Source organism: Saccostrea echinata, unplaced genomic scaffold (genome assembly GCF_033153115.1).
Source record: "Saccostrea echinata isolate AGI-Se365-2 ecotype Australia unplaced genomic scaffold, CSIRO_AGI_Sech_v1 ptg000018l, whole genome shotgun sequence".
Taxonomy (NCBI): domain Eukaryota; kingdom Metazoa; phylum Mollusca; class Bivalvia; order Ostreida; family Ostreidae; genus Saccostrea; species Saccostrea echinata.
In genome coordinates this window covers 2,028,549-2,100,637 of record NW_026889767.1, presented here as the reverse complement: position 1 = coordinate 2,100,637, position 72,089 = coordinate 2,028,549, and the positions used below count along the sequence as shown (strand labels likewise).

The window sequence follows — 72,089 nt, the reverse complement described above, 5'->3', positions numbered from 1 at the left end:
GGGAAAGTTCGGCATTAAGAATAAAAAAAATATATATATTTCAAAAAATATTTTCTCGTGTACTTTCTGGCCCAATTTTCCCCCATGAGTCGGGAGGGGGGAATAAACATCATCTTAAACTTGGCCTCAGTCATTATAATTTTACATTAATATTTCAATATATACCTAGCGTTATCGTGCATGATCACCCTGTATAAGATGAGAACCTTATGTAAAGCTGTGATACTTCATTTACAAGGGCTTTTACTTATATATATACACTTTCATTTGATTTCTTTTTTTAATTCTAAATTTTTATTTAAAAAAAAAAAGAATTAAAAGAACTTTTTAAAAGAATTGGAGCAATGATATTAGTATATGACAAAACACCAGTGATACGGGTATTGATATGACATCTGCTTTCATGTTTATATTTATTGTCGACTTAGGAAACCCCATTGGTGCCTATCAATGAGACAAGAATCCCCCTCCAATTCGAATGCAGTTTTTGAAGGATCCCAAGAGATGGACTCAGGACCCCTGATTTCGTTTGGGTGAGAACCTGAATGAATGGCAAACTTATTGGTGGAAACAAACACGCCTTTTTTTATTCTTCAACCTAAAGTTATTTTTTTTTCCTGAAAAATTTAGTTTGAAAAAGAAATACAATGTATATTTTTTGTCTACGATCTTGTACCAGAATTAAAGTAAAAAAAGTTTGTCTTACCATAAAATTGAATTTCACATATTTCAAGCACAGCACCCGTGATTCCATATTTATTATCTTCAGGAGCATCATAAGTTGTTATAATTCGTATGTATCTGGTTGCTTTTTCACATGAGATATTCTGCATACTTGAAGGTGTGATACCATCCGTTGTGTTATCTTTGTAACATAGGGTCCACTGTTTTGCATGAGAGGTATTGGATACCTCTATGCCATATTGCCTAAATCGGTACGGTTTCCAGGCTGTTTGAAGGTTTCCTAAAGGTATGGCAATATTCCCAAACATGTGTTATTTTTTTCCTTCACTTCATAAATTTTACTTATAAAGGGTGTCAATGCATGTATTATATTACGAGGGTTGTCCAAAAAGTACGTTTACATATGCTTAATTTTCTTAATAAAGTCCAATACGATAATATCTTAATATAGACCATGATTAATGAACATTTAGGTGAATACTTTGTATACTTTTGCAAGCCACACGGCTCAATCTGACGTAACGCTAATTTCATGATAATGTCAAAAATATAGATTTTGAATTTTTACCGCTTGTTCATGGACACACGCTAATTGTCTTTATTATGCCACACTGCCAAATGTGTGCAAAAATATTTATGCATAGACCATAATTAATCTAATTTTTGAAATTCAAAACAATGCACGATAATTTAATATCAATATAAACATTTCGTATACACAGGTTGCACAACCCAGTCCAGCAGCGCTAGATTTATTACAACATCATGAATAGGAATATCATATTTTCATAAAATGACAGTGGTTTTCTACTTCTGCTAGTGTCTCCGAAACTTTACACACCGCTGAAAAATCGTATACACCTATAACAAATCAATGAACTAAATATATTCTAATAATTGCAAGTTGTTTGAAAGAATATTTTGTGTCTGACGTCGTTTCAACCATCTTAAATCATGATTATAGGATTGAATGCTGTTTCGTTCGAATGGCCTACGTCGCGTTTTCTGTCAACTTTTGTAACATACTTCTTGCGGTTTTTGCTCAGTATTCCCTCTGTCTATTAAGTAAGCGATGCTAAAGATATTAGAAAATGGCGATAGCCGCTTTATTTGCAACACGTTGAATTTTCATTCAGCTTTGACTTGTTTTATATTAAAATAAAATCATTCTAAGCAGAACACTTTATGGCATTTAAACCTTGGGCCCTGCGCACTATCGGCGACCTTTAATGACCTTAATTTTTTTTCAAAAATATTGAGTTCAAACTATAAAAATCAAACTATTCTGACTTGGATTTTCATAACTAACATTTTGATTTACAATACATATATCTTGAACCATTCATTTTGACAAAAACGTCATCGCCCAGGAATTTTTTGGACAACCCTCGTATTTTCCCTTCACTTTTGTCAATTTTTCCATGAAAGAAAAATTCTGATCTATAATATTGAAAATATCTAAACTGTTAAGATATTGCAAAAATTTATAGCAAAGATTAACAAGAGGTCAGTAAATGTTGCTTGCCATAATAATCAATCTCTATTAATTAGGAAAATTGAATATAAGGTGCAGGTAATATATGCAATTTTGTCATTTTATTCTGGCAATCAATGCTTTATAAGATGATTAACAAATGGGAGCTAAAGTCATACAAAAAATACATGTAAAAATTTGTAGAGTATGAATGTTAAAGAATAATTCAATTTTTTAGATTCACTGTTTTCCCCAAGGTAATTAATACCAGTAAGTATGAAATACATAGTACGTATCTCCTTCTTTCATTTTTGTTCTTAAAGAAAATACTTTTTGCATGTTTTATGTAAAATGATGTTTGAAATTGATTTATTAATACCAGGGTTACAATTCTCACCAGTCGCCCGTGTGGCACAGTTGTTAGAGCGTCTGCTCTAGAATCGCGAAGTAAACAGCTTATTCTTACGTCGCGGGTTCGAATCCACTGCAGAACGTGTAGACCGGTCCTTCGGATGAGACCGTATAAACCGAGGTCCTCTGTCCAGTAGGTGTTGGCACGAAAAAGATCCCTCACTGCTCAATGACCCTGAATGCCGAGTATAGGTATAAATTTTTAGCCCTCCACCGGCTAGTGGTAGCGTCTCCATATAAGTAAAAAATAAGTAAAAAAAAAATGGGATGTTAATCAATTAACAAACATACAAAAACAATGCTCACCGAATTGACCATAGAACGATAGGTTGCATAGCCATATCAATTTTACCAAAAGAAGCATGTAACTCTCTGCGTCATGGACTGGGTAAATTAAATTTGAATAAAGCAAAACTCTCTTTTAAATCACGTTACATTTTGTAATGATACAAATGCCATCTCGTACATTTCTATGTGCTTTAAAGTCATTGAAACCATTTCAAGATTTTCAAGGAAAGGATTCATTCGTCAGTTGAAAGAACTTGTGTCTATGTTTGAACTTTAATATTTGATGATAATTCATCTTTTCTTGCTCATTCATTCTTTTTTTTTTTTTTTTACATAAGCTCCCTTTATTTGCTTTTCCTTTATTATTTCTACTTTTAAGAGGGCATGGTCCTTCCTTTTTCCAATTTTGATTTTTTTTTTCGCCTAAAAAATGCATTGTGTCAAGTTTGGTTAAATCCGTCAAGTACCTCTGTAAAAGAGGATTTAAAAACAGACAAAGGGACAGACGGACAGAAGATAAAATGTTATCAGAAAAGATCACTTGAACTTTTATTCTTTTTTCTGGTCAAAACACAATTTTGTACCATTGAGGGGGGGGGGGGGGTCACAGTGGAAAAATAATCCCCGGATCAAGAATCAAACGCACACCTCACAGTCAGAAGCGACGTCTAGTCAGTACCGCAACCGGCTTTTTGAAATTAAATTGAGATGTTCATTTTGAACAAGGTATTTTAGCAAAATCCTATTTTTTATAAGATTTTAGTAATAATATTGTTCGAAATTACATTTTGACCTTTACAGTTGTTGACTGGTGCGAATATGGCTTACACCCCTATGAACCTATTAAAGATACAAGAATTCGTTTACTAAGTTAAAACATTTAAAAAAATAAGTCGTGTCAACTTTCTTTACGGTTTTGAGAAAAGCGTTTATCAACTTTATATCTACTGTCACAATAAGCTATCTCCTTATAAGTATTTGAAGAAACTTGTTATAAAGAAACTAGCATTTCCGAAATATGAAGTATAACTTATATATACGAAGGCTGTTCGGAAATTATTTAGACTGTGTTTTTCTTCTTTTGAATGAACCCCTCTTGGTGATAGTTGGCACATAAGTTTGACAAAAACTATGAATAAATAAAACGAAATATTTTACAAATGTTTTATTTCTTTTTTTTTCAATGGTATATTAATGTGTCAATGGTAGGGGTTCCCGGCGCAGTCACGAAATCAGATATTGAAAATATTTAACACCAATGTTCAAACTCCCGGTGGAACAATAGTTTGAGCGAAAATACCGTATAAGTGGAAATTTTAGCGAGACATAAATTGACCGATTGATCCACAAAATTTGGTATATACACTTAGGGAGAAATAGTTTAAGCGATCTTATAAAGTCAGGAGAAAAAGCAATAACAACAAATATGGAATAAAATGTTAGCGAAACTAAATTTTAGCGATCTTAGAATCTTAGCTAATTTGTCAAAAATTGGATCCTCGCTAAAAATTCTCCCTATACGGTAATTCAAATTATACATATAATTTTTTAATTTCATTTTGACTTGATTTTTTGCAAGTTTGATGGATTCAGAAGAAAAGGAATCTATAGAAATCAGATTACGAACACAAAATAGATTTTGACATCAAGGCGGTGCACCGAGCATACCTATAATCTTGTGTAGTTAGCAAGTGGTAGACAAGGAAATGTTATGTTACGTTTTAGTTTTCACCACTGTGCACTGTCAGTTGAATGGTTTTTAAATCCTCTTTTTAGAATTCTTTCTAATATCTTCAGTAAGTACCTTGTATTTCTTAATTCTTTTTTATTTTTTAAGTTATTCATTAAAATTCCTATTTGGACAGTCATGCTCGCATGGAAAACTATATTTTCTGGCGTCAGGCTGAATTAACATGTGTGCTAAATGGAGCACCAATTAACGTGGGATAGACCGACAAATCAGATAAATACCCCTTCACAATTCATTGCAGAAACTCTTCGTACATGTACTACACATCCACATATAATGCAATGCAAATCATAAAGTTTTAAGCATGTTGTCTCTTCTTACTAGAATTATACTTACCTTCATCTCTGTAATATATAATAACGTTATTCAGTTGATATTCTTTTCCTAAGTCAACCATAACCCATGCTGGTTCTGTTTTATTTACAGCAGTATGTGAACATTTATTTTCATTTTGTTCAATATTTCCGTCGATCACTTTTTCTGCTGATAAGCCATTTCTTATAGAACTTTGCATGGCCTCACATGTAGTTGTTTCACATATGTTAACTGTATATTAATGGAATTACATTACATCTATTTCATCTCTAATAGCAAATAGATAAAGTAATTTATATAATTTCCTTAAACAATTTAATACTTTTATTCTAATACATTTATCCACATTCTTGCAAAAACAGTTTTTGAATAATTATCATCTAATACCCCATTCATACGACACGATTTGCATACTTCAGTATATTTTACACATATGTAAATTTACTTACATGTGCAATTTTTGTCGTATGAACTGATTTGCTCATATGCAAATTCTGCACAGTTGTGTAAATTTGCACCTGGTCAGGACAAGGTGCAAATTAACTTTTGCATACACTTTGTCGCAAATTGCTTGCTCCAGTGTGTAAATTTTGTCGTATGAACATGCAGCAAATTTACTTATGTAAGTTTTTCGTCTTGTGTATTGCATCAATTTCCATTTTAAGCATTGTTACTGTTGTGTATGCATTGGCGTGTAAAATATCAGTCGGTAAGATGGTGGCTAGAAAGCAAAGCTCTAAAAATGCGGATTTTCAATGGCCATTCTCGCTCTACTGAAACTATAGTTCAGAGTGAATTTAATTTGTTTAAGGGTATATCTGTTGGTGTATGGCTTCAAAAGCCAAGTCTTCAAAGGCTACGCTGGGTCGCCGAGAAGTACTACTTTCTAGCATTGTACTTTCTCCAAATTGCTTTCTCCACTGGAAACAAGGAGCCATTATCTACTCTGAAATAAATTTTTGAATTTGCAAAAAAGCGGTTATCATGAACCTTTCCTGCCAAACCGATTTTTATGTCTCTAAAGGTATAGCTGTGGTCGCAAACATCCTGCAAATTCAATAAGTAGAACCCCGAACCCCATCCTGTTCAAGTAGTCTCCATGTGAAAACTTAGGAGTAATTATAGGAATATGTGTGCATCAATCGCCTCACCACAGTTTAGCCCTTGATGACTTTCTTCATCCTTTTTCAGTTTTTAAACCGAGGCAGGCTACTGACAGATAAGTTGATGTTACGGGGATGTCAACAACCTTGTTTAAAGTCAGCATTTCGTAAATAGATAGTTTTCGTATGAAGTATTTTCCATTCGAAATATTTCACTTGGCCACCATCTTGGGGGTCAAACTAGTAAATTTTCCTCTTTGACCAACCAATTTTAAACTTGTTTGGCAGAAATATAAGGGCAAAAATCTTTAAATGACTAAACTCATGAATTAAAGGAACCTTTTGTTAACATATATTCGTAAGAAAAACTGTTTTCTTAAATTGCATCATTGTCCAGTATGACAAATTTAAATTGGTTGAATAATGAAGGAATCTGGGCTTGTTGATGTCCAATATGGAGACTGACGGAAAATAACTCTATGGGGGCTATAATGACTATAATGATATTGTTAGCAAATATAACCAATCTCAGGGTCGTGTTTTGGCTGACTTGTTTCATACCAATTGTTAGGACTTTATTTTTCACTAATTTGACTATGGAATATTCCGTCTACCTGATCATTACATTGGTCTCACGGCGGGTGTGACCAGTCGACAGGGGATGCTTACTCCTCCCAGGCACCTGATCCCACCTCTGGAATTACCAGGGGGTCTGTGTGTATTCCCTCTTTACATATTTGTATTGTTTAAAGATTTTAAGATCGATCACAGTTTGTTATCTTCACCATTTTCATTCTCCTACTGGAAAATACACATTCTTCAAGCAGATGTTCCATTATGGCCTAGCAAACTTGACGTTTGCAATCAAACACGGTAGATTTCCCAACACCAAAAAGATTTCAAATCGTCCTTTATACCGCTGAAGACACTAACAAGTAGAAGGTTACAGCCACCTTTTTCTTCACATCCAAGGGCTCTTCTACAGTCTTTGGGTCGGGATCAAAGCATTTTCCAACTTTTCACAAAGTTTTAAGAAATTTTCCTTCATTTTTTGAACTCATACCAATCTTCATACTTAAAGTTGTAAACGGTTCGGTCTGCCAATCAGTGGATATGATTTTTCTTCTAGTTTCCTTCTGGAACATCCAAAAGTTAGTCCTCTACCCAAATAGTAAGGAAATACCCCTTTTCTGTGAAAATTCACAATTCTAAATCTGTCCATCTCGTTTTTTTTATATGACAATATGAGGGTTTACTTACAGTACATAAAACTCGTCTGAACGCAGAGCAAATTAACTTTTACTTATGTGTGTAAATTAACTCATGTGTAAATTTGCACACATAAGCAAATTTTCGTCGTATGAATGGGGTATAAGATTACTGAAATACTTAAATATCTTTTTTATAATAATAAATTTCATGTTTCTAAATTAAAATATATTTAGATGTGCTCTATTGTAATAAGAATACGAAACTCCAAAGTTAGGGAGAAAAAAAAAACAAAATAACATTTTAGACATTTTATAATCATTATAGTCAGAAATGATTTATTTAACCTTTTATGGAAATTGAATACAAAACATTGGCTAAGTTGATTATTATTATTATTAAATAAATACAATGAAGTTTTCTACAATATACACATGTACCATACATACGCTATCAGAGATTTTGTAAAACTGCAATTACTTTAGGATACAAAAACGTAGCCTCTCGATTAAGACTGATTTACACGAATCACTGTGACTATTGGAGCGACATATTGAACAGATAATTTCAAATGTCAGAAATTTCAAAAAACATTCAGTTACTTACCGTAACAGTGAAATACTCCTGGATAAGAAATAAGCCACATCCACCACAAGGCAGCCATTTCAAAAAGAGGGAAGTAAAAAAAATACTTTATTCGAGTAAAGAAGACTCAATGGCTTTCTAAAATAATGTAACTATCAAGTGTTTTAAATATGAATATACTGATCTTTAAAATGCATGTATTTTCCTTTAAAGTATATATAAAAAAAAATCAGGCGACGGGGCATCCTGGATGAATCTCAATCTCTGGATGATCTTTTTAGATGTACAATACTATATGCTTACATAGTGTCTCAGTTGTTTACCTTTTTTTAAATAGATATTAAATTTGTGTAAAAAGTGGCTTCTCTATAAAAAAAAAACGTTTATTAACTTCACTAAAAATACTATGAATATAGATCTTGTCATTTTTTGTGGTGATTTTAACTGACAACTTGATGTTACAAATAATGACAAAAGTGTTAATATCTTGAAGAAAATTTTGAAAACGCTTTATATTAAAGATTATTGGATATCCTGTGGAAAAACATATAAACAGGGTTTAACTTGGTGTAGTGGGGATACTGCGCCCAAGAGTAGAATAGATTAAGTATTTATATTGAAAACGTATTTTTTTCCAGTAAGCGATATATTTTTTAACAAAAGCACCAAATGTTGATAGTAGCAGATTTTCAGATCATGTGGCTACATTACATGAAATTTCAAAATTTACTTAAAATTTAAAATTTAATGGTTACTGGAAGCTAAATACATTTTGTAAAAAAAAACTTCATACATGAAGAAATTCAACAGCTAGAAATTAAAGATCCAATAAGTAAATGGGAGCATTTAAAAATAAGGATTACCTGTAAACTTCTGAATAAATAGTTCTATTAATTGATTGATTGTATATTATTTTACGTCCCGTTTTCTACTTATGTATAGATGTCACCATATCTCGGTGAAGGGCTTCAATCTAGACCTTTACTCGGAACTCAGGGCAATTGAGCAGTGAGGGTTCTTCATCGTGCCAACGCCTGTCCTGACACGAGGCCTCAGTTTTAAGGTCTCATCAGAAAGACCCGCAACTTTCACTTCAAAGTGCCGAGCACTTGGCAAAGGAACAGTTGCTACCTTTTTTATCGACTTAGGTCAGTCGCGGCCGTGATTCGAAAACATGACATTCAGATCAAGGAGCGAGCGCCCTACCGACTGAGCTACCGTGACGGTATAAATTATCAAAGAAAGTAGCTAAATATAAGAAGAAAAATAAAACAACTAGAATCCAAAAACTTCTCTGAAATACATAGATGCATTATAAACGATTGTTAAAAAGGAGGTCGACGACTATTACGCTGAGAAATGAAGCTGATCTTATATCCGCGCAAGATCAATATGGATAGAAAGGGGAGAAAAAAGCTCATCTTACTTCTTAAATCTTGAAAAAAAAAAAGCAACACTCAAACAATACAATAAATTAGATAGATCTTTAAGCTGAAAATCATGCAGAGCATACAGATAATAAAAGTATAATTGATAGTCTTATTAAGTTCTTTGAAAAATCTTGTGTAAGTAAACATATATCTTATCAAGATATTTAAACCTATCTTGAAAATATTAAGTGCCCAAAATATCTCAGAAAACGAAAAGAGAGCGTGCGATGAATTTATTACACTGCATGAATGTCAAATGGTGGTTATATATATGAAAATTTATAAATCTCCTGGACAAGACGGATTAGCAGCAGAATTGTATAAAGTTTTCTGGAATGATTTAAAAGATTTATATTAGGCTTCTCTTTGTAAAAGTATTAAAAAAAAGGGTGAAAACGACAACTTAAAAAAACAAGTGGAAAAGAATATTTAATGTTTTGGATGGTTGTATATGGAAAAATGTTTATAAAAAGAAAGTAATACATATGTACGAGAAGAGAATATTTGAATTTAATTACAAATTATTATATGGTATTTTGAACAACAATGTCTCTATTAGCAAGTGGATCAAAGGTATTTCTCCTTTGTGTGATAATTGTGAAATTGTAGTTCATACAAACATCTCCTGTTTGATTGTAAAATTATTATTAAACCCATATTGGAAAAAGTTAACTTTTTTCTTCTAAAATTTGATATTTTTTGGATATTAATTGTATTTGGATTTTACGTGTATGATGAAAATAGTGAGAAAACTTCGCCTTTTTATAATTTGTTAGCCTTTTTAGCTTTTCTATGTATAAGATGAAATGTAGATTACAAAATAAGAAATTGTCTGCAAGAAATCTCCTACATAGACTGAAATCTATGCTTTATATTCAAGATGATGTTCTCAAGAAGATTGATCAGATTAGGAGCAATATGTATGTTGATTAAGGTGATTTTCTGTAAATATATTATAATGATATTGATTTCTTTTCTTTTTTTTTTGTTTATTGTTTATTAATACTGATATCTGATATAATGTTAACGTTAATACTATTTGATGTATGTGGCCTATTATGTTTTAATAAAAGAAAAAAAAATCCTCACCTTTGTAGCGAAAGAAATTAACATATAATACATATGCACTGTATGCCGGGTAGACCAGGTTCTTTACCTCTTTTTCTTTTAAATGTAGGTGGTAGTTTTGATATATAGAAGGGGGAGATATGTAAAGGTATGTTTTTGTGCAAGAAGCGATTTTTGTTTGTATTCCAGTAGTTATATCAGTCGATTCTTGTGTGATCCAGATCCCTAGTAAAGGTTTTTTTTTCTATGAGAATTGTCTTTAATGAGAGTAAAAGGAGTAACCGTACCCTTAACCCAGATTGTCTATTATATTCCTGCTAGAAAATAAATGCAAAAAGTGAAGATGGCACTTCAAAACCCTGAAGCTTACTTCTTGTACATATGTCTCTCGTAGTTGGAAAGTTGTGGGGTTGTTGATGGTGGTGTTGGTTTGGTGGATTGCATACATGTATGAACATGTAGCATTCATTAAAAAAAGCACATTTTCTTTCTTGTAAGATTTTAAGTGGGTGAACGATTTCGAATTAAACCTTTACTTGGTCTTAAGGGTCCTTGAGCAATGACGTTCTTTGTCGCGCCAAAGCCTGCAACGGCACTGCACCTCGGTTTTTATAGTCTCGTCGAGACCAATGATTTTAACATGTAGTGTCGGACGCTTGACTAAGGAGTAGCATTTTTTATGTAACTTTTTTTAACAAATTAAGTAATGGTGTACTAAAGTACCAGGAGATGATGTGTTACTTGTATATATGTGAAATTTATCATGGCGTTTTCTAATTATGAATACATTTGAGGATTCTTTCCATTTTGCACCACATCCAAGAAAGGTGTTATACTTATCACCTAAAGCAAGGCTGAGTTTGTTGGTCGTATTATGACTGGCATGTTTCCCACCAATTGCTAAGCCATTGCTTTTACGCAAATTACACTACGGATTACTTCAATTACCTGATTAAAACAGAGCTATGGCTCACTACAGATTTGGTAGAATAACAGGGAATGTTTATCCCCTCCCTTTACCCTTCTGATTCTTTCTCAAGTGTCTCCAGGGATCAGCTACAAAAGTAAATACATGTTAATTTTTAAAGCCGGGTCGGTACGTGATCAAATGCACCTTATTTAATGCTCTCCGGGTACGGGTGATAATGTTTATTCACGGATAACCTTAATTTACGATCAAATTAAATAGTAGGGATAAATACAAGTCAGGATGTCTATTCTTTATTATATTGTCTTTCTTTGTTTTGTTTTTTTTATCTCTAATTCTATGTATATTAAGGCTTACTGACTATCAAATATGGACAATATAAATAAACAAAAATAAAAACATCCAATGTGATAAGGATAATAATCTACTAAAAATTGTGAAATAAAAGCACTTATGGATTTTGTAGATTGTGAAAACATAGTGGCAAACTTAAGCTGCTAAGAACAAAACAAATATTACTTAAAACAATTTGTTTTAAAAATATGTAGAGCATTTTAGTGACTGGAGATGAATAAAATAACACACTTTAAACGATTTCATAAGGATGAAATTCTACATTGGTTTGGACCAGATAGTGTTTCTTTATTTGAAGTACTCTGTTTATTTCCTGGAGCTTGAATATACTTGAATGATGTGTCATGAAAATCCGTCTCTTCTTAAGTCATATCCTTGATTCCTTTAGCTGAAATCCGTTCTCTGATAATAGACTTTGATTGAATATGTACACTAAAGATATTTTTTTAAACTAGAATAACAGGGAAATAAGCATTGCCTACAAGTCTATTAAGCTGGTGGAATGCTAGTATTTACATGCACGGGGTTATTCAAACAATACCTATATTCTTCGAATAACGTACATATCAACATCATGTAATTATTAAATTTAATAGAAAAATCTCAACCACATATCCGACCTTGTTATGTTTTTATGTTACGTTGATAAGTCAGCTACAAGGTAATAAAACAGGTTTATCTTAAAATGATGAAACCTGAGGGTCATATGATCAAATGGAATTAAACTGCACACATTAGCAAAAATGAATGCTTTATACATGATATTCTGTTAATCTTCAATTAATAATAATGTGACAAAGAGCAACATTTTCTATCATTTTTTTTTTTGAAAGACCTTCTTATGTAATATATATGAAGTTAATGCTTAGATATGTACTTGTAATGAGATACTAAGAGAAAAAAAAATCCTAAATAAATAAGTTTATCAAATCATAGCTTCATCCACCGCGTACAGTAAATTAGTGATACAGTTCTGAGTTGATTATTTTTTTTTTCTCTTAATCAGAAAGGATACCAAATTTAATAGAATGTCTTAACTGAACTATTGATGAGACCCATACCTATTTCTCTTATTTATATATCCTAGTTACCGTATGTCATCGTGTTTATGTCCTTTAATGTAAAAAAAGATATTAAAATAGAATAGTGTGCAGCATTACATATATCTGAAAATATTTATTTAAGAAAACCTAGGTCTACTTTTTTCCTTATTGGAGATTTGTTATTTTTTTCCTTATCTCTGTTTGTTTGTTTGATTTGTGATCTTTTATATAAAGGATAAATTATGTTTTTATTTGTAAAAAAAATATTTGAATGAATAAGACTGAGCAACGTTTTTATGCTGATAGAAGAGATTTTTTGCGCTTCTATACGACTCACAAAAAGACCACTACGCCGAAATACTCAATCTTCCACCTTCTTAGTTCCAGTATGTAAATCATTCTGATTCTGTTTTTGATTATTTGCAAAATTAAATAATTCAATTCTCAGTTTAAGGAGAAAAATGTTTCAACGATAATTCTTTTCATTGAAATAGATCAACTGCTGATTATTAAGACTGCTTCTGTGAAAAATCTTAGGATTTCGAAAAATTTATTGTCTTCTTTAGGAATGGTCGTTAAAATGACATTGTCAGCAAATATCTTATCAATGGATTGTATCTTGCCTGACGTGTTTCAGAGAACGAACAGTGATCGATCTCAGAAAACCTTCAAACTATACAAATTTGAGTACATGGTATAAAACGGGACCCCTGGAAATTCCACGGGTGGGAACAGGTGCCTAGGAGGAGTAAGCATCTCCTGACGACCAATCCTGTACGCCTTGAGCCCTATGTATTGATCAGGTAGACGGAATGATCAATAGTCAAATTAAGTAAAATTAACAATCCCCTTACAATTGGTTTGAAATATGATAGTGAAAATACGTCCCAATGATAGGTTGTGTTTGCTAACAAGTTCAATATAACGACCATAAAATTTACAAAATATTCACTGAAAATGAGGTTGTTGAAATCCTTCCAACATCGACATATCCCCAGTAGCCTGCCTCGGAACAAAATCCGAGTCAACATATGCATGAAAGTCATAATTGCTAATTGATAAAACGTCGTCGATATATCTGAATGAGGAGATGAAGGATGCAACAAATATTTTCTTCTGCTCATGCAGAAAGTTTTGAATAAATTCTTCTTCGTAGGAATACAAAAGCTGGTCAGCTAATAAAGGATACAACATTTATAATACGTCTTTGCTAGCATATTCAATTCAAACAAAAATGACGGCTCACAGTTTTACTGTCTTCCCCATACTACAAAAGAATTTCTATCAAATCTAAGGAGAATGACATGCAAACTAATTCTCAGGATATTTTATTTACAATCTAAAATTTGATATTTCAAAGATTATCTTTTTTGTATTTTTACAGCTAAATAATATTACCTATGCATTTAAAAATTTTGTAAACTGACTGAATTGATACTTATTAGAATAATTCTACCTTCATAATACATTGCAAATAAGCTCATGAACCTATAAAACAGATAGAGACATAAAATAATAAAACAAATAAATAAGAATAACAAAGTAAATCATATTGTTTATGAGAAAGAACACAAGAAATGATGTTAAATGAAAATTCAAAGGTCATATAAGATAAAAAGCATATGATTTTTATGCCTCTGAAACAATCTTCTTAATTACAAATTAATTTTCCATTCAATCACCATATAATACGTTGTATGTAATAAGACAACCGCCAGAGACAGTAAAATATAAAAATGTTCTAAAAATTTAAAAGCTTTATATCTTATTGACTAGAGCGTTCACTTTATCAATCAGTTTTGACGTTATGTTGTTTAAGGTATCGGAGTATTTTTTAGCTTGCATTGGTGGACTTACTGAACATAGGATAGCTAAATTCATTTTTTCTTTAGAAAAGTCGAGGGTAAAGAGTCATTTTATTGCGATGAAGTCCAGTAGTTACAACTTTCATATCTATAATTACCCTTAAAATCGATTACCGATACACAGTTTTCAATCATATATTTCATATCATGTTCTTGGGAAAAAAGAACGCCGATAATTTCAAATTAGGCTATAATCATCTTTTTAAAGGCTTTCTTTAAAAACCCCCTCAACAAGAAAGACAGAATTATCACTGGACAAGGGACTATAATAGGCATAGTAGATGTAAATTACAGTCAAGGTCATTAAATTGCAGTCTAAATATGAACCATATTGATTTCATTTGATACTAAAATTTTATACTTGTCATACAAACTTGTTACACAATAAATTTAAAAAAAAAATTGAGAATAGATTTTTAGTTCGATATATTAACAGGTTTTGAAAAAAAATAGCAGCAGGGAATTTAACACTTTTTTGAAGGGAAATATTACTAAAAACTGAAGTGATATTATCAAGGAATTTTTTTCTTCAAATTAATAGGAATGCTCATCCAAATACAGTATAAGCAGGAATTTTAGCGAGAATTCAATTTTGGCATTTTTAGCGTGGATGTTGAGATCGCTAAAACCAAATCTAACTATTAATTTATTCCGCATAAAAGGTTACCGTTATTTTTCTATGCATCACAATATCGCTAAAATTAAATAATGATTTTAAGGACAAATCGCTAAATTTGCGTTTCGCTAAAAATTCCACTTGTATACGGTGTAGCAAAGCTCCTTCTTCTTGACATCCAGCTTCTTAATTTTTTTTCCGTTTTTGTCTCCTTTCCCTTTTTTCTGTGTTCCCCCTGCCCTTTTCTATCAACGAGCACTTTCACTTTTCAGACAATGTCGTGTTGTAAGAGATCGATCATTTTTTTTTCTATCTTTGAAAGTAAGAATGGAGAATGTATTAAAACAGAACGATCTAGACACTACAGGTTAATCCTACATGAAATCAATTTTGATGCGCCAGATGCGCATTTCGATAAATTATGCTTCCAGTAATGCTCATGCCTAAAAGTTGGAAAACAGAAAAATTTCATTAAGAAAAAAACGAAGAGTGAAAAATGGGAGTTTCAAAGACTGGAGCCAAATACGTTGAAGGATCAGACTTATGCATGAGGGAGATAATCCTTAATTTTGAAATAATTTTATAAATTTTACTACAGCAATTAAATATATATCCGTATTTTCAAGCTAGTACCGAATTACTTAGCTACTGGACTGTACAGACCCACGGGGACCAACAGTCCACCAGCAGAGGCCTCGACCCAGGGGCCATAATGTAAATCTTATACACGGTAAGGTACCAACTTTGATGCACCAGATGCGCATTTCGACAAATTATGTCTCTTCAGTGATGCTCATGCTGAAACGTTGGAAATCCGAAGTATTTTAAAATTAAGAAAAAAATGAAGAGCTGAAAAAGGAATCTCAAAGACTAGAGCCAAATACGTTGAAGAATCAGAGCTATGCATGAGTACATATTTCTACTAGCAATAATAGTCAATCGGTAAAAAAAAAAAAACACTCAAGATTATAGTTTTCCCAAACTATTATTATTATTAAAGTAGAATAATTCTGTCAATTTCAATAAATACCACTGGAACAATATTAATAAAATCTAAAAATTATATATTTAACGAAGTTTTTCCATCTGCATATTATTGTCGTCTGTAAATATACTTTAAGGACTAAAATGAGTACTAGTTACGTAAATTAATTATGCCATAAGAACCCTGAATAAATAATGGATATCAATAAATAAAAAAAAGTCACTTCATATTTAATGAAGAAACCGTAGTTTGCATGCATAGGAGGTGATAAAAAAAAAAAAAAACTCTACCCACAGTGTCACCTTTCCAAGAGTTTCTCAACTTTCTGTTCTTGTCAAATACAGAAAGAATACTTTTTAATCTTTATGATTTTATAAAGCTTGTTTAAAGTTGGTCTAAAATCTTTTCGCAAGGGCATACACTAAGAAGATCTTGATCATTTTTTTGGATATACATAACGGAAACATTCCTTAACTTGAAAAGTGCTGCTGCTCTCCAGAAATCGAAAGTATAACTTTATAAATGCATAAAATACTTAGTAAAGGTCACAAATATTTCGACTAGAGCCAGATAACTTTAAATTCAAACTAATAAAATGCGAATTCTGTTTAAAGCAGCAGCACATTCCATAAACTACAAGTTATGTAGAAACAATTTCTTACTTAAATATTAAATTTTAAACAGGGTATGCCCTTGCGATATAGGAATTTGCTTATGACCTTCATACAGTACACTTCACATGCATTTATCACGTGACTTTCAAATAACGTGACCAAACCAAATTCAATACAGAATGGGGTATGCAATGGTATTTCAATTAATATTAACGTGATGTGATAATATAGTAGCTTTACAAAAATACAGTTTAAAAAGGTTTGTTTTCTTGTACGTTTTTTTATATTCAATAGATTTCTACGTAGTACGCCTTAACAGTGCTGCGAATATATGATTATCATTCTAAAGAAAAACCAGAATACAGATCCTTGTGAAAGGATATGAAATCCAGCGGGAAATCGTTTATCTGATATTATAACAAGATTATACAAAGTCTTCCTTTTTTATAGCTTTTTTTATCATTACAGGGATGGCTCTTGTGGTTTAAAAGTAGTAACGTAATCGATAACACGCCATTTGAAGTGATATGAAATTAGTTTTAAGTGTTAGTGGAAGCTGCGGACAGTTATCAGTTCAAAGTGGTAATGTACAGTCATCTGCATGGCTCTTTTTTTAAAAAAAAGTCACTATGTAGAACTATATTAACTTCCTTCTTCCGAATTCTACAATGTAATTCCTAGTCACGTTGCTGAGAAATAATCAACTTTTATTTATTTATCTCAGTGTCTATTAGCCTATTTCGTATTTTTAGATCATATAATTGATGCAAAAAAGAGATATATTTGTATCCTTTCATCACTTAAAGGTAACTGCGAGAAAGAAAATAAACCCACTAAATTTCAACATACTAAACAAGGGCCTTTTAGATCTTGACATTAAAAATGTCAAAAACATTACTAAATTTAAAGCTTTTCAAATTTTAAAAATAATTATTTATCGCATAGTATGAAATATTATTCTAAATTTTATGTTGTTTTACTCTACCTGCAGACTTTAAGTAGTATCAGTTTCTAATGTATAGCATTTTTAAACAATTAATTCTTTGTACGAATTGCCACGAGATGTTCATTTTGTTCAATGTGTGGCATTTTGATAACCAATATACTCTATGTACACTCAATACCAACTCTAGTACACTGTATAAAATGTGTACTGACTGTATGAAAGATAAAAAACAATATCATACAGTGTACTTTAAGTGAATATAGCATCACCAGCAAAACGTTTATTCAATGTTCGGAAGCTAAGAGCAATAACTCTATTAATATTTGCTGTAACACTTGGAATCTGTCCAAGAAAAACTTTCATACTTTTCAATCATAAACTTGGTTTTAAAGCAATAATTTAGAATTTGATAAGTAAACCTTAATGATTTAAATTTAAATGAAGCAAAATAATTTTCTTAATGCAAAGTTATTTTTAAAAAAGAATGAAGACCTTTATAGTGTTTTTTTTTGGGGGGGGGGGGCATGAACAATGAACATTAGGCTTATTCAAGATATGGAAGTGTATATCGTGTAGTGTTGTATGATTACAAATAAAAACATTTTCTGAATTGTCAAATTTCATTTTTTTTAACTAATTATGAAACAGACAATATGAAAATAGTTTCAAAAATCTACACTACCTGAGGATGCTTCACTAATCACTGGCTGACTGCTGTTCTCAGTGGTGGATCCATAAATTTCAGAATTGGGAGGGTCTATTCAGATGATTCTTTTTGACTAGCCAAGTGACTGTTCTTTTTAACAGTACAAAGAGAGGTAAGCATAGTAGAGAACATCAGTCCTACAATAAACCTATTATACAAGATGTCTCCTTTGATTCACTACTACCATATGTAAATAAATAAAAAGTCTCTCAGCACATTTGCACAAAACTTTACTCTGTCCCTTTGAAAGTTTTGAAAAGTCTATTTGTAAAAGTCAAGGAAAGTCCATATTTGGATTCCTCGACACCAGAATGCAGGCCCGGATCTGTGGTTATGATAATAGCAGATTTTATTAGAGAAAATGAAATATGTTTATTGCAAATGCAAAATCAACAAAAATGTACTATGGTGTTGATATGAATAAAGACTCTTACTAATGCAGACTGACAAAAAATATTCTATTTATTTCTAGCGATTTTCATTTTCTTACAGTCTTTGATGGCGTGTTCGATTGAATTACAGAAGTAGCATTGACCTCGGAGTCTCCAACGGTTTCGCCCATTACCCAAGAACCTTTGCTTAAACTGGTAATGGTAAATCCCTGAATTGGCCACCCTGTCATATTCTGAAACATAAAGTCCGGCATTGATGGCAAAGGGTAGACACTTTGAAGAGGCAAAGCAGATTCAGAGGTTTTGGTCGAGGTAGTCGTCGATAGTTTGTCCTCAACGTGTTTTTGTTTCAGGTATTTTGCCATAGATTTTACCTCGATATCGGACGCTTTCCCCCCGAGCACGCTAAGGGTAAGGGTGGGTTGTTTACCTCTCCTTGATGTCTGTTGGCTTGTTTACATAACTCTTTTTAGACGTCGGACTCTGGATCGTTATGTTTTCTAGCTTGATTTGCTAGCTCGTCGAGAGTTAAAAGGAGCATTGCTTCGTTTGGTTTTGATTGGAGGGCCACACCTTCACACCTTTTCTTTAAGGTCCTTTACCATGTCCCTTTTTATTTTCTCTAGCTTTTCGATTCTCTGCTTTAGAGTAGTCTTTTATTTACTCGTTGAAGATCCCTGTTCATCAACATCATCATCCGTGTCCTAATCATAATTAGATATGATTTTTTTTATATGGATTCATATTGTATTTTTGTTGCTTTATTTCAATAATTATACACTTAATAGCTTGTTTGTGTTCACACCAATATCCAATCTCGAAGGTTTAACACGCTAAATCCAATGTGTTACACGTGTGTAGGAATTTTTCCTTCGGTAGCCCTTCCTATTTAAGAGTACAAAAAGTTAAATGAAGTAAATGTTCTCACCTTTTTCTCCGGACGATTGTGGCCTTGCGGCTGGCCAATCTCATTGCCCAAGAGAATTGACACATGTGCCAATCTTCTAAGAGAGTCTTCTGAAACAGGTCCTTCTGCCATCATCCAAGAGCAGATCTGCGTCATCGTCCAAAATGTTTCATAAATGTTTTCTCATCTCAACCACCGTTCACGATAGCTCACTCAGTAGAGCGCTCGCTCCGTGATCGGGAGGTCGTGAGTTCGAATCTCGGCCTCGACTGACCTAAATCGATAAAAAAAAAAATGAGTAGCAACTGTTCCTTCGCCATGCGCTCGGCACTTTGAAGTGATTGTTGCGGGTCCTTCTGATGAGACCTTAAAAACCGAGGTCCCGTGTCACGGTAGGCGTTGGTACGATTAAGATCCCTCACTGCTCAATGCCATGAGTGCCGAGTAGAAGGTCAAACTTTGAAGCCCTTCACCGGTATATGGTGATGTTTCTATAGGAGTGAAAAATTCTTGAATGGCACGTAAAACATAATACAATCAATCAATCAATCTCATCTCATCCCTTGTCATTTTCCTTAATCTCTCATTTGATTTAAATCTTGTCCACTCCATCCCGGGAATTGTTTTCAGATATTTGAGCATTTTTATGAGTTTCAAGGTAGCATTTTTTTTTATAAATCATATTGCCTTTTACGAGTAGTAAATGACATCTACAAAAACACAAGGGAATCTTTTTTTCAACACATTAAGTATAAATGTAGGGTGATAAAGTAAGTTTTAATACTTGGAAACTTATGGTAAAATATATGTGCTACATTTTTTTTCTGATGACTCAATCCGACCGACGATAACACGTGCAGCGAAAATGTAGAGAAATAATAAGGCAATCAGCTTAAATCAAATTACTCTTGGACATCATCAAAGTCTAAATATCGTGACTTGAATCACAAGCTAAAAGTAGGACTAATCAAGTTCTAAGTGTGAACACATCATGTTCTAACACCCAGAATTGAGAAAATATATTTACCTTAAGTGATACGATGCGTCCGTCAGAGTCGGAAGTAATATCGAATGTGAAGCTTGAGGCTTTGCATTATCATATATCACTGAGGATGGTGGCTATCTCACAAAACTCAAATTCCTAAAATTGAAAGGGGGGTTCATACTCTCATTCTCTTTTCTGTAGAAAATATTCTGTACAACAACAATACGGTTCAAGCGGTTCAACACTACCACAAAAAAGTGGTGAAAAGAGGGGGTGGTGGACTTTGTCTTAGTATGAATAGTATAATACATACATATGTATCTGCAAAAAAAAACGGATGAATCCGAAAGGGGGGTAGAAAAACAATACATGTATTTTTACATGTATAAGTAAATACAGTGTATGCCAATGCTCGTTTGTTAGTTTAGTTGTTTAACGTCCCTTTCAAATAATTTTCACTGATATTGAGATGCTACCACTTGCTGGTGGATTGTATAATGTTAAACCTGTACTCGGCACGTACGGCCTTTGAGCAATGAGGGAACATTTTGGTGCTACATGTAGCACCTACTGCAATACGGAACCTCATCCAAATAACCAGTCTTCAAGTCCCACATTATGGAAATGATTGTAACACGATTTCAGTTAAATTGGAATGTATCTTTAAACAGCAAACAAAGGTTCTTGTGCAATATCTTTTGAATTTTTTTGCTTTTTCATTTGTATATGTATTTTTTTTGTTTGATTTTTTAAAAATCTTTTGGAAGGGGAGGGTATCTGTTCATAATGGAAATTTAATCGTTCACACGCACATTTAAAGGACATATTGGATTTTGTAGGAATTCGTAATTCGTAATTATATGGACTGTCTTTGCATTTCTATGTCATTCAAACCTTGGAGATCTGTGATGAATATTTTTTTTTCATATAGAGACGTCACCAAATACCAGTGAAGGGCTTCAAATTTAGGCCTATCCTCGGCACTCAGGGCCATTGAGCAGTGGGGGTTCTTTATCGTGCCAGCGCCTATCGTGACACGGGACCTCGGTTTTTTTTATGGTCTCACCCAAAAGACAAGTGACTTTAAATTCCAGTGCCGGGCGCTTGACGAAAGAACAGCCACAACCTATCTTTACGTCTTAGATTTAACGCGGCACGGCGAAGGAAAATCGAACCCTGGCCTCCCGATCACGAAGCGAATGCCCCACCTCTAGGCTGCTGTGACCTGTTTGTTTTATTGAAGGAAAGAACACATAATTTTTATTTTGATCATTTATGAAGTTAAAAAATAAGTATTTATTTCAAGTTGTCGGAGTTCTTCTGCCGATTAATAGGTCAGGAAAAAAGCTGATTTTTAATAAGATATAGATGATTTATCATTTCGATTTCGAGAAGAGTTACGAACTCCTTTTTAATTTAAAAACGGCAATTTATAGTATTAGTGTGACATACTGATTATTTAAAAACGGTATCATAGTTATTAACTGTTGGTCACAAAAAGTTCTGCCCAAGGTATATAACTATGACAGAAGGTTAAAGAAAAACGAAAATAAATTGGGCTTGCAGATTTTAATATCATAATTAAAAGAAATTTAGTTTCGAGATAATCCAGGATCTCATGAATATTAATGAGAAGTCAATCACGTGGAAAGAATCTCGTGAATTCACTGGACAACATTTCTCCCTGATATAAAAAAAAGATTCCTCATCAAATTAGATAACATTTATTTCTCTCTTCTTCTTCTTATTCTTCGAGAGAGAGAGAGAGAGAGAGAGAGAGAGAGAGAGAGAGAGAGAGTGTCAGTAAACTGCATACATGGCTGCTAAAATTACGTTTTTTCCATAACCAGACAAATGCTTACAAATAGAAATAATTTTTTATCCAGACTGCAGATAGACTAGTAGATAGAACGAAATTCATTACAACATTCCTCAAATTCTAACAGTAATTATAAGAAAGGACATCACAGTTATCACTTACAGTGGACAGGGAACTCCGCACACGACTATATACACCAATTGGTCAAAAATTCTGATTTAGTTCTCTAGAACAGTCCAATACAATTGAAAATACAATTGAAAAAATAGGCGTAAAAGATACACGTTTACTGTTTTATAACAAATAATACGCACAAACAAAACAGGAAAATAAATGAGTCTATGAGTAACCCAATGATTATTTTTGATCAATTTTACTCTTTAAAAGTACTTGTTGGTAAAACAAGTGCATTTACAGATTTTTACATTTAAAAAAAAATGAATGTAGAAAATCAAAAGCGCGAATACTCTAAAAATGTTAAAATACATATTATATCCATATTTTTCACTCGTATTGAGATGCAGACCTCTTACCCGGGGGGCTGCAAATTTTAGACCTATACTAGGCACTCAGTGCCATTTTGCAATAAAAAATCTTTTTCGTACCAGTACCTAATGCGACACGGGACCTCGGTTTATATGATCTCATCCGAAGGATCTGTCTCCAAGTCCCGCAGTGGGATTCGAACCCGCAACGTAAGGATCAACTCCTTACTCAACGAGTCTAGAGCAAATTCTTTAGCCACTGCGCAACTCGGGCGCCCCCTCCCTCCCCGGAACATGTTATTACTGCTGATAATCAACTAACATGACTTTAATAAGTTTCTCCTGTTTTTGTCCATATTACCTTGTTTCTTGGTTTTGAATATTTTCCACTTATTCTGACTCACTCCTTCAATTTTCTAGAAATATTTATATATGTTAAGCGTAAAATAAATACATGTAAACTAATATTGGAATTTTCTTGAAATGATATGTTCCTTTCTTCTCTCAAAGACTTGATCCCACTCTGTTTTTGTTTTTTTTAATTGTTCACCTTTTTATAATTTCTTCCCAACTGTGTCGCATAATTCTGATCATTAAGACACATAATTCTGATCTTTAGATGGTAAGCCAAAAAATCCTATCAGCAATCTTAACTTTATAATTTTTAAACATTTCTGATCAATTACAGTAATACTAAGGATTGAATGCAGAAATTCTCCGACAAAATATTATTGTATTTGATGTACATGTATTTGATTATTTCGAGGAAAGTCAGAAATGATAAATCATCAATAAATAAATAAATACTAAATAATAATAATAATAATAATAATAATAATAAAGAGCTAGGTTCACTTTATACATAAAATGGCCCTGTAGATCAACCAATTTATCCATTTACACACTGTGTCCCTTTCTTAACATCAATATAAAGAAGAGACTTGATGCTTTCAGTTTGTATATAAAATTTTCTTCTAAAGAGTCCAGGTACTGGAAAACAGGTTGTGTGAAATTGCAATGTTCTTGAATTTTGCAGAAAACAGGTGAATTTGAGAACCTCCAACAAAGAATTAGAATATGAGCACACCCCTCGATCCAAAAATTAAAATATGTTTTATAATCTTAATAAGCAGTTCTTTCATAATATATTTGCACATTTTGGATCGGAGGTTGTGCTGAATATGAAATATTGAAAAATAGCGTCATATTTTGTCCATTTTTGAAGAAATATTCAGGATATGTGAATAATGACGCAATTCATGACGTCATAATGCATTTACTAGCAAGAAAATTACGTCATTTTTAGTAGATATTCAGTCACCAAGTGTTCAAGTGATATTCATTGCCTTGTCAACTAAAACTATGCAGCTTTAATTTTTCAGAAATTTACAAGGCCAAAAAAGGCCCTAAGTGGCCCTAATTTATATCCAAATTAAGGATTATTTCCCTCATGCATACATGTAGCTCTAATCCTTCGACGTATTTGGCTCTAGTCTTTGACACCCCCTTTTTCAGCTCTTCAAAGTTTTTTCTTTATTTAAATATTTCGGATTTTCAACGTTTCGGCATGAGCAACACTGAAAAAACATAATTTGTCGAAATGCGCATTTAAGGCATCAAAATTGGTTCTGTATAAGATTTACATTATAGTTATCATAAGTTAATTTTCAAACAACTACAAGGTAGCAAAATGAATGAATTTATATCATACTTTATTTTATATCTTAGAAAGAAAGCAAAATGACGATTGTTGCTGTCACGGTTCAGTTTTTTTTTTAGTTATTATTTTTTTAAAGCATTTAAAGCATTTAAAAACAAATATAGCATAGTCGTCAATTGAAACACAACAAAATCAGATAAAATTTAAATACTTTAATTAAGACAAAAAAGGCCAGAAGTTTAGAGATTAAGAACCTTTGGAATTTCCGTAAAATAGGTACAATTTATAGAACATGCATAGTACTACAGCATTTATATCCATATATTATATTTCCAAGGATTGCAAAAAAAAAAAAAAAAAAAAAAAAAAAAAAAAAAACTCCTGAATATGGAGCTGTTGAAACAAGTACATATACAGTAGCATTTTTAGTATAAGCTCCGTGATAAACAGTAAAATAATGATTGACATTTTTTTTCAGTCTTACCTCTATGAAACTAACAGAAAGAAAAAAAAATCGGCTATCTAAGAAAAAAGTTTTCATTGATGATCAGAGTTTTCGGAAAATATGTATAAAAATTATAATATAAACATAAAGAAACTGCATTATTTTATTCTTCATTAATATGTATGTCAGCAGACTAAAGGCCAAAAAAAAAAAAAAAAAAAATAGAAAAACATTATTAAAACACTATGTCCTTTTTTGTTTTTTCCGAAGACTCCAAAAGCATTGGATGTCAATGTAGTGAATACATAGAAACCTTAGTGATTATTATGTCTAAAGAATAAAGATGAAACAAAAATGCTTCATTTTTCAAAACAAATATTTTTTTTTTCTTTGATAAACAGTCTTCAAAGAGGTAATGGGAGAAGAATATATTTACAGACAAGAGATAATAAGCAAATTAATAATCGGTATTTTAAAATAAGCTTCAGTCTTTGGCTCAAGAAATGTGATATATCCTTATAAAACAACAAGAGGTCTATATACTACAACGCTCACCTGTGCCCTGCTGTTCTTCATAAGATTTGAAATTTCCTTTTCCTTTTAGTTCACATGAAATATTCTGACCTAATATTCTAGCCCGAGTGATTATGACATAATGGAGCTTGCACTATAATATCATGAAAGTTTTGCAATATCAATACGATTACATGGTTTTTGGTGTTCCTTAATTCTCGATGTCTTTTTTTTTCTTTGTATACAACATGTATTAGGAAAATTTAAATACTCAATTTTAGCCCCATCTAACCCCAGTGTCCATAGTACATAAAACACCTTGAATTCACACAACCTGGGGAATTTTGCATGTAAAAACAATTAGTGTTGCACAAATTGATTCATTTGAATTTTTATATGAATTTTGTTTATATTTCCGCGTAAAATAATGATCCGCCGTTGTGTACACACTATACCCGCCGGTGTAATTAATCGAATGATGCTTGCACCTTGATGGGGCTATTCCTAGTCCTGCTGTTGTTGAGACGATTTTAAAAGAATTTTTTTTTCTATATATTCCCATAATTATACAACTTTGTTCACCCAGAGATGCCTTATCCTACCCCTGGAGGACAAGATTGGAACAAATTTGAGTCAACACGTTTGATGATTACACATAAAAGTATGCCCGCCCCATATTGTGACCCTGGGATCATGGTTTAGGAAAAAAAACTGCACTATCTGAAGTGCTTGGTTGTGCTGTTTTTACTTACTTTGATATCCTTTCACACTGTCAGAGAATATCACTTTCGTATCCTTTCACGCTTTGAGAGAATATCACTTTTATTTGATGAAAAATCATAGCGTTTTACTGTTGAAAATGTAATAATATTCATTATCTGCCTTAAATAAAGTTGGACTCTAATTAAAACAAATCTTAAATCCCTTACCCAAGGATTATAACGATTATTTTTAAACTTCAGAATTTGACCCCGTTGTTCTTAAGAAGATATTTAAAATGTGGCAAGTTTACAGACGACAGAAAACATACTACAGACAGACGCCAGAAACTATTTCTTCAGAAATAAAAAATCACCTGGTCGTAGCCTTTGGCTCAGGAGCATTTAGAAGTGAAAATGACAAAACATAGATACATTTTTATTCATCACATGACTATTATTACCATTGCAAGAGAGCTTTGATTAAACATATAAGTATTCTATAAACGTAATATTTTAAAAAACACATTGACGTAAGTATCTCTAAAATAAAATAAAAATATATAATCAAAACGTTTAAAGGTTAAATATATGTTTACACATAATATTGACTGTGCTTTTTATACCGCTTACAAGAATTCGTCGGAATAAATGTTTTTAAATTAGATCAAGGATGAATCTGTCATGTGTTGGCATAAACACTCTCGGTATTCAGAAAATCAGAAACTACTTTGAAACAAAATTCATATTCCTTCTGAAATACAAGAAATGAAATCAAATGTATATCCTCGACGTTATTCTTTGAATGTAAAGCCATTCTTCTCGTATCTCATACCAATGTTTTTTTTTTTTTTTTTTTTTTTTTTTTTTTTTTTTAATATTTGACAAATGTCAAATGATTTGACAATGACAAACAAATGTTAATACTTTATTTATGCAAATTACTTTCATACCTTTTATCAGTTATTAAATAAAGGCATATTAACTCTTTATATGGAACTAAGAGTAAAATTTTTTCCTATGGAAACACTATAATAAAATGCATTAAAATGTACCTTAGTAGATATCATCTCGGGTCTTCTGCACTGTAGCTGCTGGACTATAGTAAATATATCCACCTCATCGTCCTGTTGTAGCTGTTCTATGGCGTTATACACAGCGCAAAACACTCCGCAGCAGGTCGCACCATCTCTTTGATAGAATATATAGAGCATGTTTAAAAATTTCTTTGAAATATGTGTTTTAAGTTTATTTGAAACCGTTGGTACTTTTTTTTTCAACTAATGACAGTTTTTATCAATTATACAATAAAATGAAATAAAATTCATATAAGCTTTCGGGGCATCGAATCATAGTGATATATAAATGCTATTACACATCTGTGTGTTGGTAGTGTCAAATCGCTGCAAATTACTCGAGCAGAGTAGTTTTAACATTTGAATGTGTTTGTTGGTAGAATATGATAGGTCACAGACATTTAATGGATAATAAACCACACCATGTCCATTTTAATTTTATATTTTCTGACCTAAGGGACAAAAGAATGCCAATGATTTTTTTAATTCACTTCAAATTTACGTTTTCCAAGTTTTGCTGATCCTGTATGTACAACTGTATAAATTGTATTCAATCGATACAAGTAATTACCATTTAAGTGAAAAAATGAGACTGGACATTGATAAATTTAATAAAAGTAGCTAAAGTATTTTCATACGTTTCTTCGTTATCGTGATGCCACCACCATTTATTTCTTATAATATCTTGAATGACGTCAAGTTAATTTCAATTAATATGATAATTTCTTTTTCACTTATTGATACTTCATTGGATAAAAAGTTGGGTTTTTTTTTCAAAATGCAAGTTAGAACTGTTCCACCCACCATACTGACTGGTAGGATATTTTGGATATCAAAGTGATTTTAGAGACTTAAGCAAATTTACTAGTTATACAAGTCGCCCTCGCGGCGTAGTAGTTAGAGCGTTTGCTCTAGAGTCGCGGCGTAAGGAGTTGATCATTACGTCGCGGGTTCGAAGCCACTGTGCGACATGGAGACTGGTCTTTCGGATGAGACTGAATAATCAGAGGTTCCGTGTCGCAGTAGGTGCTGGCACGAGAAAGATACTTTACTGTTCAAAAGCCATAAATGCCGAGTACAATTCTAAATTTGAATTTTCAGCCCTCCACCGGCAGGTAGTGGCGTCTCAATATGAGTGAACAATTCTCGAAGGGACGTTAAACAACCAGGCAAACAAACAAAACAAATATTACAATGTATGTGAAAATATGAGTCACTAGTCTAATATCAATACACTAATTTCTTGCAAACAGAAATATTACCATGGAAAATCTTTACTTGGAAAAGATTATTAAATGGTAGCTATACCACTGATTAAATTCCCAAATTACATTTTATTGAACAAAACATACAATTCTCCTCTTTTCTCCAACTACGAATAACTATTCAGACGGAAGTAATAGATATGGCTTTGAATAAAAAAATAAGTGCATACTTTGATAGCACAGTTACGTGTCCGTTTGGTTGATGTTTCCGATAAAGTCTGAACTGTTTGATGAGGTTTGTCAAAGTAGAAGTTTCCATCGGTAGTGTATCATTGAAACTCCAATTCAGGCATTCAAGTATCTCGATTTCACGAGTTTCCTTATTTCCAGTAGGAATGTAGGTAAAAGTTGAAGAAGAAAAAAAAATAGTTTTTTGTTTTTTTTTTTTTAATAAAAACACACATTTAAGTACACGTATTAACAATTTTAATTCATATAAAGACTCTGAAACCGAAACTATGATTTTTTTTTCAATACAGCATGTGTAGACGTTCTATGAAAATATTAAAATATTCAACATTGTGAAAAATATGGCATTTTTCGTCTATTAAAAACAACTGACCTCTTTTGTTGTAATTGTTATATTTGTCTTTCTTATCTCACCGGACAGTACTTCTTGTGTACCCTTAGTGATTGTGTAAGGACCAAGTTTGAGAGGATTGACTTTTTCATCAACCCAGCTTTGTAGCTTGAACAAAAACCAAGTTTAACCAAGTTTAAAATATCATAATATAAAAATTACATTTTCAGCACGATGACGACCCGTGAATAACCAAAAGATCGTCTTCATTCAAAAAGACTGCAATGTTGTTCCAAAGATTGTGTTTTTGTCATTACCTCTTTAAGCTCTGATAAAGGGTTCAATGAAATAAGGAATGTTGACTCATGATCAACAAGCAGACGAACAAGATCTATGGCCCCTTCAGGCACCGGAAATTGAGCAGATATAAATTCGTCATCTCGGGAGAACGACTATGTGTAAAGAATTTCAGAGAAAATAGAAGGTGGTAATATATAAAGATACAACGTTTTTCATAAAACATTTATCCTACCAAATCATATATGGGTGGAATATAAAAACTAAGTGTTTGATGACATACATAGAAGTTTCAAACCAATGCTTAATACGTACGGAAACAGTCACTGCATTATAGTAACATTGTCGGCCTGGAACATGGGAAGTTAGATAGACTAGATATTGCTCAACTGTAACATCATGAAAAAATGACGGATTTAATCTTCTTTGAGGTAATTGCAAAACGATATGTAATGTATTAATTTTATAATCCAACACAGTAAAAAGTATATTGCTGATTTAAAAAGGTCTTTTTTTTAATTCAGCCCCTCACCCCCATCACAGTCACCATCACCCCATTAATAAGAGGCCCAGGGGCCACACCGCTCACCTGAGCACTTTGATTAGGAAAAAGCAAAGAAAAGTTCGGTACTGAAGAGTTAAAATATACAAGTGGTTGGGGGGGGGGGGGGGTATGATTTGAACAAACTTGAATCTACACTTCCCAAGGATGCTTTTGAATTAGTATGACACATAATGGCTTTGCTGTTCTTGAGGTTCATAATCCCTTTATTCACTCAATTGAAATGTTTCTCTAACGCTCATGATTTTCCAAATGAAAAAAATATTTTGTAAGTAAAATGCATCCAATTTTAGAATAGCTTGCGGGGGCAAAATTGGACAAAAAGACATCTAAACTTTACAAATCTATTAAGGAATAATAAACATTTATCCAATTAAGAGGTATCTCTCTTATTAGGTGGTCATGACTTCAACGGATTTTGTAATGTCTCCGAATCAACTATGTATGAGTTAACTTTTTGTTTTGTTTGTTAGAAGAGTTACTTCCCGTAGTTTTGGCAAGCGCCATATTTGTACATGTGCAAAAGTGTTACTAGATTTTGTGACTTTGTAGCCCTATAGCGTAAGTACACTTTCATAAGTTATAAACATAAGATCTTAATATTCATGTGTTAGGACGCAAACCTTTATTGTCAAATATTTCAGTAATTTAAAGCATTATCTACGCATGGTTAACATGACCTGGTTTTTTGTGTAAGGCTAAGCACGTGGTTTGTGTTCAAATCATTTTCTGAGATTTATACAATCTAGTCACTATGTTATACTTGTATATGTGAATTTGTAAGGATAATTTGTTGATTTCTTGCTGAGTTATTATTACATGCCAGTTTTATTGCTTATAAGTTGATTGCTGTTAAAGAAAAAAGTATGGAAACCCGGTTTGGTCATAAATGTAGCATAATAGAGTCAATGTTTTAAGTCGATCATTTTGTATGTAATTTCTTATAACCTTTTTTGTAATTTACAGTCTTTTACTACGTTGATGCTGAATAAAAACAATGAGTCAGTACAGTAAAAGAGCTAGGACTACGTAGGCAGTCATGGAGAACCAGGGCGGTTCAACCACACCACACAAATCTCCTCTAACAGATCAGCGTTCTCAGAGATCTACTAGACAGTTGACAGCGGCAGGGAAGCAAATGTATGAACAGCATGTGAATAAATTCTGTGACAAACTACGAAAGCTTAGAAAAAAAACTAGAAAATGAAATGAAATACTCGTACAATGAACTTACAACTGGAAAGACAGAAATCCTGGTAATTTTGAAAGAAAGTTTACTGAAACTTACTCAGGACTACCATAACATTAGTGAGGAGTTTCAGAATTTTCTTGTAAGAACAAATACTGAGGACAGCAGAAGAGAAAAAGCTGCACAAGAGGTAGTTATATCCTCCTTGGAACAGAAAGTAGAAAGTATCCTCCAGGAAATTGACACAATCATGGAACAACAGGATACAGATACAAAGTTTTCACCAGATTCAAAATCCAAACTCTCTCATGACCTGAAGGACAATGTGTCTCTTAAAGGCACAGCAAGATCTGTGAGTGGAAGGTCAAGATCAAGCAGATCATCAGCATCTAGAAGTACGACTTCCAGAAGCACAACTTCCATGTTATTGGAACAGAGGGTAAAAGCAGAAGCAGCCAAAGCAAGACTGCAATTTGTGCAGAAAGCTTCAGAATTAAAGAAAGAGCAAGCAAGGCTTGATGAACAGGAGAAAAAGTCTAAGGCAGAGACCCTCAGGAAAAAAGCAGAGTTAGAGACAGAGTTAGAGTGTCTGGACGCACAAAAGGAATTAGCAACAGCCCAAGCAGAGTTACGAGCAATGGAGGAAGACAATGGAGACATAGACAATTTAACTAGAACATCTATTTCTAATATTGACTCCTCAGAACGAACAAGAAAATTCATTGAAGAAGTTAACCTGTTAAGGAATTTGGAGTCAGTTCCAGCAACAGAAAATGTAGAATACACCCAACCGAAAGTTTCAGCAGCAAACAATACTGCTACTCACTCTCCAATTTGTGAACCATCATTTTCATTGAATCCTGAGGCTCGACCCTTTGAATCACAGAAAGACAACCTAGTCAATCTAGCAAACTTTATGTTGAAAAAGGATCTGATGCTTACAAGATTTGTTAATTTTGATGACAAGCCAGAGAACTTTGTAGCATGGAAGGCAAGTTTCAAATCTGTGGTTCAGGATGCATTAGTTACACCTCTCGAAGAATTAGACTTATTGATCAGATGGCTCGGCCCTGAGTCCAAGGATCATGCTAAAAGCATCAGAGCAGCAACAGTAGGGAATCCCTCTCAAGGATGCCAGACCTTATGGGCTAGATTAGAGGAAAGATACGGTTCACCGGAATTAGTTGAAACAGCATTAAAGTCCAAACTTGCAAGCTTCCAGCGACTCAGTGCAAGTGAACCTAGACGACTGTATGAACTCTCAGATATCTTAAGTGAAATATTTGCCTTAAAAGAAAACCCAAGGTACAGCCAACTTTTCAGTTACTTTGACACATCAGTGGGAGTGCTTCCAATAGTACAAAAGTTAACACCCAGTTTGCAAAACAAATGGACTTCTAAAGCTTCAAAGTATAAGCTGACTCATGGGGTCCCATACCCTCCATTTAGTGTCTTCTGTGACTTTGTAAAGGAAGTTTCAACCATGATGAATGATCCTGGCCTGCAAGTAGCTCCAACTTTCGCCAAAGAAAATCGAGACCCGAAAACCCCAAGATTCAACCAGCATAACTTCAAACCAGTAAAATCTGTGACTGTTAAGAAGACTGATTTTAAAGAGTCAACAAGAGACCATAAGGTGACACAGAAGAGATGCCCTATTCACGATGCTGAGCACACATTAAACCAGTGTAGGGCATTCAGGAAAAAATCCATTCGTGATCGTAAACAATACCTGCGAGAGCATAACTTGTGCTATAGATGTTGTGAATCGGACACACACAGATTCAAAGCCTGTCACGCAGAAGGGAAATGTGAGGATTGTGGAAGTGAGCAGCACCCCACTGCTCTTCATCCGCCTGAGAGCTCTCAGGGCCAGAGACAGCATGGCGGGGAGGAAGGTAATATTCTCACGAAATGTACAGCTGTGTGTGGAGAACAGTTTTCTGGACGTTCATGTGCAAAGGCCGTCTTGGTGGATGTGTATCCGAAGGGAAGACCTTCAAAACGTCTGCGCCTTTATGCTCTTGTTGACGACCAGAGTAATACAACACTTGGAAGATCTGAGCTGTTCGACTATATGGATGTTCCCAATAGTCAAATTCATTCATTTACGCTTACCTCATGTGCTGGACGCATTCACTCAAGCGGTCGCAGAGCCTCTGATTTGATGATAGCTGCAGTCGATGGATCCATTGTAATGGAACTTCCTACTATTACAGAGTGCAATGAGATTCCAGATGAGCGACACGAGATACCGACTCCAGAAGTCGTCAAACACCACCCGCATCTTAGGACACAGATGCCAAAATACTTTTACTGATTGGTAGAGACTTGATACAAGCACATCATATACATGATCAGCGAGTAGGACCTAAGGACTCACCCTTTGCACAGAAGTTGAGTCTTGGTTGGGTAGTGATAGGAGAGGTGTGCCTTGGCAGATTACACAAGCCACAAGGTGTCACTGTCTACAAAACTACAGTGATTGAAGATGGCCGTCAGTCCATTTTCGAACCATGTCAAAACAGTTTCCGCCTGACAGAGGGCATTGTGCCACACCAGGATGTGGTAAAGAAAGACATTTTCCAAATATCAGCGGACGATGACCAAGTTGGCCTCTCTGTAGATGATCGTCAATTCCTGCAGATCATGGAGGAAGGTTTTGAGAAAGATTCCAGTGGAAAGTGGAAAGCTCCATTACCGTTTAGAAAACCAAGGCCAGTCTTGGAAAACAACCGACTTCAAGCTTTGAAGAGGGCCCACATGTTGGATGCTAGTCTTGAGAGGAACTCAGTGAAAAAAGAACATCTTGTGACTTTCATGAGAGGACTCATAGACAGTGGTGCAATGGAGGTGGCTCCGCCTTTGCCTGTAGGGAAAGAATGCTTTTACTTACCTCTCTTTGGAGTTTATCACCCGCGGAAGCCTGACAAAATACGCGGTGTATTTGATTCGTCAGTTAAATACAAGGGCCTATCCCTCAATGGAGTACTGCTATCAGGACCAAACCTGACCAATGAACTACTGGGAGTCCTTATGCGCTTCCGTATGAACAGAGTGGCCTTTATGGCAGATGTAGAACAGATGTTTTATTCATTCCTGGTCCGAGAGGACCATAGAGATTTTCTACGTTTCTTCTGGCACAGAAACAATGAACCGTGTGAAGATTTAATCGAATACCGAATGCGGGTGCATGTGTTTGGGAATACACCCTCGCCGGCGGTAGCAACATATGGCTTACGCAAGACAGTTGAAAAAGCGGAAGTTGAGGTACAGAATTATGTTACCCGAAATTTTTATGTTGATGACGGGCTCATGTCTGTGGGATCAAGTGACGAAGCCATAAATCTGCTTCGAAAAACGCAACAAGTGCTGAAGGACGAAGCCAAGATCAGACTTCACAAGATAGCATCGAACAGCGTTGAAGTAATGGAGGCTTTTCCCGCGGAAGATTTAGAAAAGAATCTGAAGTCGCTCGACATTGCGGCTGATGAGTTACCGATCCAACAGAGCCTTGGCTTAGCATGGGACATCAATTCAGATAGTTTGAATTTCAGTGCACGCACCCCAAATAAACCGTTTACAAAAAGAGGTCTTCTGTCCATAATTAACAGTTTATTTGATCCTCTTGGGTTTATCGCACCTATAGTCATACATGGTAGGATACTTTACAGGGAGATATGTGAGGACAATGATGACTGGGACGAACCTCTACCCAATGATCGTGAAGAAGAATGGACTACATGGAAGCAATCTCTACATGCCTTGGAGAATCTGCGCATTCCGAGGATGTATACTCCAGTGTCCTTGAGTTCTGCTTCCTCAAGCAAAGTTCATGTTTACTCAGACGCCTCCGAAAAGGCAATTTCTGCGGTTGTGTACTTACAGACAATTGATGATTTAGGTGAAGTCAATATTGGATTTGTCTTTGGGAAGTCGAGAATAGCACCTAAACAAGGAAATACTATTCCACGCCTTGAGCTTTGTGCTGCTCTTCTAGCCACGGAACTAGCTCAGACAGTATTCCAACAGCTTGACTTAAATCAAGGTTCTGCAAAATACTATACAGACAGCAGGGTCGTTCTAGGATACCTACATAACCGATCTCGTCGATTCTACAATTATGTCAGCAACCGGATCAACATGATACACAGGCGATCTAAACCAGAGCAGTGGACCTTTGTTTCCACACAGAACAATCCAGCTGACATTGGAACTAGGTGTTACACATCTGGTGAGGACATGTCTCAAAGCGATTGGCTCAGAGGACCGATACAACTGAGGTCTGTAGAGAAGGTAGAGGACAAAAGCTTCCCCTTAGTCAATCCAGATGCAGATGCAGAAATACGACCCATAGTTTGTGTCAAGAAAACAGAGGTGAAGGAACATTTAGTGGATAGATTTGAGAAGTTCTCCTCTTGGACAAGATTGGTGAATGCAGTCTCATATCTAAAGAGATTTTGCAGAAGAAAAGCTGAGTTTTCTTTGCACAGTATTGAAGATACTCAGGAAGCAGAACGTTTCATTATCAGGGAGACTCAGAGATTCTGGTATGGAGATGATATGAAGTGTTTACAGGAGAAGAAACCACTTCCCTTGAAAAGCAATATCATTGCTCTTCATCCTTTTGTAGATAATAAAGGAATTTTACGTGTTGGTGGACGTCTAAACAAAGCACCCTTCACTATAGATGAAAGAAATCCTGTCATTCTTCCAGGAAAATCCCACATTGCCAGACTTCTCATTACTCATCTGCACGAGAAAGTGTATCATCAGGGTAGACTCATCACGGAAGGTACAGTGAGATCCAATGGCTTTTGGATTATCGGATGTAAGCGCCTTGTTAATTCCATCTTGTACAAATGTGTAGTGTGCAGGAAACTTAGAGGGAAGTTAGAATTTCAACAGATGGCGGACTTACCACCTGACCGAGTTACATCTGGACCTCCATTCAGTTCAGTAGGGGTCGATGTATTTGGGCCGTGGCCAGTAGTGGCACGACGAACTAGAGGGGGCCTTTCCCACAGCAAAAGATGGGCTGTGCTTTTTACTTGTATGAAAACAAGAGCAATACACATTGAGATCATTGAGGAGATGAGCAGCTCATCATTTATTAATGCCTTACGCCGATTCATCTCTATTCGTGGACCTTTGAAGGAAATCCGTTCCGATAGAGGAACCAACTTCTTAGGAGCCCTTGATGACATAAAGGCTGAAGCTGTCTACACTGAAAAGGGACCTATTCACAATTATCTTCTTGCGAATAGGATAACTTGGACTTTCAACCCCCCACATGCGTCACACCAGGGCGGAACCTGGGAAAGGATGATTGGAGTGTCACGAAAAATACTGAACTCAATGTTACTAAATGCGAACACAAAACAACTCACTCATGAAGTCTTGTGCACATTTATGTGCGAACTTTGTGCCATTGTAAATTCAAGACCCATTTGCTCAATATCATCTGATCCAGAAAATCCACAGATTATCAGCCCTTCGATGTTACTTACTCAGAAGGAATTTCCTGATATTCATCCTGTTAGCTCATCTGACATGAAGGAAATATACAGGAAACAGTGGAAACATGTGCAGTGCTTGTCGGATATCTTCTGGAAGCATTGGAGGAATGGTTACCTCCAGCAACTCCAAGTGCGACGTAAGTGGCAGACTGAACGTCCTGATGTAAAGGTTGGTGATGTTGTTCTTTTGCGCGACAAAGAAGCCCACCGTGGACAGTGGCCACTTGGACTGATTGTGAATGTCTTTAAAAGTGAGTGTGACCACAGAGTAAGAACAGTTGAGGTGCGCATTATCAAGGATGGTAAGCCAACAACATATATCCGCCCTATTACAGAACTTGTTATCTTGATTGACTAAGACAAACATTTGAAAACGTTGCTTGAGAATGTCTTTGTAAATTGTACTATCTTTCAGACATTAGGCGGGGAGTGTAATGTCTCCGAATCAACTATGTATGAGTTAACTTTTTGTTTTGTTTGTTAGAAGAGTTACTTCCCGTAGTTTTGGCAAGCGCCATATTTGTACATGTGCAAAAGTGTTACTAGATTTTGTGACTTTGTAGCCCTATAGCGTAAGTACACTTTCATAAGTTATAAACATAAGATCTTAATATTCATGTGTTAGGACGCAAACCTTTATTGTCAAATATTTCAGTAATTTAAAGCATTATCTACGCATGGTTAACATGACCTGGTTTTTTGTGTAAGGCTAAGCACGTGGTTTGTGTTCAAATCATTTTCTGAGATTTATACAATCTAGTCACTATGTTATACTTGTATATGTGAATTTGTAAGGATAATTTGTTGATTTCTTGCTGAGTTATTATTACATGCCAGTTTTATTGCTTATAAGTTGATTGCTGTTAAAAGAAAAAAGTATGGAAACCCGGTTTGGTCATAAATGTAGCATAATAGAGTCAATGTTTTAAGTCGATCATTTTGTATGTAATTTCTTATAACCTTTTTTGTAATTTACAGTCTTTTACTACGTTGATGCTGAATAAAAACAATGAGTCAGTACAGATTTGAATCTACATTATCTTACATTATCCATTATGGTCCCACCCTACCCCCGGGGGTCTTGATTTGAACAAACTTGAATCTACACTACCCGAGGATGCTTCCATATGAATAGGGCAAATCATGGCTTTGCTGTTCTTGAGAAGAAGATTTTTAAAGATTTGTTCCTCTGTATTCCTATGTAAAACTTTGATCACCCATTGTGGTCCCACCCTACCTCGGGTTTCATGATTTGAACAAATTTGATTCTACACTACCTGAGGATGCTTCCATATCACTATGACTACCCCCGGGGGATAAGATTTGAACAAATTTGATTCTACACTTCCTGATGATGCTTCCTTATAAATATGACTAATCAAATCTTTGCTGTTCTTGAGAAGGTTTTTAAAGATTTTTCCTATGTATTCCTATGAAAAATTTGATGGCACATTGTGGCCCCGACCTACCCCCGGGGGTCATGATTTGACGAAATTTGAATCTACACTATCTCACAATGATTTCACATAAGTTTCATACTTTCAAGCACAGTGGATCTCGAGAAGAAGGTTTTTAAATGAATACATTAAATTTTCACGATTTCAAAATTATCTCCCCTTTTGAAAAAGGCGTGGCTCTTCATTTGAACACATTTGAATCCCCTTTACCCAAGGATACTTTGTGGCAACTTTGGTTGAAATTGGCCCGTCTGTTTTTGAGAAGAAGATGAAAATGTGAAAAGTTCACGACAAGGACAATGACGACAACGACGACAGACAACAATTAAATTTTGAACAGAAAAGCTCACTTCAGCCTTCGGCTCAGGTGAGCTAAAAAATTTAGAAAAAAACATTACAAATTATAATTAGTGACATGCTCATAAAGTAGAACATCAGAAAAAGAATTTCAGAAAATTAAATACCTGGTAAAACTGATTTAGTCATATTCAACTTTAAAAACGTTTTTCCACTTTTGAAATCTTTGGGATCAAATCTTGGTTTTAAACTAAACAGTTCCTGTAGAAAATTCAAAATGTGAAAGATGATTCATATTATTACTTGCTTGCACAATTATATGATTTTATCAATGTAACATTTTATTATTTGAAAATCTTATCCTTTCTAAAATGAGGACCATTTACGAGGGGTTATCAAAAAGTTCGTGGACTAGCGCCATAAAATTAAAACCGCTTTAGGTACATCAATGAATTTTAATACATTTAGTTAGCATCATCTTTTCTATCTTTAGAATAAACCATAAATCATAAGTTTTATTTTTTAATAAATTGTTAATGTTTGTAAGCAATGGTATGTCCAAGCGGCGCAACCTCAAATAGGACGTTTTTTCTACCTGAGTGTAACTGAGAAAAAACTCTTTTGATATGAGCATTTGTCGTCAAAAAGTCGGGTTAATTCAGGCATGTGTTACAACACAATTGTTTTGTAAAATTTGCAATTTTTACCCCATTCGTAAATTTTATATGGAGTGTCCAAACAATTAAGGACTTGAAAATGGCGTCAAAAAGGGGCAGAGGTTTCTGTTTCCAACATTCTTTAAAGTTTCGCACCTGGAAAAAACTGGTATAGACCTAGGGGATGTTTAAACGGGCTACAGAAAAATAAAATATGTCCAGATTACTTGTTTTTAAATGTCCAAAAAGATTCAGAGAGATGAAAGATGCACAGTTAAAGTCAAGTTGTGGTCAGGGTGTCAAAATTCAGTCACGTCGAAAAGTGACGTTGATCACGTGTGGTAGAAATTGAACTCCAACAAGCTAAGTATTCTGGCATAATCAAGTGAGGACCTTTCCTTATGTATAGATACATTTACAATATTATATGCATTGAAAGCAGCTGTTCATGACATTGTAAACTCGCATAAACAAGACGGGCTTAAGTCCTTACTTAACGCCAGGTAATCACATCAAGATAAGTGTATAAGGTAGACGAAGCGGACATTGAGAAACAACGACGTTGTCGGACGTCATGAAACTAAACGGCGACAGCGCCGAGTGATCGTATAATGTCTTTTTTATTTTAGAATAATTTGGAAAATTATCAACGTATCAAGCTAAAATATTCAACATTTCTAAAACTTTTGTTGTTTTATGTTTTTCATAAATTTTGTAAGCACAGACTACATAGTATTAATTTCATCGCATCAGTCCACGAACTTTTTGATAACTCCTCGTATAGTAAAGTTTTATCCATTGAAACAGGAAAAAAAATAACACACCCAGATATTTGTAATTATTTACTTTAAACTAGATTCTTACATTGAACTCATTAGTAAGTTGTTTCTGTGCATCTAGTTTGTTCATATCTCCATACAGACTGAGAATTTCATCTCTCTTTTTATAGTGCGCCTTTCCTCTAAAGAACTCATGCAATGCGTGATACAGAAACACGTACTGGTCCTGAAAATAATTTTAATTGTTTAATCAGCATTTTCCCGCATATTTATGTTTAAACTGCATTTAATGAGATGACTAAATTCATACAATAATTATAATTATTTTAATAATTACTTTCCACTCTCTCTCTCTCTCTCTCTCTCTCTCTCTCTCTCTCTCTCATTTTTATGTGTGAGAAGAAAAATAACGTATTTAACATACCACATTCTGTATCATTGTCATTCTGTCTTTACGCATGGCCTTGACATACTCTATGACATTGACCTTGCCCTTGTCCTTGCCATATTTAGACAAAACGTCAAAGGCAATAAACGTCCCCGTTCTCCCTATCCCAGCACTAGAACAAAGTAAAAAAAAATCAACAATTTCATTATTAACACAATTAGAAAGTAACATATAAACAAGAGGCCCGCTCACCTGACTTTAATGTAACGATCCACAGATTAAAACAAATAAGCTGATAAATGAAGCTTTGTTGCCCAAAAGCTAGAGAAATAGAATGATCAGGGATCAGCAAAATATTAGTTTAGTACTTAGTGATCTATTTATTTGCCTGTTTCCCCCCCATTTGTCACTATCCTCATGCGGACTAAACAAAACAATAGTTCTAGGGACTATCAGTTAACACATTTCATTCCCCCTCACATTGGCCCCTATTAGTCTTTGAGGATTATTTAATGTACAAAGTTGCGGTATTTTTGTAACATTTTCATTTATCTATTATTTAAAAGTCTACCTGACCATTAAAAACTATGAAAGTACTTTTTATACTAAATATTATAATAATTCTTATATAATTCTGTCATTCAATTGATCTATTAGTCAAATTATTTAGAGTAATTAAATATCATAGATGATTAGCAACGAGGAATGACTTCTTTCAGTAGGTACAGAATTTCAAAATCTGGTAAAAACACCCTTGTTACTTGCAACTTTATATACTCTGTTTGCCCCCTAGATGCCCGGGAGATTTTCAAAGAAATAATCCATTTTCACTATATATTCAATATAGCCTGTAATGGACAGTCTGTATATTTTATTCTGAATTTCAATTTTGTCCTTAAGTTTCGATTTCTGTCCATTCCAATTTTATCAGAATTATACGTTTATCAAATGTTGAGAAAAACACGAGCGCCATATTCAGATCAGTGAGTGCAGTAGTTTGTTGTCTTCTAGCTGAAAGTACCAGACATACATCACGGTAATTATATATTAATTATTTATTACATACTAATGCTATATGCATGTACTTGTTACATTGAATTTGAATAGGAATTCGTTATATTACCGCTGTTTACAAAGTTTAATACATGTGTATAAGGAGCACTTTTTGTGTCATGATTTATATTGATAAAAAATTGCATTATATGTACATTCTGTATTGAGTACAAGTATTTATTATATGTACATTTCATTTGTAGTTAATCTATGTCAGAAAAAGGGACTTTGTCATACTATGTCAGAGAGAAAACTTTGTTATACAATGCCAGAATGTGTCCATGTTAATAAAGACATAGAATTGAACCTGTGTCGTTGGTATAAGAGAACACTACAACATTGACGTGATTCCATGAACGATCCAGGTTATGAGCATAATGCCTGTTACAGAAGAAACAGGATCGGGAACACGAAACAGAAAATTAACAGACAAAGGAAAGGTATATAAACATTTACAATACAATAAAACATTTAGAACACTGAGGATAACAAGTGGTGTGATAAGACAGATTATTTCTGATAGCTTATGAATCTCCAGAAACAGTAAGAAGAAAGTATGCTGCATTGCTTGAGGATTATGGGCGTTTTCTTGTTATATTTGATGAACTTGTCTCTCAATTAACTGACAAGGAGGAGAGAGAAGAATTGCTTAAGACTCATTATGATTACGATGTGTTTCTCATGAACTTTAAGAAAGAAATAGAGGAGTTCTTTTCCTACCACCAGAGTGTAAAGGAGGAATCACAAGTAGAAGCAACAAAAGAAACTGTTAGAAGCTTGAAGTCCAAGTATCGCACATCTGTAGCTACAAGTATATCATCCAAACGCCTTGAAGAAGAACAAAAAGTAGCAGAGTTAGAAGCTCGCAAAGCAGCAATTCCCATTAGAAGGAGTTAGAGATAGCGAAAGTAAAAACTAACACTTGAAGAAGAAGAGTTAGACTTGAATACAAATATTGCTATTGCGAATGCTAAAACAGAAGTTCTTTAGAAATATGAAAGGTGTGGTGATGTTGATTTGCATGATGATGTTTCTAACATTGATATAGTGAATCCTAGAACATTAGCACCAAAACCAACGCCAAGAACGCCTTTGTTTCCTAGTGAGTTTGCATCAGTACCGTCCTTGTTTGAGAGGCCTTTGAATCCGAATGCAGAGACATTCATACCCAAACGTGAAGAAAATCCACCACTTGACCTTCATTGCCTTGATGAAACAAAACCACAGACCTCTGAATCTGATGCTATGCAGTGTGTTGTACAATACCTCAGGAAACCTGTACCAGAGATAAAGAAATTTGGAGGCAATCCGTTAGAATTTAGACGTTTCGTCAGACAGTTTAATACCCAAGTAGTAATGAATACTAAAGACAATGATGAACGGATGAATTATCTTGAGCAAATGACTTTTGGGGAAGCATACAGAGTAGTGTCTGGATTTAGTCATATGTCAGGAGACAGAGCATACAAAGCAGCTATGAATCAGCTTGAAGAGCGGTACGGAGACATTGAGGTAATTGCAACAGCATTCATAAAGAAGGCATTAGACTGGCCAGCAGTGAAGGATGCAAAGATGCTAGATGAGTTCCCCTTGTTCCTTGTGGAGTGTCAGAACGCAGCTGAAAATATCGACAGTGTTTCTGTCTTAGATTACTTAGACAACATAAAGAGACTTATGACAAAACTTCCTGTGTATATGCATGATAGGTGGAGAAATGTTGTACTGAAAACTAAAGAAGCCAAGAAGACAGTGAAGTTTAAAGATTTTGTAAGTTTTGTGAGAACAGAAGCTAAGAAATCGAATGATCCTACGTATGGTAATGCATCTATTGGTGGAAATTCCAGAAATCAAGATCGTAACCAGAAGAGAGCTGTTGCTTCTACTGATGTTACAAGTGAAGAACAAGACTTTAACGTACGAGAACAGAAATGTGAATTCTGTGAAAGTAGTACCCATGCACTGAATGACTGCAAGAACATTGTAACCAAAGGACTTCAGGACAGAAACAACTACCTGCGAAATAATGGACAGTGTTATGGATGTGTTAGGGAAGGCCACATAACTAAAAAGTGCCAAGCAAGACTTAAGTGTTCCATATGCAGCAGGCGTCACCCTACGATCCTACATGATCCTGCGAAATGTGTAGTAAAATATTCAGATGAAAACAAAGAAAACATTAATCTTATGTCAACAGATGTCAAAACTACATGCAAGTTCTGTAAACCTCACATCAGTGCCTTTAGTGATAAAGGGGCCGGAGAAACAACCTGTGCTATGACAATAATTCCTTTGAGAGTAAAGCTGAAAAATAAACCGTATAGCATAGGAACATATGCATTCTTTGACTCTGGCAGCATTGTGTCATTTTGTACAGAAAACATAATGCATAGACTTGGAGCAAATGGCAAGAACAAACAAATTACCATAAAGACAATGGGGAATTCTCAGAGATTGAACACGTATGTTATCAGTGGTTTGCAAGTGTGTGGAATTTCAATGGAACATGTGATTAATCTACCGAATGTGTATACAAAGGAACATAAGCCTGTATCAAAACAACACATTCCAACGCAGCAAGAGTTAAAACAGTGGCCACATCTGTCAATAATTCAAACATCAGAAATAGATGCAGAAATTGGAATTATGATTGAAAATAATATTCCAGATGCCTACTCTCAATTCGAAGTAATTGCTGGGCCAAGTGGTTCTCCCCGTGCAACAAGGACACGACTAGGATGGATAGTATGGAATGTCATAAAAGAAAATGCATCATATACATTTGATGAAAACAGAGTAGCTATAGAAGATGCTCAGGAAAGAGACAAAAACTTAGAAAAGATGGTGTAAGATTCCATAAACTATGACATTCCAAGAACGTCTTGTGGATGATGTAAAAGAAAACTCTTTAGAAGATAAGAGCTTCTTAACTCAAGTTTCAGAATCTATTCACATTCAGGATGGTCATTACTCAAATGGACTTCCGTTTAAGGATCCCTTAATTCGGTTACCCAACAATATCATGCAAGGATTTCAGAGACTTGGGAGTCTAAAGAAGAAACTGTTAAAGGACCCAAAAGTTAGAAATGACTGTGTGTCTTTTATGAACAAGCTGTTTGAGAAGGGATATGCAGAACCTGTTCTTCAAAGTCAGCTACAAAGAGAGGATGGCAGAGTATGGTACCTACCGCACCATGGAGTTTACAACGATAAAAAACCAGGGAAGATCAGAGTTGTGTTTGACTGCTCTGCAGTGTATATGGGGATTTCACTAAACAGCCAGTTAATCCAAGGACCCGACCTAACAAATGGTTTACTTGGTGTACTTTTAAGATTTCGTCAGGAGAAAATTGCTATACAAGGTGATATTGAGGCTATGTTTCACCAAGTATTAATCCCTGAACAAGATCGACACTGGCTAATATTTCTGTGGTGGAAGGATGGCAATCTGGATGCCAACCCTGAACAATACAGAATGAAAGTTCACATCTTTGGAGCCACTTCCTCTCCTACTTGCTGTACCTATGCACTACAATAGACAACTAAAGAATATGGTTCCGACTTTGATCATACAGTGGTAACCACAGTACTCAAGAATATGTATATAGATGACTGTTTGTCTTCGGTTGACACAAAGAAGAAAGCGGCCTTACTCATTAAAGATTTGTCTACACCTTGTAGCAAAGATGGTTTTCATCTGACAAAATGGATTAGTAACTCAAAACAAGTTTTTGAATCTATTCCAGAAAATGATAGAGCTAAAGTTGTGCAGGAATGGAACCTTGAAGGTGAAAGTGAAACACTCGTAGAACGTGCACTAGGTGTGCACTGGTTTGTTAACAGTGACCATTTAGGATTCCTGATAAACATTAAAAATCAGCCAACAACCAGAAGAGGAATTCTATCAATAGTGAGCTCAATAGTTGATCCTCTTGGTATCGTGTCACCTTTTATGATGACAGCAAAACACTTCTTCAAATAATGTGCAAAAATTCAATTGGATGGGATGAAGAAATTACAGGAAGTCAGCTTAAGGACTGGAAAAATTGGCTGACACAAGCAAAGGAACTTGAAAATGTAACACTTGAAAGATGCTACAAGCCACAAGACTTTGGGAAGACGATATGTCAGGAGTTGCACTGTTTTGCAGATGCAAGTGAAGTTGGAATAGGAGTTGTTATATATCTACGACTCATCAGTGAGACTGGAAAAATCCACTGTTCCTTTGTTCTTTGAAAATCAAGAGTGACACCATTAAAAACAGTGACGATACCGAGGCTCTAGTTGACGGCATCAACTTTAGCAGTGAAATTATGCAAGATAGTTACAAAACAGTTGGAATATTAAGTTGATCAAGTTTACTTCTGGACAGATAGCATGTCAGTTCTTCGTTACATAAATAACACAAAAACTCGTTTTCAAACATTTGTTGCCAATAGGCTTGCCATAATTCATGCAGCAACTACAGTCAACCAGTGGCACAACGTCAACTCTAAAGATAATCCAGCAGACTGTGCGTCAAGGGGAATACCGGTAGTAAGTAGATTTCTTGACTCAGCAGCATGGTTCAGTGGTCCTGAGTGGTTATGGAAACCAGATGTTTCATGGCCGTCTACTGAAATCATTAGTGACTCGTTAGAAATTGACAGTGCTGAAATAAAAGACATCGTCAACACAGCAGTTGAAACAGAAACAGTGGAAGGAATAGAGAGATTGCTCCAGCACTTCTCTTCCTGGAAAAGGCTGACATCAGTGACTGGATGGCTGCTCTTAGCAAGAGAAAACCTCAAAAGAATAATGGAGAGGAAAAGAGAACGAAGATCAAGAATGATATCAGAGGGATTTACAGAAGAGAAAAAACAAGAATTGGAAATGAAGGAGAAGCATAACAGATTGAAAAATGCTACACGAAGACCTTCATTAAATGTAGACATTCTTGACAGAGCAGACACAGACATTTTGAAGTATGTGCAGATGAAGCATTTTGCCCAAGAATTTAAAGACTTGAATTCAAGTGAAAATGGAATTGTGAAAAGGTTATCAAGATAAGCCAAGTTAGACCCAATTGTTCACAGTGGAGGTCTACGTGTAGGTGGTAGACTTAAGTTAATGGATACAACTCTTAACAGTAAACATCAAATTATTATTCCCAAAGAGTCTGTATTAGCCAGGTTGATAGCAGAGGAAGCACATAAATCTGTCGGACACTTAGGAAAAAATTCAACGCTGGCACTTATCCGTGAGAAATATTGGATTCTTCGTGTGTCATCAATTTTGAAGTCCATCATTTCCAGATATGTTATATACAGAAGATATCAGGCACCTACTTTGAAACAGAAAATGGCAGACATTCCCAGCGAGAGACTGAAACCTGATGACCCCCCTTTTACTTGAGTTGGAATGGATTATTTTGGTCCATTTGAGCTTAAAAGAGGAAGAAGCATAGTAAAACGGTACGGTGTCATATTTACTTGTCTATCTTCCCGAGCAGTACATTTAGAGGTTGCCTTTTCCTTGAATACAGACTCCTGTATTGACGCCATTCGAAGGCTTATTGCACGACGAGGAAAACCATCTTATATAGTGTCTGATAATGGAACAAATCTCGTAGGCGCAGAACGTGAGCTAAGAACAGCACTTCATTCCTGGAATACGAACAGCATTTCGAGTCAATTATTACAGTCATGAATTGAATGGAGCTGTAATCAACCGGCTGCGTCTCACTTTGAAGGAGTATGGGAACGCCTCATCAGGATAGTCAGGAAAATCATGTATTCTGTTCTACAAAAACAAACAATTCATTTGGATAATGAGGGACTATTAATCTTGTTTTGTGAAATTGAAGCTATTATGAATGGACGACCCCTTACAGAAGCTTCAGATGATCCGAATTACCTTTGTGCACTTACACCAAATCATATACTACTCATGAGGTCAGAAGAGAGCTTCCCCCCTGGAATTTTCCATACACCTGACAACTACTCAAAACGCCGATGGAAGCAGATTCAGTATTTGGCTGATGTTTTCTGGACATGTTGGGTTAGAGAATACGTACCCCTGTTCCAACAGAGACAGAAGTGGCTGAAACAGGTAAGAAACTTACAAGAGGGTGATTTAGTTCTCATCGTGGAAAACACTCCAAGAAACGCATGGAATCTCGATAGAGTGCTCGAAGTGATAAAGGACAACTATGGTGTTGTGCGTGTTGCAAGGATAAAGACAGAGTCTTCCATTATTACGCGGCCAGTGACAAAACTTTGTCTTCTTTTGGAAACAGATTGTGAAAAAGAGAAAACAAATCAGTGAACCTTTGTGTAATAAAACGTTTAGTGAATGAACTCATTTTGGATACATCGTTTTGTCCATTTTTGATATATTGAGAAATATGTTTTTGTAAAAACACATTAAGGGGCCGGTGTAATGGACAATCTGTATATTCTATTCTGAATTCCAATTTTGTCCGTAAGTTTCGATTTCTGTCCATTCCAATTTTTATCAGAATTATACGTTTATCAAATGTTGAGAAATGCACGAGCGCCATATTCAGATCAGTGAGTGCAGTAGTTTGTTGTCTTCTAGCTGAAAGTACCAGACATACATCACGGTAATTATATATTAATTATTTATTATATACTGTCTGCTATGTGCATTTACTTGTTACATTGAATTTGAATAGGAATTCGTTATATTACCGCTGTTTACAAAGTTTTATATAAGGAGCACTTTTTGTGTCATGATTTATATTGATAAAAAGTTGCATTATATGTACATTCTGTATTGCGTACAAGTATTTATTATATTTACATTTCATTTGTAGTCAATCTATGTCATACTATGTCAGAGAGAGGGACTTTGTTATACAATGCCAGAATGTGTCCATGTTAATAAAGACATTGAATTGAACCTGTGTCGTTGGAACAAGAGAACACTACATAGCCCCACCCTAATATCAGAGCCCCTGACCCGGGGGCCAAGAATTTCACAATTTTGGAAGAAGCCCTCTTGCTCATCATAACAATTCACTTAGTATGTTTCCTTAATAATAATGGACAGAGAAGTAAATTTTCAAAGAAATAATGCATTTCTTCTATATATCCAAAAGAGCCTCACCCTAACACCAAAACCCCTGAACCCAGGGTTATGAATTTCAAACTTTTTGAAAATACATCCTTGCTTATCATAACTATGCAATTAGTTTTTCTGTTAAATACCCAGGAGCATAGAAGATTTTCAAAAAAACTGCATTTCCACAATGTATTCAATACCCCCCCCCACCCCCCATCCACATGAACCCCTGGATCTGGGGCCACAAGTTTCAAAATTTTGGAAGAAGCATCTTTGGTCATCATAACCATCCACCTAGTTTATTTGCTAAATACATAGGAGCAGAGAAGAGGATTTTCAAAGAATTAATGCAGTTTCACTATGTAATCAATAGAGTCCAACCCTAACACCAGAACCCCTGATCCAGGGGCCAAGATATTCACAATTTCGGAAGAGGCGCCCTTGCTCATCATAACTATATACTTGGTTTATCTACTAAATACCCAGGGGCAGAGAAGATTTTCAAAGAAATAAAGCACTTTCACTTTTTAATCAATAGTGCCCCAACCCCCTCCCACAGAACCCATCACCCTGGGGCTACAAATTTCACAATTTTGGAAGAGGCACCCTTGATCATCATAACCATGCACCTAGTTTATCTGCTTAATATACAGGGGGAAAGAAGAAAATTTTTTAAAGAATATAAGCATTTTCACTCTATGATCAATAGAGCCCAACCTTAACTCCAGAACCCCTGACTCTGGGGCCATGAATTTCACAATTTTAGTAGAGGGTTCAGTGCTTATTACAATCATGCCCCATCCTTAAGACCCTAGGGGTGCAGGGACCACAAAATTCATACAGTAATTTTTTTCCCCTTCACTCATAGATGTTCTATGCCAAAATGGATTGAAATTGGTTCAGCGGTTGCAGAGAAGAAGCTGAAAATATTCAAATGTTAACGCACAATGCACGACGACGGACGGAAACGGATATCAATAGGTCACCTGAGTGACTCAGGTGACCTAAAAGTGAGTAAGAATGGTATACCTTTGTCAAATAGTTATGATTACATGTACTTGTCTTAACGAATATTAATGTTGTTTTATTTTAGTTTGATTAATTGCAAGAAAAAAAATTCTGTAATCTTATCAGAAATGTCAAGCCTAAATATCCTATGATCTTCATATATGGTCTTTATCCTTATGAATCTTGTTTAATTACATTGATGAAGTGACACATGTACCTCGGCTAAGAAATCACGTGTTGATCCCTTAATAAACAATACATGTCTTTTTGTGATTACCTGCAGTGAACAATTATTGGATGTTGTGTTGATCTGATCTTGTGTCGAAAGTGCCGGTGGAAGACAACCAGGTTCAGTGGATTTGGAGTCCCGTGATCTGGCCATCGGGTGTAATGATACTGTACGACCGTTCTTGACCCAGAAACCTAATTATATAGATAAATCGTAATCAAATTACTGTTTTATGCTACAATTTACACCTTGTTGTCTCTTTTATTTCGCTTTGTTTAGTTTATTTTTATTTTTCTCTAGTCTTAAATTAATACGAAATAATTTACCTTTTGAAAATTACAACATTATATATTTCTTTATACTGTTGAATACATATTTTCACGGGGTCAAATTTTCGTGGTTTGAGAAAAAAAAAAATATTGGTTCATGGGGATTTGATTTCGTGGTTTAAGAAGTGTTTCGAGTTGTTATATAATGGAATTTTATATTTCGTGACGTCCATGAATTCACGGCCCTCCTTATTCCACGGAATCAACGAAAATTACCCCCCCCCCAAAAAAAAAGAAATTTAGTGATCTCACAGACCTTCTTGTTGCGCAGTGTCAATCTTCTTTCGACGAAGTAAGCATACTGTTTCTCTTCAATCAATGTTACGAAAAATGGATTGATATCCAGCTCTTTTTCTTTCTCTGGCCAGTATTGATGACACTTCACCTAATTTATGCAATTATAATTGAATATCCTTATTAAGTAATCATTATTTTATACAGAGGGAAATATATTTTCTCTTATAAGTTCATCAAAATATTCAAAGATTGATATTGACGGTTTATAGATTCATTAATTTGAGAATGGTTAATGATGTAACTAAAATTAATTTCAAATAGGATTCAAATAAATTAAAAATCCTTAGAGACTTAAGGACTAAGGACCAAGACGCTCTCTTCATAACGTTGACAAAGCCATTCTTTGAAATAGGAGTTATACAGATTCCCCGATATATTTCTTTGTAAAATTTTAATTCCCCATTGTCACTGACTGATTCCATGCGGTTTTCAGAGAAAAAAATATTTAACAGATTTTTTTTTTCATCAATCATAAGCCCAACAGGCAAGATTTCAAAACAAGAGGCCCAAGGGCCTTAACGGTCACCTGAGTACAATACAACAATTTAGAGGATCCATAGAGTATTAAAATGAAAGGTGAAGCTTTGTTGCCCAAAAGCAAGAAAAATAGGGTGATCAGGATCAACAAAATAATTAGTCTAGTATTCATTAATAGTTTATAGATTAGGTTCTAATCTGTTCCTCATTTATCACTATTACCATAAGTATATTAACAAACTATCAGTGCTTCTATACTCTTTTAATTCCTTGTTGTAATCTCTTACATTGGCCTCTCTTGGTCTTTGATGAACATTTAATAAGACAAGTTATTTTTGTCTCATTTTTATTTATCTATTACTTACAAGTTCACCTGATCATTAAAACTATGAAAATACTTTTTGAATTATACAATAAAAATTCTTGCATAATTCTCTTATTCTATTAACCTTTCAAGTACATTATTTACAGTGATTAATTATCAAAAGTAAACGGCAAAGGGGAATAACTCCTCTCAGTAGAATGCAAATTGAGCCCTGGCTAGGACCAGAACACTTGACCAAATGGTCCAGATGTTTAAAAATGTGGTAAAAATACCCTTCCTTATTACAACTTTTACTCTTTTTGCCTCTGATATGCCCAAGTGCAGAGAAGATTTTTAAGGAAATAATGCATTTTTCCTACAGATTCACTATATTATCAATAGAGCCCCCCCCCCCCCCTTCACCACCAAGAAACACCAGAGCCTCTCACCCTGGGACCAGAAGTTTGCTCTTCATAAGTAATCATTTTCTTTACATGTATCTGCTTAACATTAAGGAGCTGACAGGATTATTTAATAGAATTAATGCATTTTCACTATATTATCAACAGCCCCACCCTTACACCAGCAAATCTGACCCAGGGGTCATGCAATTCACTACTCTGGAAGAAGCACTCTTGTTCATCATAACTATATACTTAGCTTCTCTGCTTTTTAACCAGAAGCAGAAAAGAATATTTTCAAAGACATTTTGCTTTTTAACTATATAATCAATAGAGCCCCCCCCCCCCCCTTTTCACCAGAACCCTTGACCCTGGGGCCATGAAATTCATAATTTTAGAAGAGGCATCCTTGCGTATCATAACAATGTACTTAGTTTGTTTAAATAGTACCCAGGGGCAGAGAAGAAGATTTTCAAAGAAATAATTCACCTTCACTATAGGAGCTATATAGCCCCAACCTAGCACCAGAACCCCTGTCCCTGGGGCCATGAAATTCACAATTTTGGAAGAGGCGTCCTTGCTTATCATAACAATGTACTTTGTTTGTTTAAATAATACCCAGAAGCAGAGAAAAAGATTTTTAAAGCATTAATGCATTTTCACTATATTATAAATAGAGCCCAGTCCTAACATCAGAACCCCTGACCCAGGGGCCATGAAATTCACAATTTTGGTAGAGTCACTCTTGCTTATCATAACTATGTATTTCATTTGTTTAAATAATACCCAGGAGTAGAGAAGAAGATTTTGAAAGAAATAATGCACTTTCACTATATGATCTATATACCCCCCCCCCCCCAGCACCAGAACCCCTGACCCTGGGGCTATGAATTTCACAATTTTGGTAGAGTCACTCTTGCTTATCATAACTATGTATTTAAAATGTTTAAATAATACCCAGGAGTAGAAAAGGAGATTTTCAAAAAAAATGCACTTTCACTATATGATCTATATAGCCCCGTCCTAGCACCTGAACCCCTAATCCTGGAGCTATGAATTTCACAATTTTGGTAGAGTCACTCTTGCTTATCATAACTATGTATTTAATTTGTTTGAATAATACCCAGGAGTAGAGAAGAAGATTTTCAAAGAAATAATGCACTTTCACTATATGATCTATATAGCCCCGTCCTAGCACCTGAACCCCTAATCCTGGAGCTATGAATTTCACAATTTTGGTAGAGTCACTCTTGCTTATCATAACTATGTATTTAATTTGTTTGAATAATACCCAGGAGTAGAGAAGAAGATTTTCAAAGAAATAATGCACTTTCACTATATGATCTATATAGCCCCCCCCCCCCCCCCAGCAGCAGAACCCCTGACCCTGGGGCTATGAATTTCACAATTTTGGTAGAGCCACTCTTGCTTATCATAACTATGTATCTAATTTGTTTAAATAATACCCGGGAGTAAAGAAGAAGATTTTGAAAGAAATAATGCACTTTCACTTTATGATCTATATATCCCCACCCTAGCACCAGAACCCCTGACCCAGGGGCCATGAATTTCACAATTTTGGTAGACTCATCCTTGCTTATCATAACTATGTATTCAATTTGTTTCAATAATACCCAGGAGTAGAGAAGAAGATTTTCAAAGAAATAATGCACTTTCACTATATGATCTATATAGCCCCCCCCCCCCCCCCCCAGCAGCAGAACCCCTGACCCTGGGGCTATGAATTTCACAATTTTGGTAGAGCCACTCTTGCTTATCATAACTATGTATCTAATTTGTTTAAATAATACCCAGGAGGAGAGAAGAAGATTTTGAAAGAAATAATGCACTTTCACTATATGATCTATATAGCCCCACCCTAGCACCTGAACCCCTGACCCTGGGGCCATGAATTTCACAATTTTGGTAGACTCATCCTTGCTTATCATAACTATGTATTCAATTTGTTTCAATAATACCCAGGAGTAGAGAAGAAGATTTTCAAAGAAATAATGCACTTTCACTATATGATCTATATAGTCCCCCCCCCCCCAGCACCAGAATCCCTGACCCTGGGGCTATGAATTTCACAATTTTAGTAGAGTCACTCTTGCTTATCATAACTATGTATTCAATTTGTTTCAGTAATACCCAGGAGGAGAGAAGAAGATTTTGAAAGAAATAATGCACTTTCACTATATGATCTATATAGCCCCGCCCTAGCACCAGAACCCCTGACCCTGGGGCCATGAATTTCACAATTTTGGTAGAGGGCTCAATGCTTATTACAATCATGTCAACAGTTTGACTGCTTGATGTCCAGGAGTAAAGAAGAAGATTTTTAAAGATTGCATTAATTTTGGTGGTTTTAGCCCCACCCCTCAAGCCCCAGGGGGGCAGGGACAATGAAATTCACAAATTTTGTTCCCCTTTACACATAGATGCTATATGCAAAAATTGGCTGAAATTGGTTCAGCGGTTTCAGAGAAGAAGCTGAAAATGTTCAAATGTTAACACACGACGCACGACGCACGACGGACGACGGACGACGCACGACGACGGACGAAAACAGATAGCAATAGGTCACCTGAGTGACTCAGGTGACCTAAAAAGAAAGCTTATTAATTGGGACGGTTACATATGATACATGACTTTTTTTAGTCATTTTCTTCTTAAAAACACAGTTGATTTTTTTCCATGCATAATTCTTTCAAACCCTCTTTTGTTATCCTCAGTCAAGTTTGAGCAAACTTGAATTTGCATTAGACGAGGATTATGTTTTATTAAAATGTTAATTATAGTCCTTTTGTTCTTGAGTGCAATATTTCAACTTTTCCTTTATCTATTTTATCTATTTATGGTCCACAAGTGTCTCAACCCAAGACCCGGGTCATAATTAGAAAACCTCGAATCTGCACTAAATTAGAAAACTTTCACGTAAATATTGCTTGTATCGTTTCGCAGGTAGGTTAAGGCTTCCCGTAGAATATGACAGTGCACTCTGTGCCTTCACATCTCTTAACTACCAAAATATGACGTCATAATGGAAAATGACGTCAGGTCTCTACAAAGTTGAGGTGTTATGACGGGGAGAGTGTCATGAACTTTACACTTTATTTCAAACTGCATGTAAAATGCTAGATAACTATTGCAAAATTCACGGGTCGTGAAAGGTTTTTTAAGTCTTATATGTCCGAATATTTTAAAAATACACCGCTTACCTACCCTTGATTGAAATTCATCATGTTCAAAATGCTTATGAAAAATATACTTTTGAAATGTACTCTGTTTTATACCCGTGGTTGGAGGTAGAATTTATTTTGTGTGTATAAAAGAGTCTGGCACAGGTGATTAATGAGGATTAATCTGAGAATTTTTGTGGAAATCTGTAAGAAGAGGTTCTTCTCTAACTGAATCTTGCTTGGGAAAAATGTGTGTTGGCTTTGTTTTAATACAGATTACGATATTGTGTGGAAAATACCCTCAAATTTGTAGGTTAGTTGAATTTCTCAGGAAATATTTTGTACCCAAGTAATACTACGACTTTTCCCAAACACATTTCGGATACACAAGGATACGATGAGTTTTTTTATATAACAAAATGTTAATAATTATTGTGTTAATCAGCTGCGACGAAGCGATTTATATGAAACACTTCAAAAATTATAAATGACCGTCACGTGATCAACAAAGTCATGTGATATCATAACAAATATGCTAATATATAGCCGAGGAAACCCTTCATATAAATTGGAAGTACTAAAGTTCAATACTTATAAATTAAAACCAAAACCGACCTGGCAATGACATATTATGTTTTGAGCGCATTTTAAAGCTTCGGGAAGCCTTAACATAGCTGCGTTTACTGTTCTTTAATAAAGAGACTAAAAGAGCCGAACCACACTTTTGGATGTTTAACAGATATTTCTTTGAAAAAAATATAGTGCTATTATTTTTTTTTACAAGTCTTAATTTGCACTATTCGAGGGTGATTTTTTTTTTTGATAGAATTGGCTTAGTCGTTTTATCAGTTGGAAAGTTGAAACCGTGAATAGTAAAAAGACAGACAGACAGACGAACTGACAACATACAAATTTCATTCTAGAAAAATAACTTTGAGCATTTGGCACAAGCGAGCTAAAGTTAACTGACTATTTAAACAATTTTGTCAGTAAAATGCTTCCTTTTCATTCCTATACAGTGTTTTAATTCCCATTAATACCGTTCACGGTAGCTCAGTCGGTAGAGCGCTCGCTCCGTGATCGGGAGGTCGTGAGTTCGAATCTCGGCTGCGACTGACCTAAGTCGATAAAAAATGGGTAGCAACTGTTCCTTCGCCATGCGCTCGGCACTTTGAAGTGAAAGTTGCAGGTCCTTCGGATGAGACCTTAAAAACCGAGGCCCCGTGTCACGGCAGGCGTTGGCACGATAAAATCCCTCACTGCTCAATGGCCCTGAGTGCCGAGTAAAGGTCAAAATTTGAAGCCCTTCACCGGTATTTGGTGACGTCTCTATATGAGTGAAAAATTCTCGAATGGGACGTAAAACAATATATAATCAATCAATCAATTCCCATTAAGAATATATAAGGCGAACTACGTAATTTATCTTTTATGAAACCTTTGGTCCCTCAATAAGGTTGGTCAGCATTACAATGTATTCTACTTGTTCCTGCCATATCATTCTCCAGTGGTCAACAATAGTGTTTTTAAGTGGGCCTACAGGAAAGAAAAAAATGTTTAGTTTTATAACTTTAATATATTAGATTCTCTTAAACTATTTACTATCAGGTAATTTAATTAAAATCAACATACCTTGAGATGCAATGAATTCCCGTTTCCCTTCCATATTCTAAACATGAAAAGTGACTGTAGAGTTTACCATTACTATATTAGATTACATCAAGTATATATGTATTATCTCAACGAAAATGTTAACTTAGTTCTGTTAATTACCTCAATGTAGTTTGCATTAATGTAATCGGAAGCAAAGCCCTGACTAGCTTCTAAAATAACGCGGGAATGATCATCTACAAGGAAAAAAAAACATATGTAGTGCTTTATAGATGAAATATATTGATATAAAAACGTTCAAAAGTCCATTCAAACAATAAAATCAGGAGCAGAGCAAACATGGATCTCTCAAACATCAGAGGTGGGATCAGGTGCCAGGGAGGAGATAAAATAAGAAACAAAATGATAATGAGGGATAGATTAAATACACTATAAAAGGACTCTCAAAGATTTTAAATTCTAAGAACTTGAATTTCTAAATAAGTTTCGCCTATCATACGAACTTTACACCGAGGAATAAATACTGGAAGGTTATTTAAAGTATAATATTTTCAAAGTTTTCAATTAATTCTAATTGCAATAAAGTTCTTTGATAAATTAATTTATAAAATTTTCTCTAAAACAAAGAGAAGTTAAAATCTTACATGGAAAGGTGGTTTTGAATCTGTTTTTGGACATGTTTTCCTCTGTTTTTGCGCTTTCACAATCAAATCTTTCTCCATATGGAAGCATCTAAAAGTAGATATTTTTTGGCATTCAGACAAGTAGGATATGAAGACAATTTTATATGGAAAATTGACAGTATGGATATACCTTAATAAGGTCAAAGTTTCAGCTTTACATTGAGTAAGGAATGTATAACAATTTCTTAATGGAAAGTGAAGTGTTCATTACTTAAGTCGTAAATGTTTCGAAAAAAAATAACCAAAGCAACGTTACATAGATGCTTTTCGTTGATAAAACGATAAAACACAAAATATATGTAAACATATTTTATGACAACATGGTCAATTCAATAGTTTTATTATACTTAACATTTCAACTTATTACTACTAAAGATACATTCTTGTTTGGTATTTTCTAAGGAAAAAATCTAATAATAGTCATTAAGATTGAAAAATATAAACAAGAGGGCCATGGGCCACATCGCTCACCTGAGTTCATTGGCTAGAAAGAAGCAGAAATCAGTTCAGCATTGAACGGGGGATGGGGGGGGGGGGCTTTAATTTATACTACCTCAGGTGCTTCCATATCAATGTTACTAATCATGGCTTTGCTGTTCTTAAACTGAGAATTTTAACGATTTTTTCCCTATGTTTTCAAATAGGTAGCGACTGTTTCTTCGCTAAGCACTCGACACTTTGAAGTGAAAGTTGCGGGTCCTTCGGATGAGACCTTGATAACCGAGGCCCCATGTTACGGCAGGCGTAGGCACGCTAAAGATCCATCACTGCTCAATGACCCTCAGTGCCGAGTAAAGGTCTAAATTTGAGGCCCTTCACCGTGTATGGTGACGTCTCTATATCAGTTAGAATTATTGAACGGGACGTAAAACAAGATACAATCAATCAATCCTATAGTTTCCTATGTAAAACTATGATCTCTCATTGTGGCCCCACCCTACACACCCTAGATTTCGATAAATTTGATTCTACACTACCTAAGGATGCTTCTATAACAATATGACTAATCATGGCTTTGCTGTTCTTGAGCAGAAACTATTTTCAAGATGATTCCTATATTTTCTTTCTTATGCAAAACTGAATTGACCCTCTGTTTTGCCCCAATGATTTGAACAAACTTGATTCTACATTACCTAAGGTTGCTTCTGTATAAATATGACTAATAATGGCTTAGTTGTTCTTGAGAAGAAGATTTTAAATATATTTCTTATATAAAATCATTTCACAGTAAAAAAGGATTTACCACGAGTAAGTTTCAACAATGTAATTAACTATGAGTAAGCAGTAATTAACTAACAAAGATTGCATAGAAGTCGATGGAGACAAGCGATTTTTTTTTTAAATTAAAATTTAAAAAAATAAGAATATCAATAAATACTGTGGTGATAAGATGCATCAAAACATTAGAAATAGAATGACAATTTAAAACGATTTTTTACCAGATAATTTTTTTTTTTAAATTGATTTTTTTTATTAATTAAAAACAGAGGAAGATAACAATTACGAAAATTTAAGGTCATAAATTAGGACACATCCCACCCTTACATGCTAATAGTAGGCCTTTCAACTGCCGCTAATGTTCGATATAAAGAACGATAACTCATTACCGGAACTTGTTTAAAGCAGGTGCGAGATATCTAATTGTTTTTTAACAGGTCAATTTTCAGCATTTCCCAATTTTTCCTTTGCTGTCAGCGGAATCCAGTGGTTTTAAAATTTAGCACAAATGTTAGAATTATTTATAATGTAGTTACCGACATTGTTAAATTACATATAAGTGAATTTTTTAATAAAAATATAAAGTGAAATCTATCCCCCTTCTTAATTTTAACCTGATTGAATTTTTATACTTGGTCGTTCTTCTTCGTGCTTACTAAAACGAATAAGATAATTAATTGTTGCATTTATTTGTAGAAATGTATATCTTTGAATAAGAAGCACAACAATGTACACACAAATAACGACATTATATTTTCTTCCTCGTAACAACTGTCGGAGAGAGTTAAAAATCTTGAATATAGTCCGTTCCCCATTCATTTGATTCCGTTATTTCAGGTAGAGTACGGACATTCTCCTTGTTTTGGTCAACCCTTTTGTGTGCAAAACAATGTAAGGAACCCTTTTGTGTACATAACAATACCAACTGAAGCAGCCTATATGTCATTCCTATAAACGATAACTCATAAATCGGCACTTTGTTGGTCGTTTTTTGCACTTGAGTTACCTGTCCTTAAAACACAACATCGTACAAATCAATTATTAATAACTGAATTTTTATAAGATTTAATTAAAGGTATGCATATATTATAATCTTTTTTGAGAATTCCACATAGCTGTAAATCTATATATCAAATGTTTTTGTCATACGCGCAACTTGAAAAATTAGTTGAAAGGCCTACTAATAGTAATAAATGGGAATTATGTCTAAATATACTGAACATTAAACATCTACACATCTCTTATGTATTCAATTTCACTGAGTCTGTTGCTATAAGGTATGGAATTCCTTAACTTCTTTATTGCTGATTCAGCATCCAGCTTCTTCATTTAGTTCCTGAATGCCTGACTTTCCCAAAGCTTTGCCTTATATACCATTTAGTTTAGCTAGTCCATTTTAAGGGTTTTCAGGTCATTTCATTACTTGAGGTCTTCAATGCGTTTTACTCAAATGCCCTTTAACCATTACACCTATATATTCATATGTAAAACTCCGACCTCCTCTTGCAGCCCTGCCCTACCCCCGGGAGTCATGAACAAACTTGAATCTACAGTACAGTTTAATACAGCTTTCACGTTTCATTTTTTCTTGCCCAATTGTTCTTGGGAAGAAGACGTTTAAAAATTGCCACTAAATTCTCATGAATTTTTAATTATCTCCCCCTGAGAGAGGGCGCGGCATTTCTTGTGAATAAACTTAAATTCCCTTCAACCAAGGATGCTTTGTGGTAAGTTTGGTTGAAATCGGCGCAGAGGTTCTTGAGAAGAAGTCAAAAATGTGAAAAGTTTACTGACTACAGACGACAGAAGGACGCCGGACACTCTTTGATCAGAAAAGCTCACTTCAGCCGTCGGCTCAGGTGAGCTAATAAGTAAACAAAAAAGTAAATTTTCAATTTTTTTTTTTCATTTAGAGGTACACTACTTAAAAACAGCACACCATATAAAATATTCAAAACAAGCTGGTATAATTACTCTGAAATCTAAAGGGTAAAAGTTAAAAAAAAATAACAGTATTCCATTGTTGAAAACTTGGATAAATCAATATTTCTTTCCTATGATTTTAAGTTCTTAATTTTTTTTTCCTTTCTATTAGTTCGATTATCTTTACTTATAACAAATGTTTGCCGTTTCACTAAGTTGAACTTGAGGTAGTTGTGATACATTATTGGTAACCTTGAACTCCTTAAGAAATCCTTCGTTTTTCTTGGCTTCTCTCTGTGTGATTATATTCAGTAGGTCCGAAACAGCGATATCCTTTGCAACAGACAGGTCATTATAATACACCGCCTCCTCTGGATTTTCTATTTGTGGTTCTTCTTCCGGGTCCTCGATCGGAACAGAGGTATTTCCTATGTAAGTGTACAACATGTTTACTGCTACCATAAAAATTAGAAATAATGTAGAATAGAAGAGGCTGATAGTTTGAAACAGACTGGAATCTAAGTAAACGTTTGAATAATAAGAACAGTTGTGCTTAGGGTTGAAGATATAATATTTACTGGAAGATGGAGCTTCATTCTTTCGAAAAATGACTGCTGTTTGTTTTGAATTTGTATTCTCTCCTCGTCTGTATCTGGAATGACATTAGAATTTTTTTTTTACTTTTTTATCCTATGGAAAATCTTAAACAAAATATCTGAAGATTGAAAACAAGACATATATGAATTAAAACTCATAAGAAAGGCTTTTTTTGTTCTCTCAAGAAATGTTAAAGATTCAAAGATATTGTAAGACTCACCTTGTAATAAAAATGACAATAATTATAATTAATATAAATAATCCAGCTCCAAATCCAGCACCAATGGCTGTAGTCGGTAAAAAAGTCGATTCATTAGCAGTGAGCACTGAGAAAGAAAAAGGCAGTTACAAATTTATATATTATATGGCAAAGTCATATTGTATTTTCAAAAAGGTAAGAATAAAAATTAAGTGTACATTATCTTTTTCATTGTACATAAAAGATCAATAGGTCTCCATAATGAGTTATGTATTTTCCTATGCTAGGTCACTACTTCTTATTATTTAGATTTTTTTTCAGATCGATCAACACCTTTTAATTTATTTTTTTTAATATATTTTGAAAACACAAAGTGTAATCTACACATTAAGATTATTTTCCATTCAACATCTGTTACAAAAAAGGGAAAGCATTCGACTTAAAAGTTGATGGTTGTTAAGACTATCGGTCATTTTTTAAATTGATGCAATGTATCAGTATTGCTTTTTTCCAAGGAAGATACATAAAGTTTTGAGGTATTTAGTGCCAGCTGACTAAAGCACAGAAATATGACCCCGTGAAATAAAAACTCAATACTGTGGAATTATTAAAATTCTTTGGGGTCACAAATCCCTAATTGAAGATTTATTTAGTTGCCATGGCGCCTAAAATTTCTCTATAAGTCGCCAAATTGGCGACCATTTTATATAGACTCTGCGATCGTTAAATTCCGGATCTATTAGCATTATCACCGATAACGATTTTTTTCTTGAAGTGACGAGTAGAACAAATAATTTTTTAGCAATGGACATGCATTGTTTTTTAGCCACCTTGTTTTGCACTTTCAATCAGCGCACTTGAAAAAGAAATTTTGTGTCGCTTCCGTGTACACAGATCTCAGGTAAACCAGATAAGACAAAAGCTGGCAAGGTAATTTTTGACTCCAAAAAATCGATAATTGTGAAATGCTGGAAACTGAGCAAGTGTCGTGGTCAATTGCATGCAATTTAAATTCTCACTCATTAGAGTTATCGTCCTCATATAAGTGTAAGGTCTTATAATTGTATGAGGAAAAAATGTTTTTCATGTAAAGAATCCTAGATAAAAAAGATTATTGAATACGAATATAGATATTCCTGTTTATTTTAATTTAAACGGTTTTTTTCAGATCCAAGTTTCTTAAAAAGAAATGATTAATCTAAACTTTATAAATATTCAGTTTTACATGCATGCATAAATTGAAATCCTTGGCAACTAATCAATAACCGATTTTTTTTTTCATTTTTTGTTGAATTATTATTATATTTTGTCAATCCATGCGAAAAGTTGAAAAATGGATTTTGGAGACTCAGCCAATTAAATATATATTTGATAAGAAAGAAAAAAAGAAAACAATTCTACTGTAAGCATTTCCTAGCTGCCTTACCTCCTGCATTTGCTATTCCAACCCAAAAAAGGAGAACCGACACCTTTTTCCGATTCCCCTTTCAAAAGTGGGACAATGGGAAACTAAATTGCCCCCAACCCCTTGACTACCTCTTTAGGTCCCTATATTGAGTAATATCAGCTTAATAAGTTGGAGCCTGAAAAGATGGCACAGCTCCTAAAAACTTTCTGGGAAATTTATTAGGAGCAAACTTGCGCCTACATTTCAGAGGTCTTTTTGAGGCCTTGGTCAATACTCGTGTGCAATCAACATCTTAAATGGCTCAAGGGCACGTTATTTCATGGGAATTTCTTATATCCCTAAAATGCAATAATTAAATACTCCGACAAAGTTCATTTTCATGTAAATTTGTGGGTAAGGGTGAAATCCACAAACATTGGACCCCCAGAAACAATGATATTGTCACAGTGTAATTTGTGTAAAATAGCAAATAAATCACTGCCCATTTTACCTGATGTACATTTTTCATCCCTGAAATTCCCTTTGCATCCTCCTATGCAGGACCCATTGGTGGGGTGACATGTTCCGTTTACACAGTTTGAGCTACATCGCTGATCACAATCTTGACCGTAGTATTCTGGCTTACATTCTTTGTAAATAAATGTTTTTTTTTTCAAAATATGAGATAAAAATGGTCTACAATCCACTGCCAATGTTTACAACAGGTTAATTGTAGATGGTTTAACATTCGGTAAAATAGAATAATATGCTTCTTATTATATATAGAATACTGTTATGATATGGTTTAAATCGGTCTAATGAATTAAACTGTATACACGATATTTAGCAGTCGAAGCTTTCTACTGATGAGCAATTATTTCAAGAATGTTATTTTGAGTGTTTTAATTTTTTTTTCCTTTACCATCACAGTTTTGACCCTGCCATCTTGGTTTGCATAAACAATTCCCATCGGCTTGACGACAACCGGAAATACACCCACTACCACAGGTTTGGAGGCAATAAGTTCCAAATTTTCCGACAATGCATCCAGAATCGCACGAACCATTGTTTTTATTGCATCCAATTTTACAATTCCCCTTGCATGTTTTATTACAAAAATGTCCAAATTTGCCAACTGGACATTCTCCCTCACATTCCCCTGAAACTCTGTTGCAAGCTGATGGACATGATATGCTGCATCTCTTGTCACACTTCTGTAAATAAAATCCACTCTTACATCCAAAAGTACATGAACCATAATTATTGCCACAAGTCTGTTTTTTACAATTCAAACTACATTCTTTGGAGCAACCAGGTCCGTAGTGATTGGAATCGCATTCTAAAAAAAATAATACAAATGTTAAAAATTACACAAGAAATGAGTAGTTCGAAAGTGAACTCGTGAATTTTACAGAATATTGAATAAAACTTGTTGATTTTTTTTTTAAACTACACTTGAGTATCTGACACAGTTAAGGTTTCACTGTTGCCGTTGTGTTTGACTTTACCGGTACAGTTTTGACCCTGCCATCCTGTTTTACATGAACAATTCCCATTGTTTTGATTACAACCGGAAATACACCCACCACCACAGCTCTGAAGACGGTAAGATCCAAATTTTCCGACAATGCATCCAGAATTCCATTTTTACAATTTTGGTTGCAGTCGGGCAAATACGGACCTCTATAAGTATCAAAGGTGGGATCAAGTGTCATTGAGGAATAAACATCTCATGTCGACCGGTCGCACCAGCCGTGTGCTCTTTGTTATGATCGGGCAAACAGAAAAATCTGTAGACAATTCAATGTGAAAATAATTGCCTAACATTGTTTTATGGAAAAGTCAGTGAACATTCTACTTAATGATAGATTGTATTTGCTAACAAGGTCATTTTATCGACCATAGAAATGGCGAAATGTTGACTTTAAGCGAGACTGTTGATATCGTTGTATCTTCAACTTGTTTGCCAATAGCTTGCCTTGTTTAAGAAGGCATTTGTACATAGAGCATGCTTTTATATATGGAATCATCTGAGAAATATAAACTCCACTTGCAGGTGACATTGCTACATACATCTAAATAAGGGAAGCTGACAATAGAAAAAAAATTAAACCATCACGTTTATCATAAAATTTCCGTCGCAGTTTTCTCAACAATTACTCTTTGCAGTTCACATGAGAGCGTATATTCACATCAGATTACTAATGAGCATCGCCTCACAGACTTCTTGCTCAATTTTCCCGAGGAATGAACTGCATCTCCTCTGCATAGCGCAGTATCTCTTCCATTGGCACAACAGTACTATTACCTAGAGATGTTCTTGAAAGACAAACGCAGCAATTTTTGCTCGGCATGATTTTTTTTTTCGTGACACCTGCAGTATCGAGTAACACAAAGTGCATGATTCGTGTCCTCGAACAAAATGTGCTTACATTAGGGTATAGTTCCGGTTGATTGCGTTTAGCTAAAGAGAATTTATGATCTTCATTTCCATAAATGTCTTTTATATCAACAGCAAACATATATTTAAATGAAGAAAATAGAAGTAAAATGCAAAAGCCTGTATAAAAAAGAAATTAAATTCGTGTTTATACAGGTGAAAATTTGAAAAAAATAAAAGTATGTCAACAGGTAGATTCGAACCAGGGCACTAAAAATGTTCATGCTGAGAGTCTGCAGTCTATCTACCTGAGCCATACTGACTATTTTGACCAAAATCATAGATATAAACCACTATGATATAAATCGGTTTTCGCATTTTTTGAATTTTTTTTTACGAATTTCGACCCTAGGCAGGTGTGCCCCTAAAAAATCTTGTTTTAAGGACATACACAACGTAGTTTGAACTTTATTGTCTTTTTCCCTGGAATTGAAGAGTTCCAATACTTAAAGGAATTGTGTGGTACATTTGTATGTCTATATATGCTGTTGTACACTTCTTCTATAACAAGTTTGGATAAACAAAACATCTAGAATATGTGTTTAGTAATTTTTGTGTATTTTTCTTTGAATTATACAAGAATTTCCATCATATTGATATATTTTCAAAACCCCTGGTAATGCATGCTGTTTTTTGTCTACGAACATCTGATGGCACTATAATCTTAAATTAAGAATATCTTGAAAAATTATCAGTAGGTAAGGTACGTTGCGTATGTCCTTAAGTTTGAAATCAAATATGTTTGGATGGAAATTATGACATATTTTGAAAATGTGATTTGAAATAGATTCTTTTAAAATTCCTTTTCCACCTACTTGTTTAACATTAAATTGCCGGAGAGGTACCCAGCAAAAATTCCGGAAATGAAAAAAAAAAAAATAAATCTCGGAAATGAAAATAAAAATTGTCGGAAATGAAATTTAAAAATGTCGGGAATTCCCTGCAAAATTCCGGAAATGAAATGCAGCGTATCATAGTTCTGGGTTTTTGTTTGTTTGCTGTTATTTCTTAAATTAATTTACCGTTTAGATACTTTTGAGTTCGTACGAAAAATTAAACGTGATGTGCAGTCATGATTATACATGTACATTTATTGACTGGGTTTAACTGGGCAATTAACATGCAATTTGTTGGACCTATGACAAGGCCTAAACTGTTTGCCTGAGGCCGTTAGGCCGATGGCAAACCGAGAATCGTTTACTTTATATTATGATGATTTTTGCTCCCTTCCACGTTTGCGACAATAATGATATCGGGTCAATGCTGAAACTATCAGGCATCTACTACTTGGTTAACCCATATGATGTTCACGTTAAAAAAACGTCAAAGCGGTCCAATATCTAATCGGCCGGTCCAACATCTCATCAAGCGGTGCTTAATGAAAAATTTGGGACCACACGGCGAAACTTACGAAATGTTAAGACTTTTAAGATATAGCTAGATTTATAAAGGGACCGATTTTAAGGATTTAAAATTAACAACAATAATGTCTATGTTATCCATGCAAGGTCCTCATGCGCGATGCAAGTGTGATTACCTACAGAAAATGAATTAGTAAAATATCCCCACTGTGAACGATACCGATAATCAAAAAAATATTGATTATTTCTCGTTTGTTGTAGTTAAATAAATATATACATATGTATTTGCATTACATGCATTGATTAACTAACTCTACCCGTTATTCTTTCAAAATTAATTTCTTTCCATCCTCAAAAATAAAACAAAATACAACCCCCCCCCCCCCACCATCCCATTAAATCACGAAGCATATCGTAACTTGGTAAGATGCATGTAATATGCAGGAAAGGCGAGTTGTCCATGAGAAGACACCCCCCCCCCCCCTTTGCGAACGAATTACTGATTTTTTTGTTTGCGCATTATCTTATGTATTAAGAAGCTGGAGTTGAGCTGGATTCTTTGAATGTGAGTATAAACCCTCCCCCACCCCCACCTCCCGAAAAATTCTCCTATTCATTCTATTGGATGATAGTAATTGTATAAGAGTAACACCATTGATACTGTATTTCAGAGAAAGTGTTATGAATATATCAAAACACTATGTCAAAGAAGATGGGCGTGTTTGGCGTGTGATCTTGTTGGTACATTTAAAATGTCTACGATTTGGTCGGCTGACCACAGCTGGACATAGTTTACAAAGTTACGCACATGGAAAAATGTTAGATTGAGTTTGAAATGCTTTGTCAGATTTTATACATCAGTCCGCTTATCTTAATAATTACTACATATACATGTATAACTTAGTAACGCTTCATATAAATAATGAACACCTACATATAGGGTATATTTAGATGCAATTACAAGTACATGTGTATGTTAAAGTATCAGTAGGTCTTTCGCTTTCGGTACAACAGAACCAGAATTTATTTTAAAATAAATCATTACATAAAATTAAACTGACTAAAGAATTGATTGTTTGTACCAAAAAAAATATTAACGCTCCAAGCGAGGATCGAACCAAAAATATTTCTTTTTCATTGCACTGGACGGATAATGCATACTACTGAGCTACATTATGTATCAGCGTTACACATATTATTTGGTATTTAAAACGACAATGAAGCACCGCATTTACATATTAGAATTTTTCTCGAATTTTTTTTTAATTTTTTTTATCGTCTCTGGGTCTTATCTCCATTTTTTTTTTTAATACAAATGTTTGTTAGTTTCTTTGAATTAAAATGTTAAAATGCACACAAATAACGTTTCAAAATCATGGAGAGATGACCAAGAGATAGTAAATTTTTAGAAAAACGTGTTTTAAAATGTAACATTTTGTTCCAAATTACTAATCTAGCCAATTTTCAAGTTCTTTTATAGCAAATCAAAATACAATATCGGAAAAAAAATATTTCTCTTTCCTATTTCACAGGAACCCGATATATCAAAAGAAGGCTAAAATTTCATGTGACAGATCAATGAAATTTTCGCTTTTCAAGTGCGCACAGATTCCTGCCGAATGCCAATCAATAGCGCCCTCGTCCTTTATGTAAATCGCCAAAATGTCTCATTTACCAACACCTTGTTGATAATTTTACCCCCCCCCCCCATCTTATTTATGTAAACTGATACATTTAAAATATAGAGTACTAATAACAAGATTAAGACTCTCTGCACATAAGTTAATGATTGAACAAGGAAGATATAACAGAATTTCGAGAAATGATAGAATATACCATCTTTGTGAATAAGGGGACATAGAATTTGTTTTAAAATGTCCACATTATAGTACATTAAGACAAAATTCCATAAGAAAGCTTCTACTCCCGAAGACCAAGCGTCTTCAACTTAGTACAATTACTTAGTACACAGAATATTAAAGAATTGTGTAATTTGGGAATTTATGTCCAGTATGCATAAAAGATAAACATGGTGTTAATATACCCCTTGTACCAATATTTTGGTTTGGGTTAATAAATTGTACTTGATTCGAAGCCTGTTTCGTTAATGCACGAGCATTTTAACTCTCTGATAGCCAATCAACATGTTTTATGAAAAGTGAAAATCCCACGCGTGGACTGAAAACAAGCATGTCATTTCATGGTCGTAGGAACCGGAAAGGGGGGGGGGGCACAATAATTTTGCCGATATATTGATATATAGATTACTATAGTAAACATAGATACTATATGCTTGTGCCCTCTAAATTTAATAAAACCTAGTTTAAAAACAATTACCGGTAAGTCAAAATGGGGCACCTAAAGCCAATCGGGAGTTATAGTTGATGCAATATAAACTGTATTTTTTTTTTCACTGTAAAATTTTAATTTGCTATTTCAATGTAATTATTAAAGAGAAAAAAATCAATATTTTTGCATTTTATAATTGCGATGGGAAAAAAATTGATTAAAGCATAATTACATCGTACAAAATTGAAATCACAGATTTTTTTTCGGGTAATATTTCAGTCTTATTAGTCATTAAGGGAATTACGTTCTTCAAAAAAACTTAAAGCAACATTGCGTAACTAAAATAATATCTAGGTGCAAACATGTTTTTAATGGATAACCATGATAACGTTTAAAAATATAAATATCAAAGAACAAAATCAATTATCAATACGTTGAATCGGGCTCGATGTTGGACGTAACGATGTGCATATGCTGTGACGTCATATCGAAGGTCGAGAGAATGACTCAATGAGGTTGACATGTATGCAGTGTACATTCAATATTATAGGCTATTAAATGGCGATAAATCGAAATGTTTTATGTGTATATTAAATTGTAACCATGAATTAGCGGAAGGTGTAGAGAAAAATACACGTAAAAATTAAGAGTGATATTCTTTTAATTTAATAGTAAATCCAGAGGAGTTCTGATGACGTTCCCCATAAAAATGAATGATAAAAAACATTCCCCATAATTTTCGAATACATACTGAAACGACAGATAGGTTATTTTTAAGATAAGAAAGGAGAAAAAGCTACAAAACAGGTATTTTCTATAATAATTGCCCATTATTGAAATAAAAAACATATTAGGAAAACACTTTCCCCAAAACATATTCCAGGCGTCCAATTCCTCACAAGTCGGTTATGATGGGTAAGAGAGAGAGAGAGAGAGAGAGAACATTTAACTCATGTTTTTTTTTTAATATAAATTATTGCCGGTTCATTGATTAACATTAAATTAAATAACGTATCTCGTTATCTCGTTAAATTAAAATAAAATTTATTAATTCAAATAACGATAACATTAATTTGATATTAAATGGAATAAATGTGAAAAGGTTATTGGTTATCATATAATGTTTAGTATGAACTTTATGTGAAACTCAAAACATATGTTGAACATACGTTTGAAACAACCATATGTTTAAAATATGTTCAGCATACGTTAAACATATAGTTACCACAAACATATGTTCAACATATGTTTTGAGTCTTCTATATGTTCAACAAATATTTTAAACATATGTTCAACATATTTTTCAAACATATGTTCAACGTACTGTCGAAAATTCATATGATCAACATATGTTCAACCTGTGTTCAACATATGTTACTCGAAACATATGTTGAACATACGTTGCAATTTTACCTGTGTATAAATACTTTGTCCTTCAAGCTAGATTCGATTGGTAGATTGATTTTTTCCCAATAATTCCTTCTGTTAAACGAACCTTCCAGTTCAAACAGTGTATTGAAACGACGGCAAATTCAACATCTACAGGGATTTAACATGGCAAACTAGTCCATTAGCGTCTTGGTCACGGGAAAGAAACCAGATTTTGAAGGAGCAGTCGTTTTTTTCCAAAGTGAAAATTCAAAGTAAAAATTCAAAAATATTTTTCAATATAAAAGGATGTTAAACGATGTGTTTCTATTAATAACGAATGTATTGTTTAATATTAAAATAACTTTTAACGGACAATTTTAACAGACCGGTCACGGTAGCCTAGTGGTAGGGCGCTCGCTTCGTGATTGGGAGGCCCGGGTTCGATTCTCGTTCGCCGCACTGCGTCAAACCTAAGACGTAAACATAGGTAGTGACTTTTCCTTCGCCAAGCGCCCGGCACTAGAAGTGAAAGTCACGGGTCTTTCGGATGAGACCTTAAAAAGCGAGGTCCCATGTCACGGTAAGCGTTGGTACGATAAAGAACCCTCACTGCCCAATGGCCCTGAGTACTGAGTAAAGGTCTAAATTTGAAGCCCTTCACCGGCATAGGGTGACGTCTCTATATGAGTGAAAAATTATCGAATGGGACTTTTTAACGGTTTTTTCATAAACTCAGAGCAAATTGTCTCGAATCTAATGCAGCATAAGTTCTGCATAACGCACTCTTCACGAAAAAGGTGTTGACAAGGAGGAAGAATATTTACAGCTTTTTGTGTTGAAAATGTTTTCTTTTTCGTTTCTGTTTTTCTGCAACTACTTATGGCCTAATTAATTTAATGTACATGTAAACGTCGGGTATCTATTCTTTATCCTTAAATTAATTTTTTGTTTCAAAATAAAAACTTTCTTTTCGTAAATTGTTTTTATAAATTCATAAATTATCTAAAAAAAAGATTATATGAAAATCAGACTAGGGCTTTGACTTACATTTCTTGTAAACATAAATTTTCTTTTAAAAATGTCTATAAGTTCACATTCTAATTAAAATCAAACTCACTTGGCCTCATTTAAAGTATCATTATATTTTACTGAAATCAGTGTAAAGTATTTGAAATTCGTACCATTAAAGGATTTGGCTTTAAAAAAGAAGAGAAGACACAAAAACATAAGTAAAATATGAAGATAACGAATAGTTTATATATATATATATATATATATATATATATATATATATATATATATATATATATATATATATATATATATATATATATATAGGTATAAATGTTACACTCACGTTATAGTTTGTGTGATTCTAATTGTCGTATTTATTATTTGGCATTCTGTTATATTTATAGGCTGATTAAAAATAAATCAAAGGGCCTGAATTTACCAAATGCCAATTACAGAAAGTTTTCGAAGGGCAAGGTCAAAATCATTGGTGACGTACTATGATGTAGTAAGCAAATCTTGTTTTGCACTGAAATTCAAAATATATTTAATAAAAATGTGGATTAATGTGTGTTTATAGTGTTCTGTCTGGGTATGTAAGTATGTACGGAAAATCATTGATAATAATAGATCCCCTTCTGATGTTGCGGTTATTTTGGCAATGTTAAATCCCCGTAGACTTTGAATTAGCCTCCGCGTCAATACACTGGTTGATCTCGAGGGTCGTTTAAAAGAAAGAAGTTTGGGGAAAAAACTCAATCTACTGATCGAAACTAGTTTTAAGTCCAAGGTATTTATATATTTTGAGATGTGGTGCAAAAAGGGATGAGATTTGCACCTTAGGACAGACTCCACAATTCAAAATGCAATTCAAAACACAGAGTGAAAATGCATTATTATCTTTATTATTGTTTTTATTATTTGAAACGAATTATGTAGGTATTTTTACTAAGTAGTGTGCCTGTTAGTATGTCTTTGAAAAAATATGTTATAATTAAAATGCCTTTCTGGCTTGAGTTTTACTAAACTTCTTAAGTTACGCAAAAATTTGAAACTTAAGAATTTCGTAAGTACAAAGTTAAGTTAAGAAACTTCTGTTTTATCAAAGCCTTCGTAAGTCTTTTCCGTAAACCTAACTTAGGTAAATTTCGTAAGTTACGAATAAGGAACTTTCCTGTCTTGAACGCTGGATTTATCTTGAAAACAAATGCCGCGCAAGCGCAGTTGTAAGTTTCACTTTCAGGAAAACTATTTTTGACGTAAGCCGCGTCATAGACGTCTGCTAAATCGAAATGGATGTTAAAAGGAGGAAGCCTAATTGGACAGAGAGGGAACTTCTTGCTTTGGCAGAGGCTGTTGCTCCCAGATCTAGAT

General features: G+C 34.3%; 3 protein-coding genes across 3 annotated transcripts in view; 1 reads left to right on the top strand and 2 right to left on the bottom strand.

Moving 5' to 3' along the window:
- Positions 1-767: 767 nt before the first annotated feature.
- On the bottom strand, positions 768-7,898 carry LOC133189434 (uncharacterized; the record flags this gene model as incomplete). Its single annotated transcript, XM_061324805.1, has 3 exons — positions 7,841-7,898; positions 4,944-5,153; positions 768-964 (listed from the first exon to the last, which is right to left on the bottom strand). Coding segments are annotated over exons 1-3 (465 nt in total), but the record flags the coding sequence as incomplete, so codon positions are not given.
- A 17,269-nt stretch (positions 7,899-25,167) lies between these two features.
- LOC133189433 (receptor-type tyrosine-protein phosphatase mu-like) lies at positions 25,168-60,507 on the bottom strand. The gene is made up of 15 exons (XM_061324804.1): positions 60,313-60,507; positions 56,881-56,968; positions 56,399-56,472; positions 56,258-56,294; positions 56,064-56,161; positions 50,221-50,349; positions 49,684-49,829; positions 40,320-40,455; positions 39,981-40,121; positions 38,628-38,721; positions 29,752-29,825; positions 29,457-29,591; positions 28,790-28,938; positions 27,334-27,469; positions 25,168-27,032 (listed from the first exon to the last, which is right to left on the bottom strand). Exons 1-15 carry the CDS (start codon positions 60,505-60,507, stop codon positions 26,961-26,963), a joined length of 1,704 nt encoding a protein of 567 aa, XP_061180788.1. The 3' UTR covers positions 25,168-26,960.
- Positions 60,508-72,004: 11,497 nt separating this feature from the next.
- The window catches only part of LOC133189432 (myb-related transcription factor, partner of profilin-like), a gene marked incomplete at its 5' end in the record, with an annotated part of 6,610 nt that continues 6,525 nt past the window's right edge, over positions 72,005-72,089 (top strand). The window contains one exon of the mRNA XM_061324803.1: positions 72,005-72,089. This exon is cut by the window's right edge and continues 73 nt beyond it. Within this exon, the coding sequence (XP_061180787.1) occupies positions 72,005-72,089 (85 nt within the window).

Excerpts from the sequence above, each read along its gene's own strand:
- LOC133189433 (XM_061324804.1), bottom strand. The coding sequence starts at position 60,507 with ATGTTGTACACTTACATAGGAAATACCTCTGTTCCGATCGAGGACCCG. Across the intron at positions 56,162-56,257 it reads GGAATTCATTGCATCTCAAG|GCCCACTTAAAAACACTATT; the intron begins GTATGTTGATTT and ends TCTTTCCTGTAG. Across the intron at positions 29,592-29,751 it reads ATAATGCAGTGACTGTTTCC|TCGTTCTCCCGAGATGACGA; the intron begins GTACGTATTAAG and ends CTTTACACATAG.